This window comes from Numenius arquata, chromosome W, assembly GCF_964106895.1.
Source record: "Numenius arquata chromosome W, bNumArq3.hap1.1, whole genome shotgun sequence".
NCBI classification, from domain to species: Eukaryota; Metazoa; Chordata; class Aves; order Charadriiformes; family Scolopacidae; genus Numenius; species Numenius arquata.
The window spans coordinates 20,900,342-20,972,430 of record NC_133615.1 but is presented as its reverse complement, the minus strand read 5'-3'; the positions used below and the strand labels follow the sequence as shown (position 1 = coordinate 20,972,430).

The following is a 72,089-nucleotide window of genomic DNA, read 5'->3' as shown; positions in this document are numbered from 1 at the left end:
TCCCCCCACTGTACTGGAGTGTGCGCACATCAGTTAAAGGACATCGTAGCTTTAAATGAAAGCAAGAGATTGTACTAACCAGTAGAAATTGTTAAGAAAAGGTACTAACCAAAAATTATAACTAAGGGTGCGTATTTCTGTGTTTTAAACCATATAAATATTCCAAGGAGTTTGTAGACTGGCATGCTAGCTTTGTGAATTACCACCTAGCACCCAGCTCTGCACAGAAATGATTTAAATAAATATCTCTACTCTGTGTGTATATTGGCATCTTGCACACTGGGTAAACAACCCCATTTGGGACAACAGTTTTTGGCACCCCAGATGGGACTGTGCTGGCAGCCTTGCCCGGATTGTCTTGCCGTACTCAACTGAGGAGCAGCGATCCGACTGGATTCCAGCACACACCGACCTTCTGACCAGGGATTACATTGACTCCTCCCGCAGTTGAACAGTGACACAATGGTGCAACACTACTGCAAAGAGTTATTTTGGGGGGAAATATGAAGAAAGGGGAATAGGGGCAAAATCTCTCAGGAAGCAGGTAGTATTTGGTTAGCTCTTAACATCGGGAAACCTTGCACCCATCTCTGTGCAAAAAAGATTAAAAAAAATATCTCTACTCTGTGGGTATATTGGCATCTTGCACACTGTGTAAACAACTCCGCTTTGGGACAACACTCACAGTGTCCGACATTCGCTGTCCACTGCTGGGAGTGCACAGCTTCCTAGTGATATGATTGGCTGAGTATAATCCTCATACATTTTCTATTGGTATTGGGATCAATATTGGTTCTTTAGTGTTAATGTTAATTATGCAACCTTATTCAATTAAATCTGTTTAGATTTCAACCCTCGAGTTTCCTTATCCCCCCCCCCCCCCCCCCCCCGATTCCCCTTCCCAGGTGGGAAGGGGTCATCATGTTGTTCCAAAACGGGAAAATAAATAAATAATACATCTACTCTGTGTGTATATTGACATCTACATACCAGGTAAACAACCTCACTTTGGGACAACAATGACAGAATAATTCGAGTGATGGAATAATTGTCTAAACAACAATAAGTTGTTGTGGGTTCTTCAAACCATAACAATCAGAACACACTTTTTTCCTGTGAGTGTGACTGAGCACTGGAAGGGGTTGCCCAAAAGGGTTGTGGAGTCTCCCTCCTTGGAAATATTCAAAAGCCATGTGGACATGGTCCTAGGCAACCAGCTCTAGGTGGGTGCCCTGGTTCCAGCAGGGACAGGGTTAATTTTCACAAGGAGCCAAGACAGGAAACAGCAGGCAGGTGTGGCTGACCCAAACTAGTCCAATGGGTATTCTATACCATGTGAGCCATGCCCAGTATATAGTCAGGAGCTGGCCAAGGAAGGAGGCAGGAAACCATTGCTTGGGAGCAAGCTGGGCTTTGATTCCAGTCAGTGAGCAGTGGTACATGAGTCATATTTTGTATATTCCTCTATCAGTATTATCATTGTTTGCTTCCTCTTTCCTTTGTTGTTCTGTTAAACTGCCTTTATCTCAATCCATGAGTTTGAGATATGCAAAGTTTTCAGCCCCCATCCAGGCAAGCACATTGTCACCTGGCTGCTCTGATGTTGGAATAATGGGGCCAGTAGCTTTGAAGTAGAGGGTAGGGAAACCAAACAGCTAGGATCCCTGTCTAGGGAAGGGGGCATCGACAAGGCAATTGGGAAAAAGATACAAGCCCTCAGCCTCTGAAGGCGACTCCTGTCAGGTGTGGGGGAAAGGTACCCCTTCAGTGAAGATGTTGTATGTCATCCAAGCAAGTGGACCACCATGGAGAGAGGTGCCCAGTACCTGAGGGAATTAGCCATGCAGGAGATGGCTTATTATGACCCAGACAATGTACACTTACCCACAAATCCTGATAAAGTCAAATGCACAAGGCTCACGTGGCAGAAGTTTGTATGGAGTGCACCGTCATATGCCAGGTCATTGGCAGTGACGGAACAGAAAGGCAAACAGGGACCAACGGTGGATGAGGTGACTGGGCTGGTCTACTCCAGTGATAGGAAGAAAGTCTCCTCCCCCCTCATCTCAGCTGTGGAGAAACTGTCCTGGAAGTTCCAGCAACTCAAAGAGAACATGTCCTACTCCACACCTGTACAGGCCAGTATCTCAGCTATTAGGAGTAGGCATTTCTCTACTCGAGAGAGAATATAGAGGGTACACACCATGAGGCATCTACCTGCATGACCACAGAGAGGACATGAGGAAGTGGGATGGACAACCTACTTCAATCCTACAGGCACGGGTATAGGAGTTGCAAGGAAGAACAACCACAAAAGGGGATCCTTCCAGGAAGAGTGCCACCCCAGTTTCCAGCAGGCAGTTCCCCAGACAGAATAGAAGGCCTGATCTTACTTCTGATCCTCTTGAAGGGACTTCCAAGTCATTTCTGCAAGAAGTGAGTAACGGATACTATGACCAGGATTAGAGGGGCCCTGCCTCCAGCCAGGTGGGGGAAAGGGACAACTGGGTTTATTGGACTGTGTGGATTTGATGGCCTGGCACATCAGACCCACAGGAGTATAAGGCTCTAGTGGACACGGGTACACAGTGTACACTAATGCCATCAAAGGGGCGGAACCCATTTGTATTTCTGGAGTGACAGGGGGATCCCAACATCATCCCCTTGTGACTGGCCCAGAGGCTCCATGCATCCGACTACCTCAGTAGAGGGAATTTCAAGGACCCAAAAGAGTACCAGTGGGCTTTTGGTATAACTGCCTTGGAGATGGAGGAAATTGAACAGTACAGATAAAAGTAATTTTGTTGCATATAAAAGAGAACTGGGGTTATTACAAAACCAAATGAGTTTATAAAAAAGACTAAGAAATAATTAAAAAAACCCCACAATCTACAGAACTTAAGTCTCTAGGTGTTCCTCTTCAAAAGATCACATTTTTATCGATATTGGAACACACTCTTCTTTCTCCTTCCACTTAATGAGCAGCCTCAATGGCAGCGTTCTGTACATGCCTATCAGATTTCATCCAAGAGATAACTGCAGGGCTGGAGTATGAGGTGACTCGCAATCAGATTGTAACACACTCACAGCAGGAAAGGAAACAAATGTAGGTTTAGATTTCTTTTCCCTGCTATATTAGGTTGTCACACGTTTATATAAGTGTGCCAGACCAAAATAGTAGCGTCTACTTACCCAGATATGCCATCAAATGTACAAACCCCAATAATCTTTGTGAAGTTTTCTGCTTAGTGAATATCTCTGTCCAAGCGCAGATTTTTTCCCCTGCAGTCAGTATCTAATAGCCAGACAAATAATAAAACAATGATGTTTAATACTTCTGCTTCTCTTAGTGCCTTGATATCTCTGAAGTTGCTTCTTTGTGACTTTCAGTCACTCTGCTTTGCCTCTGCTACTTGAGACAAATAAAGAGAGAATAGACTTTGAGAGCATAGGTAATTACTAAGGATGGTTCACAGCTCTTGCAACAAACAGTGTTATACACACATATTTTGATTTAATACAGGCACACTTGCTGGACCCTGCCTTATTAACTGCAACGGAATGTCTTAAGCTTCTTAAGCTGTTGTTTGATACCCAACATGTGTTCAACTTTAGCTGCTAAGTCCAAGAGGACATTTTCAGTAGTCTGCACTGTTTAAGTGCTTGTGCAGGAGACAGAGACTACAAATTCTTGGAAGTTTTTTGGTTTTTAAAAAAAAAAAAACAAACAAACAACAACTTAAATAGCCTTGGTTAATATGGAGCCCCACCTCCATCCAAAAGCAGCTAACTTCTTCAGTTTGAACAGTAACAGCAACATTCCCAGAACTCAACCATCTGAACAATTATTGAATTGCCTCTCACCGTGAGCTAAGAAACCTTTATTGGAAGAACATATAATAATAATAAAAGATCTATACAATTTCAACTTAACCTTTTCTTGAGATCTTTATTCAATTTTTTACAGATAAAGGAAATGGGTTGTTTCAGTTGTCAAGAAAGAATTCCTGCATTAAGAAAAGAATGCACATTCTTTTCCGGTTTCTGAAGTTACTTCATTGAACAAGAATTTATTCAGCATCAAGTTACTCTTTAGTTTTCTGATATTGTTGCACAACACTTAGAACATTTTTTTGTTTGTTTCTGTCCCTGCTGGAGTATTTCCTCACTTCAAGAGTTCTCTTTTACCCAAGCAGATTGCTGAAGAGTAGACAGTACAGATTAACTTTGCCTAGAAGGTAAAAAGTTTGTACTGAGAGGCCTTTTATAGAAGGGACTTCAGTGACTTCACATCAAGCACAGAAGATCACAGAAATTTTTAGTACCGTATCAGAGAATACTTCAATGACTATGTATAAATTCTTAACTACTAGGAAGACACAAAGCTATTATCTCTACTTTTGTTTCTTTTCTTGGGGTTGAAGTTTGCTAACATTACTGAAGTGTTACTGTATTATCTTTTCCAATCTGGGAGGTTATGATATGTGAGTACAGATGCTGATGCTTTATCTATAGTAATTGCCTTGCACTACTTTTTGCCACCAATAAGGATACTTCATTTTCTCACTGAGTATTCTTCTAACATCTTCTCACCACCATCACCTCCCAAATAAAATTTACCATTGCCTTATAAACGAGCCTTGTTTTACAGTAGTAGCACGCCCTTCTTTCATCACTTAGAACTTTTCTTCCTGGATATTTTCTGCCAGCATAGAAAAACATCACACTGTTGAAGACAAAACGGAGCAGGGTTCAAGGAGTTATTAAGAAAGAGCGGCACTCCACTAGCTTATCTCTATACCATTTATGATTAGAACAATACATTCAGGCAGTTAGACTGGTGCTCATCCTAGCTCCTGATGCAAACTCCAAGTAGGCAGCTGCCTGGATGTGGGAAAGTAACGGAAGATTGGTGAGGAGGACTGTAAATATGCTCAAGTGACTCGCATGTGGGGTGCTGGAAAACACATCTATCACACTAATTGTTGCTTAGTTCTGTGTGCTCAACAAGTAAGACGTCTGCACTTAGATGACACAGGCTTGGGATGGACTCAGGGGCACCTTATCGAACACGCCTGAGATCCCTGCCCTGCTGTTGAAGAGATCAAAGCACAGCGGAAAACTCTGCCTGCCAGAATCCTTGAAATACAGGCCCACCCAAACAGCAAGTGGGAGATCTCTCTCTCGCTAACAAGGACTCTCTTGCTAATAAGGACTCTCGCTGCGCGGTGCCTGCGTCCCCTGCTTACCTGCCTCTGCCCAGGTGCTGCTTCAGAGGTTCCCTGATCCATGAGGTATTGAGATTAAATTTGTTCTTTGCCCTTAATCCATGGTTTTGTGGTTGTTCCTGCATCCTGCCTGCATCAGCTCACACACTGGATCAACACACTGCTTCTCACTTCTGGAGAACAGGAGCAACTATTGCATTCTATATAGCTTGCTCACCACTTTTGCTGTCTCCTACCCTTATCGGTACTGCTGACAGAAGGATCAAGGTGTGCCAGAGCATGCTATCTGCTGTGTATAGGAAAAGGAAGGGACCTTCTAGCAGCAGCAAACAGCAGCCTAGTGGATAAACTAGTGGAACTCGGGAAGACAACGGGGAAGTAACACATTAAAGGCAGATTTTTCAGAAGCCACAAACTGCAAAATCAGTGTGTTTGAAAGAACCAAAGCATATGAAAAAGTGCTAAAACAAGCACAAAGCTTTTAAGTACCTTCTGCACAGGAGGAAAGCTAATGTTACTTATTCTACAATGAGATTTGGTTAGACTTATAACAACTTAGACCACCAACTGCATAGTACTCATCCACAACCTCACCTAAGACAAAATACATTGCACAGAGTGAATAAGAAAGCCTAAATTTCACATTAACAAGGAGACTAAGCAACAACATAGGTATCCTTACCTTGTTTGAAGAAGCAGGCAAATGAAAAATAGACAAGCACACTAAACCCTGTATTTCTTCCAATCCTATTGCTTTCTAACTAATATCATTTAGAAATAGCACAAACTACTCAAAACATAGCAAGGACCAAATCTTTTCAAGTGCTTCCCATTTTAACATGGGCTTGGAGTCAGCCACAGCTGTGGCAGAGGAAGATTGGGAAACAGGAAACAGCTGGGAGCAATTGTGTTCTCTTTCTTTACTGTTCCCAATGTGAAACAACAATGGAATGGCTAGAAAAGGGTCATCAGAGGTGGAGGGAAGTTTGAATTCATAGGTTTTTATGTTTGAATAGCCACCATTACTCATCCTCTGCATCCAACTTTCACAAAGAACTGCACATCATTGGCAGAAAGGGGCTGACTTGTTTGGCAGCTGATTCCAACTAGCAGTGCAACACAAGAGCAGATGGGAGAGGCAGAGTGGACAGCTGAGTTCACTGGGGGTGATGGCAAGTCATCACATCTGGAGAAATACTTCTGCACAAAGAGAATTGGAGAGAGTTGGAAAATTAATCCCAGCCATGGACAGAGATGACAGATTTTGCATAGGCACAGTTTAGACAGCCAGCAGACACTTCTGGACTAAACATCTATCATCATCTGCAACTGCAGAGAGATGAATAACGATGTGATTCTTTCCAGTTCTTTGTTTCCTAATTAAGAGATTCTATATTTGATTCAGTAAGTCATCTATGTAATTATCTTACTGTGAGAACTCTGGACCAATTTTCCCCATCCAGTGCCTCATCTTCTTGATGCTGTTTGTTACCAATGAAGAATAAGTCTAAATAAACTCTGAAATGAAGTGTACCCTGCCTTTTAAGTATGACTACTGTGCATAACTCTAAAGATCTCAGAATTCTGATGGTAATGTTCTACAGAACACAAGACTTTTGAAGACCTCTTTAATAAGGATCTTGCCATAATTCTCTCATACTTTGAATATATTTTCTCTTTTTAAATTATGGAAGCAATAGGGAAGAGACTTCAAAAGCTATAAAAAAATTAATTTGTGCAACTTTCTTGGAAAAGTGTCTGTTGCTTATTTATTACAAGATCTTGATAGTTACTTTTGTTTATGCTATAAACAAACACTACTATGTTTTAACAGAGTAAATAGCATGACCAACTGCATATTCTAGAAAAACTGTGAAAGTGACTCCTGTATCCTCCAGTTTAAGCCTTTTCCTTACTACTGCCCATCACCAGAATTCAAACGTTTGGCTGGACCATCATTTCATAGTAAGAGAATGAAACATGATAGTCTGTTTAAAGTATAATAATTAACAACAAGATCAAAGTCTAAAGCTGCAGCATTCACATTTAACTATTCATACTCAACTGAAAAAGAGGTTTAGCAACCGGTATTACAGTAACCCTAAAGAAAACAGGTATATAGACTCAGACAGGTGTTATCCAAAACATATCTTTAATGTAATCTGCATTTGGAGCCTAAACAGAGTAAGAGCAGAGAAATATATTTGTTATTCCTTTTTTTACATTATCACTGAAGTGAAATTTAAAAAGAAAATGCAGTATTTCAGTACACATAATTGATATATTTGAATTTATAATTGAAATATTTCAATTACATGGAATTTTCCTGCACAGGAAGTCTTTGTGATAGAATGGAAACAAATATAGAGTTAGTTAAAACCAAATGAACAATCACTTTTCATTCTGCTCACTGAGGGTTCAACAGTTACTTTCACACCCAAAGCAGAGATTTGAACAATGTAAAATGAACTATATTTAAGTCTAGTATATCTCCATCATATTCCTCAAAGTTACTCTGAAACATTAAATACCACTTCATTGTAGGCACAAATGACATAAATTAGTATTAAGTCTTTGTACTCGCATTTGTCAATATTTTAGAGTATAGCAGGCATTGCACTCTATAATTCAAAGCATGAGGAAGCTATTTCCAGAGTAGTCTTGCCACTATTAACTTGCAGTTGATGTAAAACTAAGAGGCGGCACATGTCTTTCCTATTAAGGCTTTTATCCTTTTTTTAACCTTAAGTAAGAATTTTGCTATAGCATTCCATTCCTTCTATAAGATAGTGTTTTATAAAAGTGGAAAGAGTTTAATTTCAACCAGTTTCAAAACAAGTGTTAAAAGAGAACTTTTGGTAATTAGGTAATATATAAAAATTCCTCCTATCCAAGGACTATTGCAGAGTATACATGGAAAAAATTACCACACTGTTGCCCTGCATTTTAAAAAGTGCCTTTATACGGTGTACCAATTAGAACCTCAGAGACACCACAGGCAGCTGGAATCTTGTTACTGACATAAGCAATATAAAAATAGGAATATAATTTTAGAATTTGGCAAGAACAGTGTTTTGGAGTGGGGTTTTGTTTTGTTTTGTTTTGTTTTAAACCACAATACTTTTCATCTTCCTGGCTGAAGTATTTCAGTGGAAGCCCAAGAAGATTAGAAAGAAGAGTGCTTTGACTATTTATTTAAAAAAATAAATCCAACTTCAGAGGTCTCAACAAGTAGCCTTGTCTTTAAAAATATATACCTGCAAATTATTTAATCAATTTTTAAATCTATTTCACCCCCACAGGGCATACAATTTTTTCCTCGATGTTCTCAATATCTATATGGGTTGGCAGCTCTGAAAAAGTACTTTTAATCAGAAAAAAAAACCCAAACAAATGGGAAGAACAGAAAAATGATGAGCTAATAATATGACAAAAAAGGATAACAGTTCTGTGTGTTCTGAATGTTCTTTAATTCCTTGTCCTTACTATAGTTTGTGTTCAGCTAGCAACACTATTGCATTTAGCATCAACATGTTTCACTAAAATAATCTTATTCCCATCTCTGAATGGGTAATAAGACTAAGAATTAACAAAACAAACAGAACAAAACAAACCAAAAACCTAGTCCAAAAAGTTGTTATTAATACTTAAGTGTAGACATTCCTGGTTTGAATTAGGGGCTGAGGGGGCAAAACTGCTACTACCCATTAGTGCTGGCCATAGTGGCACAGACATCTCAGACAGGGCCTTACCCTCCTTTCCCAATCAGTAAATCCTTAACTAATCCTTAACACATTATCCAATATAGGCTCTGTACCGATTTCTTTTAAAACGAAGCAAAAATTAAATGGCAGTAACATACACATACAGGGTTAAATAGAAAGTGGAACTAAATGCATTAACTTATCCACCTGGTCACCTAAGCTTGAATATCATCACAGTTAAGAATTCATCAGTCTCATGACCTCGCAAAATTAAATTCTGAATATAGGTGATAATCTTTAGAACTGATGTGTATTGGTAGTTATTTAGACAGAATTACATACAGTAAATCAGTACTTCATAAGTTAAAAACAAACAGAAAACCCAAAAACCCAAGTAGTTAACAATAAGCCCTGTAAGGGGGCTAATCTCACTAGATTTACACATAATAGATAGTGATATGCTTTCTCTCCTGGGGTGTTTTCCATTCAAAACTTTGTTAACAATAGCAGCGCATACTACCATAATTGTTTAGTTCTATTTCTGGACTAATAATCTCCAAGTAACTAATTTTAAACAGAATGTTATACAGTTATAAAGACAAATTCAAATCACAAACACTAAAGAGCAGTACAGATTCCAGAGTATAAAACGGTGATCTAAAAATCCCTTTCTTTGTGACATATAGAAAGAAGACTATTTTTTATTACTTGAAGTATAATGCGTTTTATGGCTTGAAGTAGAACGTGGATTGTTTCTAGCGTGGTATGATTTGTTGATTACACCAACTTACAGAGTAGTAGAGAAGCATATCAAAAATAAGAAATACAAAATCAAACTACTTGTTCTCACAACTGACAACTTGGGTGGCATGGCATGTAGCTTAATCAGAAAAAAAAATCAGCCAATTTAATAGAAGATTTACTGCTGCACATTTGCAAGAGAAACAAAGAGGATTTACTTATACTCAGAATTTCATACAATATAGGTATGCCATGGGACAAACAGGTGAAAGTTGTTTCAAAATAAGAGTTTGAAAGTCGCAATATACAAACAGCACTACTTTCAACATATCTTTGTTTAAAAGTATCCTAATATTTTCCCCAAAATGACTAAGCTTGTTGGCTCCACACTGTACACTAAGAGAAAACCAGAAACAGCCAAGAAGTAAGGATGAAATTTTTTTTTATACATATACTCTTTTATACTCTCAAGACATTCTCCATCAACTTAATTCACAAAAGAAAAATACTCCGACATCAAATTTAAAAAAAAACTCCTAAATATTTTTTTCCTTTATCTACTTAATTTGGCTTTTAAATATCTCTATCACAAACAAAAGCATAAATCAACTTGTTGAGTTTCTGGAGCAAGAAACCCATTTATTGCCCATCACTGAAATGAAACATCAAGTCAACAATATACAATATGCTAGAATACTAAATTTGCAGGTAAACTGTATTCTACTCGACACAAATTACTTTCACTTAGTTGCAGGGCTAATGTGCCATAATAAATTCTACTAATAACCAACAGTAAAGTGCTGAATTATATTAAATACTTGAATCTCACTCTCCTTTATGTAATTCTTTTATAGATTTCTTATTAAGTCAAAAGAGCCCTTCCTGTTCTAAAAGTTAAGCTATTATGCAAATACTATAAAAATAGGTAAGTTTAATTAGGAGCTATATATACACAACAGAACTGTTTTTCTTTAAGTACAGCTGACAGATAACAGAGTTGGAAAAAAATATGCATTAATAAAGATATTGAAAATGAAGAAGAGATACTGCTGTAGAATTTCTATTATGCTGGCATACAGCCATTTACTATTTTATAATGATACTGATGATGTCTATATTTCTGGACTGATAAGCATCACACCACCAACGTGCTTTAGTTTCTTTTGTAGCTAAAGAAGTTGATTTGTAAATTTAAACTATGGCATACATTTAATCTATTTTTCATTAGAGTGTATCATTAAGTTTGAGGTTCAACTTTGAACAAACTTTACATCTAGTCACATAACCAACACAAGCAAGACATTAGAGCAAAAGGGAAGCTGTCAGTTGTACATGATGAGGATTCTTCTCCTAATTACATGATGTGAGAGAACGATTATCAGATTAAAAGTTCAAGTGGATTGCCATGAGAACAAGAGAGATTTTTTTCTCCCAAATTTAGCACAGATTTCCAGAGGATCAAGAGGAAAGCAACCTCAGTTACAGCTAGAATAAAAAAGTTAAACTCCAGTTCAGAAAGGTGATATGTAGCTCCAAAATTTGTCATGCTATGAAGGCAGCGTCCTCAAAAAGAGCTCCAAACAACTGAAAATTAAAACGGGCATTTAAGTTGAAAGTGGCCAACTGCTGCATAGAAATATGTTCACACACAACAGTCACATTTAAGTCAGTGCATAGAGAAGATAAAAAGCACTTATGGTAGTTGCAAATGTTAACAAGTCTATACAACTTGCACAGTTAAACAAATCCATAGAAAAAGAATAGAGTAATAGTAGAAACACTCAAGCAAAACCAAAAAAGATGACCCTCCAACTGTATAAAATCCACACAACAGTTGTAGTAAAAAGACATCAGTAGAAAATATTCAACTTAGTCCTGAACACCCAACAGGCAAATAAGACCAGAACAGACAAGGCTTTGGCAAACAATTTTAAGAGTCTAAATATGGCATTACATTTCTAAACAATACACAAAATATAATATATGGCATATTCAAATATTGGTTAACCAATTCTGCAGATGCGATGCCAACAACGCTTTAGCCAATGAGAGCAAGATGGAGCAAACTAAGGGAATACTGGTATATCACAACAGCGCTCAAAAAAAAGATTGTCACCAAGTCACACTTCAACAACAACACTCTGGGACTGCACACTATTATCTATGGAGCAAAATAAATTTCTCTAGTTTTTCAGGGATGTGCCCTGCATAGCATATGTTATGATTCACTATAACACGAGCAGCAAGACACTGCAACGTAGTATGATTTATAGGCTGGATTAAGTTTTTTGCTATTTTCTTCTCATCCAGCAAATCACTAGCAGTTTGTTTATGCGAGTTTGTGGCATCAAAGTGTGAACCTGACTTGATAAGAAAATTCATGATACCTGGATGGTTGTTTAGTGCAGCAATATGTAAAGGACTGTTGTTATCAGAGTCTCTGACATTTATATTAGCACCACATTCCACCAGGATAGCAGTAACTTGTAGAGAGGGGAATTTACAAACTGGGTAGTGACCCACACATGTAGTATTCTTGTCAACAGCAAGGTGAAGTGGACTAAAATTATTCTTCCCTCTAGGCTGAAGTTTAAGAAACTTGTAAATAGTCTGTTTCTTAAAATGCTCCTGTTCTGAGCTGCAAGGTACTTTTTCCAACAAGCAAATTAAATGCAAAATGATAGAAAGGGCTTTGTTCAGCTGTATTGGATCAGGAGGGCACTGGATTTGTTTCATGGCCCGCTCTATTTCGAGAACACTTTTGCAGAGTATATCCATGAGATCATCAAATGTAACAGTAGTGCCTAGCAGGCCTTTTGCCCTGTCCTGCAGCATAAAGGAGAAGAGTTCAGCAAATGATAGTAAACTGCTGGCTGTCATAGGGCTCAGTGGATCTAGATTGCTCTGCTGCATGTCCAAAGCATATTTCCATAAGTTGATGCATCGCTTAAAGTTTCCAGAGTCTGCATAGACAGCACCTCTATATCTAATATAGTAGGATGTATCTGGGTGAGAAGGACCAAGAATACGTTCTCTAATTAATAGTGCTTGCATTCTCATCTCATCAGGGTCTGCAATAAGATTTTCTAGTTCTTCTGAGCTGTTTACCTCTTTAGCATAATCATAGGCCATAATTAGCATTTGTGGCACAGGTTTGTTCAGGATACTAGTCCTATCACTGTATCTCATTTCCATAGCTCGCTTCCAGTATTTCAAAGCACCAAGTAGATCTCTCTTTTTGTCCACAAATGTTGCTCCTAGAAGTTCCAGAGCATTTATACATTCTGTCTTACTGGTCTGTTCATGTTGGGTCAGAAAGTCCACAATATTTGTGTGTCCTGTCACACTGGCTGACAGAAGGGGAGTCATTCCATAGCCATCCTTTTCCATCTTAGCACAATACTTGAGAAGCATCTTCATGATCTCTAAACTTCCAGATTCTGCACAGTCATGTAATGCAGTGTTTCCTAGCAAAAGAAGAAAAACAATTACATAAGCCATAATCAAATTACAGTACAAATATCCCACAGTAATAGTTAAAAAAAAATAAATCTGTTTTGACATCTACAGACTATGAAAGGCTTAAATGACAAGTTAAAACATTCAAGACCTGATTAAAACATCAAGGCTACCTGGCAGCTATACAAATCAAAACGCTTGATGTTATTACCCAAAAGAATTAAACAGGTTTTAAGGACACTTATGTCTCATTATTCAAAACTTAAACCAGAATTCTCTACTACATGAGCAATTTTGTATTTGCTTTCAAATATAAAACAGAAGACTAAGCTTGCCATCTTAAGTGGTTATATTTTCCCTTCTTCCCTTGTCAAATTTCCTTCCTTCCTCCCTATCATGATAAAAAAATTAATATCTGTGTAAAAATTAAAGATGTGCTAACTCAACATTGGCCTTGCTCACCTCTACACTGTACCTCTTCCTCTCTCTTTCATCCAAAGCCTTTGATTAAAGTGTTCCAAGGTAATAATTGTACACAAAGGCAAATGCAACTCATCACAACAGGCTCTTCATCTCAGCTGTGGCCTCGGAGACTGCCAGAATATTCTGAGGGACCTGCTTATTTTGTCAAGCCTATGTACACACACAGATAAACTATTCTTAGTAATTTATTAGGTCTTTATCCTGAAGTCCCACATTAACCCCTCTGCTCAGGATTCCCAAAAGCCAAGAAAAACCCAAACAAAAACAAACCACCAAACAATGCCTTCAACACGCAACATGCAGCCATTTGTCTTATAAGTCTTATCATTTACATTAAGATTATTTCTCATTAAGAGAACCTGCAATGTCATGCTAAAGGCATTCAGGTGGCACTCACACTATGTGGTGAAATTTCCAGCAAGGACTAATGCCACTTGACGGAAAAAAAAATATTTGCAGCAAATGAAAAAGAAAACATTGGACACCACACTTAAATATTTAACTACTATGCTTCAAGTAGAAGAAAGTTTTACTTAAGATCATATATGAGTATTTCACTGGGGGAGACAGGAAGATGGATGACCAATAACTCACCCCCTCCTCTCTAACATAATAAATCTTCTTGTGTGGTTGATTGCTTTTAGAACTACACAATTTAAACCTAACTCCTTTTTCATGTATAATACAGATTCAGTCATACCAACTTTTCAGCCTCCCACTACATTAATGTGAAAATAATTAACAGCACACCCATGTAAGAATCCCACCCCTCACCCCCCAATTAAAATGTCATACCACTAGCCTTGCAAATTCTGGTTTACTGGCCATCAGATCATCAGTATCTGTTACACCATCAGCAAGTTTCCACATTCTCAAGTGAGACCTCCGTTACCAAGGATTCTGTACATTCATAGTCATCTGATTTGGCTTTTAAAAAGTTCAGAGAGAAAATTTCCTAAAACTTCCTCATTTGCATTTTTGGCAGGCTTTTTTCTATGCCAACAAGACACTGATTTGCAGTGGGCTTTGCTGTTGTATTTCTAGATCTATAACAAAACTGAAGTAGGTAGGAAAACAAAGCAGTGGTCTTGAAATCTTCAGCTAATGTTTGAGAAAAGCGCATTTTTGTAGGTACACAGCCTCCTGATTTCAACAGCTTAGATTTACCTTTGTACATTTTCTTAATGTACTTCCCTCCCCCAGGCTCTGATCTCTAGAATGTGCAGTTCACTCTTTATATTAGAGTGCTTAGCCAGTAAAAGTCAAATCAGTCCCTAAAGCATGTCTTTTAAGCTGAACACTGCATTGAAATAAACTGAAAATAAGATGGAGGTAAAGGCTTTCCATTACGAAATTCCTTCTGCCCAGAATGTATTGTTCATGCTGTCTTAAATAGGTTAAATGCAAATGCAAAAATATTTGAAGTTGGTACATGTATATATATATCCACAAGAAAAAAACCCCATCCTCGTATTTATTAAATACATTTCAGAAACAGAAATTTTGTTCTTCGTTCTCATTCCAATCATAAGAATCTGAATTAAGTTTATGTAAATAATCTTGGTATCTTCTAGCTTTTGACTTCACAGCATTCTTATTTCCTTTTTAATGAGAAACTTGGTAAGGGGATATGAAGTCAAAGTTCAAAGAAAAAAAAGCAAAATTCAGAAATATCTGGTGAAACCATGATGACTGACCTCTAAATTCAATACATACTTGTCACCAGCAGAACCAAATGCTTTAGATCCACAATGCAAACCTCTATCCTATCTTTTGAGTTATATTATCAAGTAGTAGCTTGCTTTTATCTTCTGTAGATAAACCGCTAGTATGAGAACAAGTATATCCAAGAGTTTTACAAATTTTAGTATACAGCAAAAGGATGTAGAAACTCAAGGTCTATTTAGATTAAAGTGTTCTAATGGGCACAGAACATTTTGCCTCTGTTCCCCGAACCATCCTCTCCTCACTTTCTCTTCTAATCTTTCATTTCCTGAAACTTTACATGTAAATTAATCTGCTGCTTCTTCCTCAAACTTGCTTGTGGACCATCAGAGGAAGAACTGACAGCACATTTCAAGACTTGCTTAACGCTCTCAATTCCAGTAATCAGAAAGACAGTAGTAAGGAGGAACAGTAGTTATTCAGGACAAACCAAGCCTCAATCCAAGCACAATGGATAATAAGAATTTAGTTACCACACTAGTCAAATTCATACCAAAGGTGTGCAAAAAGCTAGTTTCAAAAGATTATGACTAAAGGTTATCAGTTTTTTACAATTATAGTAGAACAGGAGCTCTGATCACATTTTGTCCCCTCAAAAAATTTTTCAGTGCAAGTTCAAAACATTAAAAAAAACAAACCACCAAACCCAACCCAAAAATCATTAGATTGTTTATTAACATACAGTGAGCTTAACCTGATAAATATTCTTTTTTCAAATACATGCACACACATAAAACCCAACCTTAAGAAATAACAAGAATTTCAGCCATCTATCTAGCAATTATCAAAAGTTAAATTTGAGGAAGAATTTAAGAGGACATGGCAGTTAGCCTTGATATCTAACTTAAGATCTATGTTCCACGTTACCCATGTATTAAAATATTCAAATACAAGGATGGCAAATCACAGAATCATAGGGGTTGTAAGGGACCTCTGGAGATCATCTAGTCCAACCCCCCCTGCAAAAGCAGGTTCACCTAGAGCAGGTTAGACAGGAATGCATCCAGGCGCGTTTTGAATACCTCCATAGAAGGAGACTCCACAACCTCTCTGGCAGCCTCTTCCCATGCTCTGTCACCCTAAAAGTAAAGAACTTTTTCCTCCTGTTCAGAATGAATTTCCTGCGTTCCGGTTTTTGCCTGTTGCCCCTTGTTCTGTCACTGGGCACCACTGAAAAAAGGCTGGTCCCATCCTCTTGACACCCGCCCTTTAGATATTTATAAGCATTGATAAGATCCCCTCTCAGTCTTCTCCAGGTTAAACAGACTCAGGTCTCTCAGCCTTTCCTCAGCAGAGAGATGCTCCAGTCCCTTGATCATCTTTGTTGCCCTCCGCTGGACTCTCTCCAGCAGTTGCTTGTCTTTCTTGAACTGGGGAGCCCAGAACCGGATACAGTACTCCACATGTGGCCTCACCAGGGCAGAGTAGAGGGGGGAGGATGACCCCCCTGGACCTGCTGGCCACACTGTTTTTAATGCACCCCAGGAGACCATTGGCCTTCTTGGCCACAAGGGCACATTGCTGCCTCATGGTCAACTTGCTGTCCACCAGGACTCCCAGGTCCCTCTCTGCAGAGCTGCTCTCCAGCAGGATAACTCCTAACCTGTACCGGTGGATGGGGTTATTCCTCCCTAGGTGCAGGATCTTACACTTGCCCTTGTTGAAATTCATTAGGTTCCTCTCCGCCCAACTCTCTAGCCTGTCCAGGTCTCGCTGAATGGCGACACAGCCTTCTGGTGTGTCAGCCACTCCTCCCAGTTTTGTGTCATCAGCAAACCTGCTGAGGGTACACTCTGTCATTGATGAATACATTGAACAAGACCGGACCCAGTACTGACCCCTGGGGAACACCGCTAGTTACAGGCCTCCAACTAGACTCTGCGCCGCTGATCGCAACCCTCTGAGCTCTGCCATTCAGCCAGTTCTCAACCCACCTCACTGTCCACTCATCTAAGCCACACTTCCTAAGCTTACCTATGAGGATGTTATCAGAGACAGCGTCAAAAGCCTTGCTGAAGTCAAGGTAGACAACGTCCACTGCTCTGCCCTCATCTACCCAGCCAGTCATTCCATCATAGAAGGCTATCAGATTGGTCAAGCATGATTCACCCTTGGTGAATCCGTGCTGACCACTCCCAATAACCTTCTTTTCCTCCACATGCTTAGAGATGACATCCAGAATGAGCTGTTCCATCACCTTTCCAGGGGTGGAGGTGAGGCTGACCGGCCTGTAGTTTCCTGGGTCCTCCTTCTTGCCCTTTTTGAAGACTGGCGTGACATTGGGTTTCCTCCAGTCCTCAGACACCTCTCTCCTGTTCTCTCGGAGTGTCACAGGTTAAGCGACACAGGACTAACTTTTCTTCTAATGCTGGGGAAAACTGCACTTTTAGAAGACTCTAGTGTCTGAATTTGTGAAAATATTTACTTATTGCCAGCTAGGCTATGTGGGATTCAAGGTCTTAGTGTTTTCAAGCCTTGCCAGGTGCAGGGATGAGGAGGAGCAAGGCCTGGGCATTTGACCCAGGCTGGCCAACAGGAGTATTTCATACCAGGAACGTCACATTCAAAAAAGGTTGCTGCGTAGTTCTCTCTCCCTTGATGGCGGTGGTCAAAAGAACTCCTTGCCCCAGTGTGGGTGAACAGGATTGTGGAAGAAGCAAGGCCAGAGAAAGGAACAAAAGCAGCAGGAACACTGGCAGGGAACCACCCACAAACAGCGCCTAACAACCCTGCTGATGGAAGGGAATTCACGCCCATCTGGCAGTTGGGGGTTGCAGGGGCGTGTTGTTTGGGAAAGAAGATATTTGGTACTATATAAACTGCGTGTTTGTTGTAATAAACTGATTCTGGTTGCACCACCGACCGGGGGCCGTGCCTTCATACGCTACAAATGGCACCCAACGTGGGGCATGTATCAAGAGACTAAAGACGTCCGTACCGGTAGCGTAGCCCGATCAAACCAGGGATTGCCTCGAGGAACTGACTTCACTGACTTCACTGCCGGCTCATCACCTTCTGCAGGACAGAGGTGAGCGATCGGGAACCATGGGGAACACACTGCCGAAAGAGCAGCAAATGAATCTCGAAGTACTACACTATATTTTAAAAGTTCAGAATCGACCTGTACCTACCCTGTCTTTGGTAACCCTCTTAGACTGGGTATGAGAAAATGTCCCGGACTTTTCTAAGACCAGCACCTTTGACAAAGATATGTGGGACCAAATTGGCACAAAGCTTTGGGACGCTGCTGCAGGGACCGATAAGGTTGCAGCTAAGCATTTACCAGTTTGGCGGCAGATATCTGAAGCCCTAGTAGAGGTCCACAAAGGGACACAAAAAACCTCTGAGGAGAGCCCAACGCATCTTTCCGCTCTGCCGCTGCCACCCGCGGACAATAGCTATGTTGCAGAAGAGAGTCTCTCGGGAGACTCCTTCGATCCTGGGCCGACTGACCCAGACCAAGAACCTAATCTATTTCTTTGTGATGATAAATTGAAAGAGGTAGCAGGGAACGACCTAACCCCCTCAAGTGATTGTCGTAATGTGTGGGACAAATGTCGAAAGGAAGCCTTAGCTAAAGACGACGCAGACATTTTGCACGCGTTCCCTGTTATTTACCACGGAAACCGACCTGGAGCATGGGAGGCTTTGAGTTATGATCATGTTAAAGAGCTGAGGAAATCGGTAAAAGATTATGGTCTCCAGTCAGCATACACCATCAACTTACTAACAGCTGTTGGGGATGGATGTGTTATGACTCCTCATGGTTGGAAATTGTTGTTGCTTATGATTTTATCGGCTGTGCAATATGCTGTATTCATGACCGAGTACCGTGATCTCGCGACTGCTAAAGCATTGGATAACTTAACTGGCAATTTAAATCATATTGGTGTGAATGAGCTCGTCAATGAGGGGCCTTGGGCTACTCCCGATGTGCAAGCCCAAATGGACAGATGGTATTATGAGCAAGTAAAAGAAATTGTACTGCGCACGATAAGACGGGTACCTGATACAGCCGCTCCAGAAGCTTCCTTTTCTGCTATCACACAAGCGCCTGGAGAACCCTATATAAAATTCTCTGATTGGCTCCAAAATGCAGTAGAGACAAGTAGATAGTTGAGCAGCTCGTGATATTCTTATGAAACAATTAGCGTTCGAAAATGCTAATACTGAGTGTCGTAAAGTATTGCGAACAATTAAGAATGCTAATCCTTCTATCACTGATATGATAAAAGTGTGCCAAGATATCGGCACAGAAACTCATAAAAGGAGTCTCTTAGCTGATGCATTGTCAACACACCTCACTTTGGGGGCTGCTCAAAAGGTAGACTGCTATAATTGTGGGAAGCCTGGGCATCTTAAAAAAGATTGTAAAACAGTTAAGCGAGGCGGTCGAGAAAATCGATCCATGCCAAACCGACCGTGCCCTCGCTGCGGCAGGGGGCTGCACTGGGCAAGTGAATGCAGATCCAGATTCCATATTGATGGTCGAACCCTAGGGGGTTCGGGAAACGGGGGGAGGAGCGCGAGACCGCGCGCGATGACAACAAATACGGTCCTAAGACCGCAGAACAATGCTTGGCCAGCACCCTCCGACCAGCCACAGCTGGAAGTGCAGGAGTGGACCTGGCCACAGCCCAGTCAGTAACTCTAGATACAACAGCAGTTGTTCTCATCCCCACTGGGGTGATGGGACCTCTTGGAAATGGCAGGAGTGCTCTTTTGTTAGGGCGTTCCTCAACCACACAAATGGGACTTTTTGTTTTGCCTGCAGTCATTGATGCTGATTTTACAGGAGAAATCAAAATTATGGCTTGGACACCGTCTCCGCCCTGTTTTGTTCCAAAAGGGCAACGAATTGCACAATTAGTACCTTTCCTCTCCGTGACCAACCCTGGGAAGGGAACCGTAAAGGAGGATTTGGGAGCACTGGAAAGCCTGTAGTTTTATGGTCTAAACAAGTATCTAAAGAACAGCCTTTGTTACATTGCCAAGTCCACGATTGGCATTTTTCTGGTCTGGTGGACACAGGAGCAGATGTCACTATCATTAATGCTTCCGACTGGCCTCCTGAATGGCCACTGAAAGATCCCACTTCTGCTATTGTGGGGGTAGGGGGTCCTCAGACACCCAAACAAAGTGCAAAGATATTAACTTTCAAGGGACCTGACGGTCGGATTGCACAAACAGCTCCTTATGTCCTCCCCGTGCCCTGTACTTTATGGGGCCGAGACTTGTTAAGCCAGTGGGGAATCCTCCTGAAAACAAAATTTTAATAGGGGCTATTGACAAGCAGCAGGCCCTTTCACTGACATGGAAATCAGAAAAACCTGTTTGGGTAGATCAATGGCCCCTGAAAAAGGACAAACTGCTGCATTTGCATGACTTAGTACAAGAACAACTGGCCCCCGGCCACATTGTACCCACCACCAGCCCGTAAAACGCTCCTGTATTTGTAATACCAAAGAAAAGCGGCAAGTGGCGATTGTTACATGACCTGTGAGCTATAAATGCAGTCATTGAGCCTATGGGTGCGCTACAGCCTGGTCTTTCTTCACCTTCTATGCTGCCTCAAAATTGGCCAATAGCTATAATTGATCTCAAGGACTGTTTTTTTGCTATTCCTCTACACCCAAGGGATGCACCCCGGTTTGTGTTCTCTGTACCATCTATCAATCAGCAACAGCCCACACGACGGTATCATTGGACTGTGTTGCTGCAAGGTATGCTAAACAGCCCGACTATCTGCCAACTAACTGTAGCAAATGCTTTGCAACCTGCCCGAAATGCAAACCCTCATGTTATAATTTATCATTACATGGATGACATACTTTTAGCTGCTGAAAAAGACAAAGACCTGCAGACAGTCATCTGCCAAGTCCGCCTTGCTGTTCAAGGAGCAGGCTTGCCGTAGCCGAGGAAAAGGTCCAATGTGAACCACCCTGGAAATATCTAGGATGGAAAATTACAACTCACACCATCCAGCCACAAGCACTGAAGCTGGCATTACAAATAAAGACTGAATGATCTGCAAAAATTGTTAGGAACCATCAACTGGCTCAGACCTTTTCTAGGTATCACTACACAAGATCTACACCCCCTGTTACAATTATTAAAGGGTGACCCTGACCTAAACTCTAAAAGGCAGCTGACACCTACTGGACTGCAATGTCTACAGCAAGTAATGGAGGCTTCACAGATGCGTCAGTCACTGTCTTTGTTTAATGCTTCCAGTGTACTTAGTCATCATTCAAAATACCTTTCAGCCATATGCCCTTCTAAGCCAATGGGATTCAACAAAAAAAGACCCACTTGTGATATTAGAGTGGCTCTTTTTGCCTCATGCATTTACAAAGACTGTAACTTCACGATTAGAAATGTTTGCCAGCTTGATTCAGAAAGGTCGTCACCGACTTCAGACTCTAAAAGCTAGTGATCCAGAATTCATTTATATTCCCACCAACAAAAAAGACTTGGACTGGATGTTAGCAGAATCTCTCAGTGTGCAGACTGCACTTGCAGACTACACTGGTCAAATTTTGATCCATTTACCTAAACATTGTCTGTTAAATTCCTTAGAAGAATTACCCCTGACTAATCGAACCTTACTTTCTCATACCCTACTTTCTAATGCAGTTACAGCGTTCACAGACGGTTCTGGGAAAACACACAGGGCGGTAGTCCTTTGGCGATCCACCGACAATCTCTGGAACCAAGATATAAAATGTGTTGATGGATCGCCCCAAGTTTTGTTGAGCTTGCAGCTGTTGCGCGTGCTTTTCAGCTTTTTTCTGATGTAAATCTCAATATCATAACTGATTCTTTGTATGTTACAGGAATTGTTCAGCGTATAGAAGGAGCTTTCCTAAAGGAAGTCAGCAACCCAGTGTTATTTGCACAACTTAAAAAATTACCCTATTATATCATGCATATTCGGTCACACACCTCTCTGCCAGGACCCCTAGCCGAGGGCAACCGTGCTGCTGATAAAGCCACAGTCGTCCTCGCCACACCACAGTTATTTCAACAAGCACAGCTCTCACATAGTTTTTTTCACCAAAACAGGAAGGCACTGCAAAAGCAATTTCAGCTAACCACTGACCAAGCACGTAATATTATCTTGACATGCCCTGAATGCCAATCTATAGCCCTGTTGCCACAATTGGGAGTTAACCCACGTGGCACCTCACCACTGCAAATTTGGCAAACAGATGTTACACATTTTGGAGAATTTGGCCACCTAAAGTATGTACATGTCACTGTTGATACTTTTTCTAACTATATCTTTGCCACTGCACATACAGGAGAAAAGAGTCGAGATGTCCGATGACACTGGCTAGCAGCCATCGCTGCTATGGGTATACCAGAAACCATCAAGACAGACAATGGCCCTGCGTATGTATCTAAAACCACACAACTTTTTTTACAGGAATGGGGCATTCACCACATCACTGGAATTCCACACTCCCCTACAGGGCAGGCGATTGTTGAGCGTGCCCATCAAATGCTAAAGCAATTGCTAATTAAACAAAAAAGGGGGAATCTGGGAGATCCACCACAGGAACAACTATGGAAAGCCACTTTTGTTTTAAATTTTCTAAACAGAGACAACAGTGATATGACATGAGTAAGTCAACACTTTGGAGCTTCCCCAATGTTCAAAACACGGCCAATGGTCCATATTCGTGATATGGCCACTGGACAATGGGAAGGCCCTGTGCCATTGATAACCTGGGGGCGAGGATACGCTTGTGTTTCCACAGGAAATGGTCCCAAGTGGATCCCAGCACGATACGTTCGACCGTATCTAGAAGCTGAGCGTCACGAACAACCATCAGAAACGACAGAGCAATGAATCTTTTCTTTTTACAAAAGTATTGTTGGTTTTGATGTTAACTGGCCTGGTAGTTCTGTTGATAATTGTTATGTTTGTCATGTTTGTTTTTCTGTGTTATAAAAGCATAAATCAAGTCATGTACGCTCAAATGCACACTGTACTTGCCTTGCAAAGCATGATGTTAGAAAAAGAAGTGGATGTAGAAACCAGCCATAGCATAGAATTTGCGTGGAAGTAAGCTAATCACATTCTATGAGAGAATTATAGAAATTAATAAGTTATTAAACAGTATAGTTACTAGTAGTTTTATAGTTTATAGCAGCTTTGGTAGTATAGGGTCAATGAAATCATTAGGATGTAATAGACGTGTAATCATTATCTGATATATTAACACAAGCATTATTCTGTATATTAAACAAAAAAGGGGGAGATGTGGGTGAACAGGATTGTGGAAGAAGCAAGGCCAGAGAAAGGAACAAAAGCAGCAGGAACACTGGCAGGGAACCACCCACAAACAGCGCCTAACAACCCTGCTGATGGAAGGGAATTCACACCCATCTGACAGTTGGGGGTTACAGGGGCGTGTTGTTTGGGAAAGAAGATATTTGGTACTATATAAGATGCGTGTTTGTTGTAATAAACTGATTCTGGTTGCACCACCGACCGGGGTCCGTGCCTTCATACGCTACACCCCAGTGCCAGACCCCTGAGGCCTTCTTTTCCTCCCAAAGCTGTTGCGCTCGCAGTGTCCGACATTTGCTGTCCACTGCTGCGAGTGCACAGCTTCCTGCTGATATAATTGGCTGAGTATAATTCTTGTATATCTTATATCAGTATCGGGATTAATACTGGTTCTTTAGCATTATTGTTAATTATTTAATCTTAGTCTATTAAATCTATTTATATTTCAAGCCTCGTGTTTCTTTGTGTTCCGAGATTCCCCTTTCTCGGGTGGGGAGGGGTGATCAGGTGACAGAATAATTGTCTAATGACAATAGATTGTTATGGGTTTTCTCAAACCATAACACGGAGTAGAGGGGTAGAATCAGACCCTTGACCTGCTGGCCACAATTCCTTTGATGCAGCCCAGGATGTGGTTGGCTTTCTGGGCTGCCAGTGCGCACTGCCAGCTTATCTCGAGCTTCTCATCCACAAGCACTCCCAAGTCCTTCTCCTCAGGGCTGCTCTCAATCCATTCTCCGCCCAACCTGTATTTGTGCCTGGGATTGCCACGTCCCAGGTGCAGGACCCTGCACTTGGCTTGGTTGAACTTCATGAGGTTTGCACAGGCCCACCTCTCGAGCCTGTCCAGGTCCCTCTGGATGGCATCCCTTCCCTCCAGTGTGTCGACTGTGCCGCACAGCTTGGTGTCATCGGCAAACTTGCTGAGGGTGCACTCTATCCCACTGTCCATGTCTCCAACAAAGATGTTGAACAGCACTGGTCCCAGTAACAACCCCTGAGGAATGTCCCTCACCACTGGTCTCCACTGGGACATTGAGCCGTTGACCACAACCCTTTGAGTGTGGCCATCCATCCAGTTCCTTATCCACCGAGTGGTCCATCCATCAAATCCATGCCTTTCCAATTTTGAGACCAGGATGTCATGTGGGACAGTGTCAAACGCTTTGCCTAAGTCCAGGTAGATGACATCAGTTGCTCTGCTCTTGTGTACCAATGCTGTAGCAGCATCATAGAAGTCCACCAAATTTGTCAGGCATGATTTGCCCTTGGTGAAGCCATGTGGGCTGTCACCAATCACCTCCTTATTTTCCATGTGCCTTAGCAGAGATTCCAGGAGGATCTGCTCCATGATCTTGCCGGGTAGGTGTAAAGCCCGCCTCACCAAGTTGGCCAGCCTGCTGCCAAAGATTCTCTTGCCTCTTCTAGACAGGTGGATTCCATCCCTCCCTAACAGGTTATAGTCAGCAAAGAATCTCCCTTTGTCATAAAAGCCAAAACCCTCACAACAGCACCAGTTGTGCAGCCAGAAGTTGATATGCATTATCTGTTAATTTCTGGATGTTCCCTTTCTTCTAACTGGTAAAATGGAGGAAACGATAACTTGGGCACCAGTATTTTTCACTTGCACCCTTAGGGCTTTATTGTCTTCCTTAATTCTGCCCAGGCTCTGGCTTGCCATGTCATTCGTGCCCGCAAGAAAGAGTAAGAGTGGATAGTAGTCTGTGCTCTTGTTGTTGTGGCACCCTCTCGGATCTTAGCTACCTCTTATGACTCCCTGTCAGGTTGGCAGATGGGCGCCTCAGTGCCCTTTAAAAGAGAGTCATCCACTACTAGCACTCATCCTTTCTTTTTACAGTATCCACTGTGTGCTGCTGGTACAATTTCCCCTTGCATATCTTGCTTGTGGGTGTCTATAGCTGTTAAAGCTTCATATCTGTTTATTGTTGTGATGCTGGAGGGTGGAGACTGAAGCGGAGTCCTGCTTTTGTGGGTCACCAGGGTCCAAAGTGCCTCATTCTCAGTGGTGTCTGCTACAGTAACATGGCTATGAAACCACCTATCTATCTCAGTCTTGGCTCCTCTCATACTGCACAGCCTTTTAACTTTTTCCTGCAACTTGGCTACTTGACATAACAGATCATCAAGCTGTGCACACATATGCAGGTACTGTTATCCACTTCAAAAATACTATAATGTCTATAGTGACAGGAATAAACAGTGCCTGAACACTATCTATGCAATTCTACAGTCAATCCAATTTTTCTAATAAATTATTTCTTTAGTAAGAAGTTAAAGAGGAAATAGGCTGAAAAGAAGCAGACACCCTTTGAAAGTCATTCTCTTTGATAAGCAGCTAAAAGAAACATATACAGAGATATTGGTCAAATTTTTTAAGCATTCTTTAAGTTAAGGATGATTATTTCAAAGCAGATTTCATTAAATTTTCTTAATCCATTTCTAATTCTTAACTGACCTGCTGGAATTCAGTAACGTAGAAGTTAGCTAATATTACAACAACGTGAGAAAATTCTCATTCTTGCACAAGAACAAGACTAGACTAGAAATATTATGCTAGTCATAGCACATCACTGATAGAGAAGGTATTGTTATATTGCAGTATATTGCATTGTTAATACTGTTTGCTATCTATATAACACTCTACTACTTGTACTAACTAATAATACTCTCTAATTAAAAACAAAATGGAATAATCCAAATCTCACAAAGACACAGTCGGGAAAAAATGTGTTAAACTGATGTTATAGTTTTATGTTTTATTCTGTCATTATAGTCCTACTTTAACAGAGGTTGTACGAACATTACACAAATGCTTCATGTATCACAGAACTAATTTCCTAACTATCGAGTCTTACAAAAAAAAAAAAGGCAGCTCATCTAGGGAGGTTGTGTCTTTCTATGTCAGAAGCAAATTATTCTTAAAATAGGCTGGTAGCTTGTGACATGGGGGAGGAAATAAAGTTAAACAGTGATACAAAGTGATTTGGCTTGATTTACAATCAATATTAACTACATCCACTTCCTAAAACTTGCAAAATGCTTAATCAAATTTCTGGATAGAAAAGCTTTTAAAATTTATTTTTTTAAAATATGATAGCAGTGTGATATCATACCAAAGATCTCTTCTTGAAAATACACACTCAGCTGCTGAACTGTACACACTGGTCAATCCTTCAGATTTTTCTTCATATGTTTAAAATAAACCACATGTATATATTTTTGCAGCTTCACAGATGAAATTAATCACCTTCATAAAGCATTGTTCATAAAACACTGAAATTTTTAATATATTTTTTTTAAGCACAGTACTTAAAAGAAAGAAGTCCTCTAGCAGCTTTACTGATTTTTGAAAGACATTACTGATACATACATACAAATATAGGCAGTGCAAAAGAAAACTTATTTACATCTCTACACTTAGTATACATGACAAAGGAAAATTAAAGGTATGCCTTCCTTTTAAAAATAAGTAAAAATTGCAAAGAACTGTTAACCTCAACAAGTTGTTTCACGTTCTGTAACGGAATAATTGTTCCCTTTGTCAGAAAAGTACTTAATGATAACTCATATTATGAAGATTAATAAAACAAAGTGGCAACAATGTATAAAATGTGAATCATTTAATTTCAACAGGAACTATTTTTTGCATCTGAAATTCAATAATGTATTCCTTTAAACTGTACCTTCTTTCGTTATTTTATTTATAGGCATTCGTACTGAAATTCATTTTCACATAGCATCACACACAAATATCTACAAATTGCAGTGCAGAGCATTATGTAATATCATCTGAAAAAGAGGAAAAAAAAAACAAACAAAAATAAACCAAACAGATACTGAACACTTTTAGACCAAGGCCTTTATTTACAAGGGAAAAAAAGAGCATTTGGAATACTTTTTAATATTTTTTTCTTGTTTTTTTTTTTCCAAAATAAATCTTGGCAAGCAGACAAAAAGCAAAACCAAAGCAAAACCAAAGCAAAACCAAAGCAAAACCTCAGAAGAGAACAAATCTGTCAGACTCCTTGATGTTTACTGCAAGGGAAGATTAATTATTTTTCATGTGTACTAAACCACTGATGCCATGAAAGAAAAAATCAGGACTCAATAGTCGGGATGACTATTAAGCAGGTATCCTTTATTGCAGCGCTGGACGCACAGGGGATCGCTCCTCCAAATGTGCGTACCAGACAGAGTCAGTTTAACAACATATATGGACACCACACATACATATTCATACAAGGACTAATTAACATATTCATTAGTTTCCAGTAAGCATTACCATATGCTACCTCCCTCTTGGAGCCCCCCATTTGTCAGAGATAAGATAACATTGTGCTGGCCTCACCACTGCTGCCCACATACATACATTCCTTTATCGTAGCTCTGCAAGGGGGTAAGCCCCTGTTTGTGGTCAGCCAAGCTATATTTGCTAACTCATACTTAGGTAAGCAAACCTTCAAGCCATACCTAGCCTTATTCTTTAATTCAATCCCCCCTTTTCTTTATGCTATTGCAAATTCTTTTGCATAATTTTGTTTACAGTCCATAATACATGTACTTGTTGTGCAACAGTCCGTACTTTCCACCACAACCAAAGGTTGAGAATAGTCAGCAGTAGGGCTACAAAAATCAACACCAGTACAGGATGCACTAGGAAGTTGAAAAACTGTGCAGCGGTTGGAGATTTAAGTGAGGTATTTAGAAAAATGTCCCACCAATGGTGTTCACCAGTTTTCTCGATGGCTGTGATGATGTTCTTTATTTCCAGAGTATCGTGCTGGACTTGCCATAATGTTCGTTTAGAAGCTTCTTTCACTTTCTTTAGCAGTATTTTAATGTCTGGGTGGGAAAGCATTTTCTTAAGGACATTAATGTCCATTCCAATCTGTAGTTTAGGTACATCACTGTATAGCATGAAACTGTCAGAGATCAACTGAGAAGTGGTTATAGGAGCAGAATAGTTAAAATCACAACCTTGTATTTTGGTAAAATTACAAACACAAAAGTTAGTTCCATTTGTTTCTTCTTCACAAGTATCAATGCTAACATTAACACAACTAGTCCTTATGCAGACACATCCTTTTCCTACATAATACACCTGTGATTGAGCATGTTCCGAGGGAAGCATCTCAAACGTGCATGTACTGTCCTCTGTGTCTAAGCACAAATCTTTGTTTTCAATTACTGCATTCTCACAAACATATCCTAGTTGTTCCTTTGGAATGCAGGCTTCAGTACTAATGGTCTGCCATTTCCTTATATCATCACTATATTTTGTCCAAACATTATGGTTTATTGGTCTGACCACTACATCTTGATGGATTGCCCCTAGTGCTAAAATAGGGAAAATATCCCACACCTTTGCCTTTTGAATTGTGAGCACATAGGCTTCAATTTGTTCTTTTGTGTCATCATAAGTGAAATTAACTAATTGCCACCAAGCCTGATGTTTTAATTCGAATGGGGTGGTAGTATTGTTCTTAGCAATAATTTCTCTAATCTCTTGTGGTAGATTTCCTGACATCCCTTCTCTGATTATATCAGAAACCACAGATTGTATCCAGAGTTGTGTTTGTATACATTGAATGGCAATAGAGACATTTCCCTGTAGTCCTTGTACAAAAGTTGCTAGTGCTTGGAAATCCTCAGTAGTATGGTTAGATAGTAGGGAAATGAAATCAACAGTTAATTGCTGAGTTTCAGCCAGAGTAATTAGAGATGACCTTAATGGTACTTCTAGCCTTCCTAAATCAGAGGTGACTGTGCTCAGTTTATTAATCATTACTTCCTGATCAATCGAGTTTAAAACTCCTAGTCCAGATCCAAACCATCCTGTTAAATCTCTCCGTTTCCTTGAGTGGTGAGCTCTGGAATGTAACCATGCCTTCCATCCTTTAAGGCTTTGTGAAATAAAAGGTAAGCATTCTGATTTTATCTGAGATATATCAGCTTGTACTCTTACCTGTACCTTCTTTAAAGAATATGTGGGGTCCAGAAATAATTTCTGCTCGTTGGATTGTCTGACTACATAAGGGCCTGCGAATGAGAGGTTGTGGTATTTTACAGCACAGTTAGCTGGTTCAAACGGAGGGATGGTGGTTGGACTTGGAGTAATTATATTTCTCCAAGGCACTTTGAGCAAAAAGGGGAATGTTCCTGAAAGGCTTTCTAGGCTCCATAGTGCATTTAGTTTATAAACTGCTTCTCCTTTATTTACTATAGTAAGGCTACATTGAGGTTGCTGACATGTAACCTTCAAAGTAGCTGTTGGTACTTCCCATATGGTAAGTTTCCCTTTTTGAGTGCTATCGTATTTTATATTTATAGTAATGTTTTCAGCCTTTTCAGATGCGTTACAAGTAACCATACTCCTAAAGGTAAACGGTTGGGTGAAAGTTTTTATCTCCTTTTTGCATGCTACATTTTCCCCATGTATTACATATTTCTTATATATTATTGGTACATTATAATTGAGAATAGTATTTGAATGTTTCACTTTTGGAAAGGGGATAGGTTGGGGAGAGAGAGCAATCAATTTAGTCGTTTGAGCTTTATCCATACCATGTGTGGTGGTCATACCCTTTGGGATTGCAATCAAAGCCGCTTGTTGGTATGATCTTATCATTTTCCTTCCATCATGCATAACTCCTATGCACCTAATCATTGAACTAGCTTTAGGCTGAACCTCTGCTCGACAGTATTCTTGGTGAAGTGTACATACTGCCGAGAATATGCATTGTTGCGGCTCTTTACATTGTATACCGTTGTATACCATTTATATGCCAACCATTATTACAGTGGTTAGGTACACTTGTGTCATATCAAATTTACATGCTATATCAACCAAGCTGTTTTCTCTTATTTCAAAGGACGGTATTTGTCGTGAATCTCCCCAATCTCTTCTAATCTGGCCATTAATTTTTAAAACTGTGTATACCTTAGTCTTTTTGTATGTGATATTCAGACCTGCATTGCCCAAGTATCCATTCCTGGTCCAGTCTTCAGGGTCAGGGACATCATCTAGATCTTGATGAGTGGTGCAGTTCTCTGTCTGTCCAGCTGTGATGTAGATGATCACAATAATGATTTCCGGAATCGCAGTTTTGCTGGTCCAGTACATTCGGAGGTCCATTTCTGCTCAAGTGGGGGATCTTCCTTATGCCTCAGAGCTGTTTTTGTAATCTTAGTTTTAAAGGTCCTAAAGGTTCAGAAGTCCGCTGCTTGTCTGGAGCTTTTTTCACTCGAGAGTAGTGAATCCAGGCCGGCTGTTCCTTCACTTTGATTGCAGTGAAGGTGGTCAGTAGCACTTGGAATGGTCCGTTCCACTTCTCTTCCAGTGGATTGCCTGAAAAATTCTTGATATAAACCCAATTTCCAGGACTAAAGGGATGGATAGGGTGGTCCAATCCCTTAACTCTGCTTCCTAGGACATTCTTATTGATTTTCTCTAATTGTTTTCCCAAAGAAATAACATATTTTTGTAAATAGGAATTACCCAACTGGTTTAAATCTTCTCCTTTATATTTTGTCTGGTATGGTCTCCCATATAATATTTCAAAAGGGCTTAGGTTCTCTTTAGCTCTTGGCTTTACACGTAGTCTAAGCAGAGCTATGGGTAATGCTTGATACCAACACAAATTCGCTTCTTGACATATTTTGGCTATCTGCTGTTTTATCATGTGATTCATTTTTTCTACTTGCCCACTGGCCTGCAGCCTATATGGGGTGTGTAGCTGCCAATCAATTCCCAATAGTTTGCTAACTTGTTGCACTACTTGTGCACAGAAGTGAGTACCTCTATCTGATGAAATGACTGTAGGTACCCCGAATCGAGGTATTATCTCGTTCAGTAACACTTTAGTCACTTCTCTCGCCTGGTTTGTTCTACAGGGAAAAGCCTCTGGCCATCCAGAAAAGGTGTGTGTAAGCACTAATAAGTACTTGTACCCCCCTTTTCTTGGGAGTTCGGAAAAATCGATTTGCCAATGGTCTCCTGGTATGTTTCCTTTCCCAATAGTTCCTAACTGTACTCGATTACCTATGTTGGGGTTGTTTCTCAAACATATTTCACACTGCTGAGTCACTTGTCGAACAGTGGTATATAAATTCTTCCCTATCCATTTTTGGCTCAAAAATTTATATAACGAATCTGCTCCCCAATGTGTCTTATCATGTTCTTCTTTAACAAGTCCCCACACTAGTTTGGCAGGTATGATAATTCTACCGTCACTTAAATGAGCCCATCCCTTGGAAGGAACTTGTCCTCCTAATTCTTGTATGAACTCCTCATCTAATCTAGAATATTTAATGCCCTCCTGGTCATCCAGGTCTTCATCTCTATTGTCTGGAATTAAGGCTAGAATTTGTTCTTTCTGTATTCTTTCTGCTGCCTGTTTAGCCTCATAATCAGCCAATCTGTTACCTCTTTCTTGGTCAGTGTTACCCCTCAGATGTCCTCGACGATACATGATGGCGACTCTAGCTGGTAACTGTACTGCCTCCAATAGGCGAAGTATCTCTTCTGCATGTTTGATTTGTTTTCCTCGCGCGGTAAGCAATCCTCGTTCCTTCCAGACTGCTCCATGGGCATGAACAACTCCAAAGGCATATTTAGAGTCTGTCCATATATTTATCCTTTTCCCTTTTGCCAATTCCAAAGCCCTAGCCAAGGCAATGATCTCGGCCTTTTGAGCTGACGTCCCGGCAGGCAATGGTTGGGATTCAATTACCTTACTTGTGGTCACTGCATATCCAGCCTTACGGATACCTTGTCAGACAAAGCTACTTCCATCCGTAAACCAGGAGTCCTGTGCGTCCTCCAGGGCTTCTTCTTTCAGATCTGGTCTGCTGGAGTACACAGTCTCTATTGTTTCCAAACAGTCATGTGTCAGTGGTTCAGTTGTTGCTCCACTAAGGAAAGAAGCTGGGTTCACAACGTTAGTCACTTCAATTTTAACGTCATCCGATTCAATGAGGATGGCCTGGTATTTCAAAAACCTGGATGGGGAAAGCCAGTGATTCCCTTTTTGTTCTAATACAGCGGATACTGTATGTGAAACCAACACTCTCATCTTCTGGCCCAAAGTAAATTTCTGGGCTTCCTCAGTATTTAGTATTACGGCCGCTACTGCTCGTAAACATCCTGGCCGTCCTTTACTTACTTCATCTAATTGTTTAGAGAAGTAAGCCATGGCTCTTTTGTATGGTCCCAGCCGTTGAGCTAGAACTCCTAGAGCTATTCCTTGTTTCTCGTGAGAAAAGAGCCAAAAAGGTTTGGTTACATCAGGCAAGCCCAAGGCCGGGGCTCTCATGAGTTCCTTTTTAAGTATTTCAAATGCGTTCTGAGCTTCTTTGGACCATATCAATTGAGTGGGATTATTTTTCAAAAGTTCGTATAAAGGTTTCACTATTATTCCATAGTTATAAATCCATAATCGACACCAACCTGTCATTTCCAAGAAGGTTCTGAGTTCTTTTACCGTCTGAGGAAGTGGGGTTTTACAGATGGCTTCTTTTCATCCGGTTCCCAACTCCCGTTGTCCTCCAGATAATTCATATCCCAGGTAGGTCACTTGCTGTTGTATCATTTGAACTTTCTGTTGAGAGACTCAATATCCATTTAGTCCAAGAAAGTTTAACAAGCTCACAGTCCATTGGATACACTCAAGTTTTATTTTGGTTGCTATTAATAGGTCATGCACGTATTGTAAAAGGGTTCTGGTTTTGGAAGGAGGCTTCCATGCCTCAAGCTCTCGTGCTAACTGATTTTTGAAAATTGTTGGACTGTTTTTGAAACCTTGGGGTAACACTGTCCAAGTAAGCTGGGTTTTCCTACCAGTGGTAGGGCTTTCCCATTCAAAAGCAAACAACTTTTGACTTTCTTTAGCCAAAGGCAGACAAAAGAATGCATCTTTTAGGTCTAGTACTGTAAACCATACCTGACTGTTTTTCAATTTGGTAAGTAAGGTATAGGGATTGGCAACTACCGGGTGCAAATCTTTAACAATTTTGTTTATTCCTCTTAGGTCCTGTACTACCCGATAAGTTCCATTTGGTTTCTTTACTGGGAGTATGGGGGTGTTATATTCTGATTCACATTCCACTAGTAGTCCATGTTGTAAAAAGTTATTAATTGGGCCTTCTATTCCCCTGCGATCTTCTACTCTCAAGGAGTATTGTTTTTGACGTATTGGGCTCGCTCCCTCCTTAAGTTCTGTTACTATGGGGGTGGCGTTTTTCGCCCTTCCTGGAGTCCCTGTAGCCCAAACGCCTGGATATACTTGATTAATGATTTCTTCAAGTTCGGGTGATGATACAATGAGCTTTTCAGAGTGCATCAGGGCTAGGCTCAAAATTTCAATCAACTGATCTTCTTTTACTTTTAATTCCATGACTCCTTGATTAAAAACTATCACTGTCCCTAATTGCTCTAATAAGTCTCGCCCTAACAGTGATCTGGGGGAATATGGCAAGTATAAAAATCGATGTATTCCGATCTGTTTCCCCAATTTAAATCTGAGGGGTTCTGAAAAGAACGCCTTTCTCTGCTGGCCAGTGGCTCCTACCACATTTACAAAATCCTTGCTTACAGGTATTAATTCTTGATTTAAAACAGAGAAAGAGGCACCTGTATCTATTAAAAATTCAACTTCTTTCTCTTGTTCCCCTAGCTTTATCTTAACCAGTGGATCCGCTAGGGTAGATGCCCCAGGTCCCCGTCAATCGGTCCCTGTTTCAGCTATCAGGGCAGGTGGGGTACTTTTAAGCTCAGGGCATTCATTTTTCCAGTGTCCTTTTTTCCGGCAATATGCACATTGATTCCTTTCCAATACATTCTCAACATTAACACCCCTACCTCTTGCCAAATTCCTTAATCCTCCTCTATTCCTAAAAGACCTCCCTCTTCCAGGTCCTCTAAATCCCGTACCATTTACTACTCCCCTCTGTTCTAATGCTGCCACAGTGGCTGTGGCCATCACTTTTGTCAGCTTTCCCCTGTCTACATCTTCTCGATTTCTAAAAACTCTCCAGGCTTCTTCAAGTAATTTCTCCAGATCCCTTATATCTGGTTCTTTTAATTTCTGGAGCTTCTTTCTAATATCTGGAGATGATTGTCCTAAAAATAAGGAAACAAGCTGTTGCTCCCCTGTATCTGAGGAGGGATCTAAAGTGGTATATTTTCTCATTGCCTCTCTCAGTTTGTCCAAAAACTCCGTAGGGGTCTCCCTCTGTCCTTGTTTGACAGCATATAATGCTGACCAATTTATAGCTTTCGTAATGGCATTTTCCAGCCCTAATTTGATCCAATCTTGATCTCGTCTTAACATTGCATAATCTTGTCCATCATTGGGATCCCAGTTCGGATCAGTCAGTGGAACATGCTCGTCCAAACTCCCTTGCAGGACTCTCCCTGTAATTTGAGCCTGCACATGGGTTCGGGCAGTCTTTAATACCAATTGTTTTTCTGTCTCAGTCATCTCTCCCAAAATTAGATCTACATGTCTCCAATCTGGATCTTGATTTCTAACTATCAATTCAAATTGCTTTGCCACCTTAGAGGGATCATCTCGATACCCTCTAGCTACTTCTTTCCAATCATTTAAATCAGTGGTGGAAAATGGAATTTTCACTCTAGCTGGCCCACTAGATCCCATCACTTCCCGTAACAGGGCTAGGAGTTGTGGAGCTCTCTGGGTTTTACTCCTGGTTCTTGCAGTAACTGGAGTAAAGGCAGTTGCTGCTTCCCCTTCTTCCTCACCGCTACCGCCACCCTCTGTCTCAGTGAATGGCAATTGGTGTGGAGAAAGCGGATCTTGCAATAGAGGGGGAGGCATTCCCGAATCCTCAAGCTGATCCTCTGTTTCCTCTTCCCTCTTTCTGGATTCTGTTACTTTCAAACACCTTTGTCCAATACTACATGCCGAGCAGCACCTCTTCATTTTCTGCTGCCCCTTTCTTTTATCTTTCTGTTCTTTCTCTAGGGACAAAACTAGAGGGTCTTGCGGTGGTATATTAAAGCCACGGTCCTTTTGCCATTCAGGATGGTTTCGCAAAGTGAAAAACATATCCGCGTACATAACCTCATCCCATTTCCCTTCTCTTCGTAAGAATAACATCAACTGCAACATGGTATTATAGTTTAGAGTCCCATTAAAGGGCCACTTTTCTCTGTCATCTAATTTATATAAGGGCCACCGTTGATTACAATATTTTACCAAAGTTTTCTTATTCACGTTCCCACCTGATGGTCCCCCTATATTTTTCCAGTGTTTTAAAATACATCCTATGGGGCTCCTTTTCACAATTCCACCACTTTGCTGTTCTCCCATCTTTATAAATTTAACTCCCCAATTGCCCTACCACACAGTACAGTTAGAGGATAAAATCTATCTCCCCAATGCTCCTCCCACTGCATCCACAGCTGGCAATTAGGGCACTCAAAATCAGTACAATCTGGATTATATCCAAATGAACATAAAATATCTTAGAACAATTTTAACATTTAACACTTATTGTTGGCTTACACCCATTATCCGGGTGGAGGGGACAATTATCCATTTATATAACCGGTCATATTCATCTGATACTCGCTTCGTTCGTCTCCGGCCGCACCCCTCGCGGGATAATGGAACCGCGGATCAGAACTCCACACTCGCTTTGCAGCTCTGCTGCGTCTCAGTCACTCAAATCATACATACAAGAGCTAGCTCAATTCATTCACACACCTTTTATCAAATCCAAATCAGCTTTCAATACACAATTCCTTTAAACAGTTCTGATTTCAATACCAATGTTACTATTGCCACAAGGCACGTTAAATGCAAAAGTACGTAGCTTTACTCACGACCGTACCTGACGTACCAAGACCAAGTGTACGAATTACAAGAGTACGAAGCACAACATGTGCTCATACCCGCGTACACAAACCAAGTGTACGTATTGCAAGAGTATGCAGCACAACATGTGCCTGCACTCACGTACACAGTATGCCCTCAGGCACTAGTAGCCTGGCATACGGCGCCCTGCGTAGGACGTCTCCTACGGCTTATGGGAACCCCAAATGACCGGTTCCAAACAATTTTTTTTTAATATTTTTTTTTTTTAAAAAAAGAATACCTTATTCGTTAGATGGTCCTTGTCTGCCCCTGCAGTGATCCGTATGAGGCGAGGAGTCCCTCCGGGAAAATCCCGGGGGTACCCTGGGGAGTCCTGTTCTCAGCGGGTCCTGCAGCCGAGCAGAGAGGGTCCCATCTGGGGTGCCAGAATTGATGCCGTGAAAGATGAAATCAGGACTCAATAATCGGGATGACTATTAAGCAGGTATCCTTTATTGCAGCGCTGGACGCACAGGGGATCGCTCCTCCAAATGTGCGTACCAGACAGAGTCAGTTTAACAACATATGTGGACACCACACATACATATTCATACAAGGACTAATTAACATATTCATTAGTTTCCAGTAAGCATTACCATATGCTACCTCCCTCTTGGAGCCCCCCATTTGTCAGAGATAAGATAACATTGTGCTGGCCTCACCACTGCTGCCCACATACATACATTCCTTTATCGTAGCTCTGCAAGGGGGTAAGCCCCTGTTTGTGGTCAGCCAAGCTATATTTGCTAACTCATACTTAGGTAAGCAAACCTTCAAGCCATACCTAGCCTTATTCTTTAATTCACCACACTGGTCATATAGCAAAGAGTATGCATCCATATAATCCCCCTACTTCTGGATCTACCAAGTCTGTAAAAAAAATTCCTTCCCTGCCCCCCTCCCCCCCAGCAGGTTTGAGTAGTATGCTTTTCAGTCCCCCACATAAGTGATAACACTGAAATAGCGCTAGTCCTTGATATAGTACTACTATATGTATAACCTCAATAAGGTACTCATAGAGACTGAGGTCTGTATACTTCTAAACTTTCCAAAATGAGCAAGTACACTGAACAAGCCTCATCCTCTACATTATTTTACAAAACCATTATAATCAAATACTGCACCATAGCTAATGGTATTTAAGAACAACAAGACTTCAAATCATAGCATTATTTTGCATTTTCAAAATACATGATTTCCTCTAACTTTTATGGTAGTATGGAGTATGATAGACAACAAATAAAATAGAGTTTCCAACCAAACCTTCCTGTGCAAATCTCAAGAGATACCTAAATTAATGCCTAATCTAGTAGTTCTTAAATTTTCCTAACACTTCAAAGGGGGAAAAACTAGTCTTTTGGCCAGCAGATGTGTTTGCTGACAACGGAAGAGAGACAAAGGTAGTAAAGACCATCAGTGAAACCTAGGAATATCATCTTGATGAGAAAGAGACTATATTCTAAGCAACTCAGCAACGGAAAGAGTTAAAAGCTACATTCAGAAAAAAAAATAAAAAAAAAAATCTGCCTTTCAAGCAATTATTGTTGGAAAAAGAGTCCTTATTCCCTGTGCCATTACGTACACACCATCCTGGCTGTCCAAGCTTGTGTACTTTATCTATAGTTTAACTTCTTAATTGCAGAAAGGAAGGGAATGAACCTCCATTATTAGAGCAGGTCTGATGTAGAAGGGATAAAGCATAATGCAAAGCGTCAAAACATGCATTGCAATTTCTCAAAGTGCAAAACCCAAGTATTCTGCCTGGAGTTAGACTAGTGGTGTAACATCCCTTTAAAACAGTTTGCATGCGAAATATCTCTGTTGTGGAAATTAAATGAGTTTTAAATAGAAAATCCAATTCCAACAAACACAGCCCCAGGTAGATAACCAAAGCAGCCCGAATCCATAACTTTGAGGCCCAGCAAGACATTTGAATTACAAGAGCAAGCATCTCCCACACACAAACACTGACTAGCCAAAAGAAGACTGCACAAAAACACATTGGCAAAACACTGATCAAGATTCCAGAAGTCTATTAACACTGTATGGGAGCACTATCCTTTAACTACAGAACATTGGCAAGCTTCACAATGCAGCAGAATAGAAAACTGCATGCAGCCAAAATGCAGAATGTTCCTCCTGATCCAAGCACATGGGTAGGTGGTCTGTACCTCATTCAGAGTTTAGTTCTAGGGTTCTTCCTCCTCATGAAAAAAACCTCAGGTTTCTGCTACAGTATTATCCATAGTATTCCTTATTTTAAGAGAAAAAAAAAACCAAATACAAACCACACACACAAACTTTTTTAAAAAAAAAAAAAGCCACCAAACTAATTTGCTGTTCGAGACCTCTGTTTCATACCAGTCAAATATATCACGCCCTGTTAGTTTTAACCTGCAGCTTCTCAAACCAGGAGTAGTATACTGGAAAAGTCCCTGAATTAGGAAGACAATCCTGAATTAACTCATATTGGAAACATCGCTTTAACTGCTTTCTGCTTTTCTAAAAAAGCCTTTAATTCTACAGGTATCTTTGCTATTTTCCACAGTTCTACAAGAAACAAAATAAATGTTTTCTTTTCCTGTTTAATCACTTTTTTCCCCTCACTTGCACTGTTCATGTGAAAGTATTAAGAAAATCCTTTCCATTTCTGTGGCTCATATGTTATTCATAAAAGTTTTGGGAAACTGTAAAAGTCAGATCTGTAAAACAGCGACAAGAACAGACAATTAAATGCTCATATTTTAAATTCAAAACTATTGACCATCTTTTGCAGTACAGCACTTGTCTAACCTCAAACATCTTGTTACCTCCTTCTTCACCATCATCTCCTGTTAGATGGTGCTAGACCCATACTTTACCCCAGCGTAGTATCCTACCTGAATCAGACTCAGAAATCATATCCTAGCTGTACTTTTGCACTTCCACAACTCTCCTTCCAGAACATCTGCATTCTGAATTTTAGCAGTACAAAACACAGTTGCTGGATTATGTCTGTATTTTAGAAGCAGGACTTAATTGCATGTTTTTAAACTACTCACTTATACCCCTGTGTAGGAAAGTAACAGAATATTGGCGATGAGGACTGTAAATACGCTCAAGTGACTCGCACATGGGGTGCTGGAAAACACATCTATCACACTAATTGTTGTTTAGTCTTATGTGCTCAACAAGTAGAACATCTGCACTTAGATAACATAGACCTGGGATGGACTCAGGGGCACCTTATCGAACATGCCCAAGATTCCTGCCCTGCTGTTGAAGAAGATCAGAGCACAGTGAAAAACTATGCCTGCCTGAATCCTTGAAATACAGGCCAGAACAGCAAGTCTGAGCTCTCTCGCTCTCTCACTCCCTTGCTAACAAGGACTCTCTCGCTAATAAGGACTCGTCCCCTGCTTGCATGCCTCTGCCTGGATGTTGCTTCAGAGATTCCCCAATCCATGAGGTATTGAGATTAAATTTGTTCTTTGCTTTTAATCCATGGTTTTGTGGTTGTTCCTGCGTCCTGCCTGCATCAGCTCACACACCCTGCCTCAGTTGTCATCCTGGCTTTCACATCTCTGTGAACTTACCTATTTTGTCATCTCCAAATATTTGGATTTTTCCCTGGAACTGTCAACACTTGAAAACATACTGTCACGGTTTTCCCAGTTCTAGAATTCTCCCCATTTTTTAAAATGTGAATAAAATTCTATTTTACAATAAGAAAATCTACTGGAAAAGCCTAAGTTTAGGTAATTTTATCCTCTCATTCTGTCCCTGGTTTCAAGAATACCTGGAAGAGAACCTCTAGTAATCTCCCATAATGGCATTTTTCTAAACATCATAAAATTACATTAGTTTTTTTCTTATAAGAAGCTTCATATTTTAAAAAGCAGCAAAACTGACAGTAGCTAAAGCTTTTGCACCTTTCACAGAACAGTAGGCTTCTCCATGAATGGCCCAGAAAGGGATCTAGTTTAGATACAAGGATAGAAACAACTTTAACTACTCGAGCAGAGCACTCTAAATTCTCTTCATCTCCCTACCACAAGCACTCCTACTCTCTGTCAAGAGAGTTGTCAGACAACAGGGAGGAGCAGAAAATGAAAGCAATAGACAGATACTTTGAGGTGGAATATGACAATGTAGAATGAATCCTATTGGAAACATTCATTTTGAAATTAATAGCTATTGAGCATTCTTGCAAAACAAAGTTCAGAAGGTTAGTTGTTGAGCCTCAGCCACCGCAACACCCATACTGTTGTAACATTTAAGGCTACCAGTTTTGCTCAGTTCTTCTGCCTTTCCACAGCTGACTTTCAGGGTTTTTAGCACTTTCTCTCTTCCTTTAGCTTGTCACTGCTTATGTAATAACGTCAGAGGCCAGACTGCTTCGTGATGCCAAAAGAGTATGCTCACGTCATATCAGAGAGGAGCATTTGTTTCCAAACACAAAAAGGCAGTCCATACTTGACCAACAGATATGTACACACATGCATTTGTGCACACTGTAGTCCAAAAGATAAAATTATTTTTTATGAGCTAAAGCATATCCAATCCAACTTTTTTATTATTATTTTTACTTTTTAAAAATAAGGATCAGTTAATACCTTAGGAATTTTTGCTCATGTGCCTAAGTTGTAAGCCACACAAACTGAAGGAAGTAAAGAGAGGAAGGAATGAAGATAATAAAAAAAACTGAGAGCAGTGAGAAAATCCTCAGGAGTGCACAGCTGCCATTCAGTCATTTAAACAATAAATAAAAATAAAATTAATGCACTAGTAAAGTGAATAAGGATGAGTAAATTAAAGCCTACTCCACTGACACAAAAATGAGGAAGAGATCCATTTTTATTTTCCTGTTGCATCAGATATTTAGCAGCTCTGCTCTGTTCATATCTACCATATAGTTATAGAAGAAATTTAATTAACTGTATTCCTCTCTCTAAATAGTCTCATAGTGGTTTAGCATTAGCAGCTAAAGTAGTTGGAAGTCTTAAGCCGCAAGACCTGACCGAGAGTAAACTTTTTGATAAAACTAATGCTGCTAACAAAAAACTAGCTGAATCCAGCAGATACAAGCAGAACAAAGATAATGACCAAGGAGACAATTCCAAGGGAATGAAGTAACTTCAGAAGGCGGCCAGCCCAGCGACAGTGAAAACCAATAAGAAATCGAGACCACGGACCAGAATTAAGTGATAGGACTTGGTGATCGGGGGATGGGTGGTACGGGTATAATTGAGAGGCGTGAATTGGGGTAGGGGTCCCTCTCTGGAGGCACCAAGCTCAATCTGTAACCTAAGAACTAATAAAAAATTAATTGGAAACCTTCACTCAGATTTTGCATTCTCAACGGGATCCTAGGGTTGGACCCTGTTATGGTGGCCGGCGTGTGTAAATCGAGAACATATATAAAGGTATGAGTTTTAAACTAAAAATAATGTAGTTTTTATATTTAGCTTGTTATTCCAAGAACCCAGTATAGAAACATGACATTTTTATCCTATCACAAGTCCATGATTCACAGGCAACCTTAAAACCTTACAAAGAAAGATTTATTTTGCTCTGCCCACCTCTACGACAAATTTTTAGTTTAGCTTTCTTTATATTAAACCCACGTAACTCCATGACTTGCAGAAAAAAAAGGCATGTTTAACTGAACAGCTTTTTCAAAGAGATTGCTCTCATATTTGGCATTTAACAATATTGTGCAGTAAGCTAGGCACTACAGGTTTTTCTGTCAAAATATACTTGAAGTATATTATACTGCTAAAATTTTAATTAGTCAGGAAAGGGCAACTGAAATATTATGCTACAGAAAGATTTAGTAGATTTATTATTAATATACATATATAAAAAAAAAAATAAGCTGCAGAGACACAATCCTGGCTCAATGAGCTAAAAAGTTAACCATAACCTGCAATAATCAATATGCTTTTTAGGCCAATATCATATATTCACATACAAGTTTGAGATGTAACAAAAGCCAGCAATTAGAGTAAGAGGTCAACATAAATATGATCACAGCAAAAAGGACGTAAGTCTTCACTTTGAACAACGTGTCAGGATAACTGTAAACAGAGGCAAACAGATGTCCTTCATGATCTGTGCACCACTGGAAGTTTTCCTGTTGTGATCGCAGTCACATGAAGCTTCATTTCCTTAATTCTAAAATACATTTTTGTTTATTAGCATTGAAAAAAAGGTCCAAAAGGATTCAAGAATTTGAGGGAGAGGAGTAAAGAGCAAAGTGATTATTCGTTTCCAATGCAGAAAAGAATTCTTCTCCTTTATGCATCTTTCCCTATTCTAGTCTTAGTGGCACAGGTGAATTTTATGTACAGCATATTTGGTTTGTTAAGAAACAGTATGAAAAACATCCTAAATTTTACACAATATATGCTCATATATTTATTACTACACAAACCTGCTACAAATAGTTCTCAGCAAAAGTCAATTAGCTTTTTGCACATGCAGATGCAAAGTCTTTAGATTAAAATATATCACTTCAGAATTACATTTTATATCCAGTATTAAATGAGTATGCTGAAAAATCTTGTAAAAACATAGCTAATTACACTTCATCTCTTAGTGGAAAAAAACATTCACGTTATGAGACTAGAGGAATATTTTTGGATGTCAGTCTCCTAAAGAACACAAGTAACTTCACCCCTATTTACTATAAGGAAAAATGAAACTATGAACTTACCTTTAACACTTTTTCTGTTAACATCAGCTCCTTTTTCAAGTAAATACTGAGCAATTTCTTTGTGGCCTTTGTAACATGAGATCATCAAGCACGTATGCCCATGACGGTTTGATACTTCCAAGTCTGCTTTGTGCTCCACAAGATATTTTACTATTTCCAGGTGACCATCAAAACAGGCAGCTCTAAGCGGAGTTGAATTTGTTAGAGTTGTGTTGTTGACAGATGCACCATGATCTAACAGACACTGAACCACCTTCAAGTGGCCAGCGGCTGATGCTGCCCATAATGGCGGAGCTCCCTCAATGGTCTCACCATCAAAATTAACCGAACCACCAATTTCTATGCAAGCAGAGCAATAGTCCAACAAGTATTCCACCATGTCAATGTGCCCATAACGGGCTGCCATCAGAAGTGGTGTAGCACCATTGGTTTTTTCTGACATAAGTAAGGCCACCTCTTCTCTGGTTTTGCTTGCCAGTAACTTGGAAAGGAGCTGCAGCTTGCCATCACGAGCTGCATTAAACACTGCTGTCTTTAGATCCATTTAGTCTATACCTCTATTTCTTGAAGGATACACACCTGCCTTTTTCAGTCACAAACAAAAGCTTATTAGAAACACACAGCCCAAACAGAGCATCCCCAACTTTTTCCTCAGATCAGGCAGATGGGACAACATGGAGACTCTGAATGAGGTCCTGACAAAGCACAGGCTGCACTCGATAACTCTGCAAAAGAAAAGAATTCTGAATGGTTTTACCTTCTACTTCTCAAATAAGTATATACAATTACATTTTTCTAAAGCTATACTCAAACAAACTACTGGTTGTGGTGCACCAACATCCAGCTGCCTTCCATGGGACTTCCCTAGACTGCACAGGGAAGATGTTGAGCAGGAAGCCAGATCCTAGCAGTGCGTTATCCATACCATTTGCAGGAAAACATTTTCCGCTCACAACATAACAAACTGTACACTTGTAACAACTTCTGCTTTTAAGCACAGCCTAAGCAAAGAACTGTTAGCCCCCCCCACCATCTCCTCAGGTCCTCTGCAGAGCCCCATGCTCACAGACACTCGCACCCCTATGTTACCTCCACCCTACTGGCAAGGGAGCAAATTCAGAGCCTGACTGGAAAGACAAAACACATCCTTGCCACAGTCGTTAGATTTATTATCAGACACCACTGAAACTCTGAACTTGCCCTTCCACCACAACCATCCTCAGCCTGCCCAAAGGCCCCCCCCCCCCGACCTACAAATCTCCTCCTTCAAGATCACACTATATTTGCCTCCCACCCCAAAGCCACCTACCCCTCCAGGATTACCCCCGATGTCCCCCTTCAGATCACCCCCGTCTTTTCCATCCCTAGTCCAACAACCACTGCCCCCCACCTCTGAGCAACCCCCCCATGCCACCCCAAGGTCCCCCAAAACCCCTTCCCAGCTCCCTCAGAGCCGCTTTCCACACGACCACTGCGACAAGGCAGCCTCCACCGCCTGTCCGGAGCCGGAGAGGCAGCAGCAGCACCATCACCACTACTGCCTACAGGAAATATATTGGTGAGGAAGGACCTAAGGGTTCACATTACCTTCTCAGGACACCACGGGCTCTCTCCCGCCAAAGCCACCCTCACACCAAAGCACCCGCCACCTGCCGCACTCCGTCCAGGTCCTCTATAACAGACCAGTCCCCATAGCAACTAACTTCCACCACCAACCCTGCAACAGGGCACAGTGGAACCTACCAAGCATATCCCGGCCGCCGCCAGGCCCAATGAGAAACACGCTTGAGCACCGCCAGCCACTCGGAGCAGAGCGGGAGGTGGGACTACGCCACCGCTCAAGCTACGCTGAGAGCGGGGCGGTGCTGGCGGGGCGGGGGTGGTGCGGTAGATGTCCGCTAGGGGGAGCTTTTCCTCAGCCCGTGCCTTATTTTCCTTTCTCTATAATAACACAAAGGGCGAACAGCGCTACAGCGGAGCGTGCACCGGCGGGGAGGGATGTCGCAGGGCTGAGGGGACAGCGGGGGGGCACGGTACCGGGCGCTTCCATAGAGAGCAACAAAACCCCACAGGGCTACAGGAGGAAAACTCTCACGGCTGGCCATGCGTGGATCTGCTCAGTAGCTCCGGGCAATAAACCCATCCCTTGCAGAGGGATGCAAAAACTGCCCAGTCTGGAGAAAGAAAAGTGGGTGTTTCCTCCTCAGAAATAGATCGGTTTACTGCTGAATTGAAGGGGGTAATTAGATGCTCCTTCATTTAGTGGGAGAGGTGACCATGAAGGCCTGCAGCACCGAGGCAGACCTTCCCTGCACACTCATGATGTAGGCCAGGGTGAGGTGATGGTATGGGGGCTGCAATGCCTTGGTGTGCCTGTGGGGAGGGATGGGAGCCCCAATGCCCTTGACACAAACATTCATAACTGGCCCATGCCAACTGAAGAGAGAGATCAGGATGCAAAGTATAGAATTACAAGGGTAAATATTTATTCATGCACATGAGGTGTCCCAGCCAAGTTGGGGCACCCCAAATGTGGTTTTACACAGCGTGTGAGCTGATGCAGGCAGGACGCAGGAACAACCACAAAACCACAGATGAAAGGCAAAGAACAAATTTAATCTCAATACCTCATGGATTGGGGAATCTCTGAAGCAACACCCAGGCAGAGGCATGCAAGCAGGGGACGAGTCCTTATTAGCGAGAGAGTCCTTGTTAGCAAGGGAGTGAGAGAGCGAGAGAGCTCAGACTTGCTGTTCTGGCCTGTATTTCAAGGATTCAGGCAGGCATAGTTTTTCACTGTGCTCTGATCTTCTTCAACAGCAGGGCAGGAATCTTGGGCATGTTCGATAAGGTGCCCCTGAGTCCATCCCAGGTCTATGTTATCTAAGTGCAGATGTTCTACTTGTTGAGCACATAAGACTAAACAACAATTAGTGTGATAGATGTGTTTTCCAGCACCCCACATGCGAGTCACTTGAGTGTGTTTACAGTCTTCCTCTCCAGTCTCCCGTTACTTTCCCACACACAGGGTTTTTATACTCTTCAAATGTTCAGGTACAACATGATTTGACTAATCACTAACACACACACACTACCCATTACTAATCATAGTAAAATTTTGCAAGGCAGCTATTATTTTTGCAGCATTCTTGCTGCTTGTCTATTGATCCAGATGTCCCTGGAATCAGTCTTGCTATAGTTACTTAGCTATGATGCCAGATGACGCTGGGAGGGTTTCAAAGATGTGTTAGAAGGGCTAAGATGCTGGCATTATCTTGGTTGTCCAGGGGTATCCTTTATCTTTCGTGGACAGCTCTAAGCTTCCAAGCAAAGTTCTTATTTCCAGGGCCGGGCTGTCCTTTAGTTTGTTTTACTTAAGCATGAACAATACCAAAGTCTCCAGTAAAATTACATTACCTCACTACATTACAGTGTATAATGTGAACCAATATATATATTAACATACTATAAAAACTTGTTGATAGAATCTCATCAGGGTTAGAGGGACAGGGTGCTAGTAAGGGCCTTCAGCCTGTAGCCCAGAGGCAGGCTGGTGACGCTGCACTACAGTCAAAGTCTTATGGAGATGAGCCAGCAGCTCCTGAGGTAGTTGAAGTCAACAGAGAAACACCTGTGAGACACCTCAAGGGGTGTTCCCCTAAGAAGGCAGCACAGCCAACAGCCCAGCTGAAGTGCCTCTACACAAATGCATGAAGGCCACCCGATCAGGATGGGGAAGCTGATGAGGCCTTTTACAGTCAGCTCAAAGTAGCCTTGCAATCACAGGCCTTGGTTCTATGGGGAACTTCAATCACCCTGATATCTGCTGGGAAGGCTAGACAGCCAGGCATCTACAGTCCAGGAGGTTCCTCTAGTGTATTGATGATAACTTCTTGACTCAGCTGGGGGAGGAGCCAACAAGGAGAGAAGCACTAATGGACCTTATACTGACAAACAAAGAGGGACTGGTGGAGAACATTAAGGTTTGGGGCAGCCTTGGCTGCAGTGATCATGAAAAGACAGAGTTCAAGATCGTGGGTAGTATGCACAAAACAACGAGTAGGACTGAAACCTTGGATTTCAGGAGAGCTAACTTTGGCCTCTTCAAGAAACTGCTTGGAGAAATCCCATGGATTAGGGCTCTGGAAGGTAGGGGGGCTCAAGAGAGCTGGTCGATATTCAAATATCTCTTTCTCCAAGTTCAGGATCGGTGCATCCCTAAGAGCAAGAAATCAGGCAAGGGAAGCAGGAGACCTGCATGGTTGAGCAGGGAGCTTCTGAAAAAACTCAAGTGGAAGAAGGAAGTTTACACTGAGTGGAAGAAGGGAGTTTACACTGAGTGGAAGAAGGGACTGACCACTCGGGAAGATTACAAGAATGCCGTTAGAGTATGCAGGGATGAAACAAGGAAAGCCAAGGCCTCCTTGGAATTAAACTTGGCAAGGGATGTCAAAGTCAAAAAGAAGGGTTTTTTCAAGTATATTGGAGGCAAAAGGAAAACGAGAGAAAATGTGGGCCCACTGTTGAATGAGACGGGTGCCCTGGTGACAGAGGATGCAGAGAAGGCAGAGTTGCTGAATGCCTTCTTTGCTTCAGTCTTTGCTGCTCAGGCCAGCCCTCAGGAGTCCCACACTTTGGAAGAAACAGAGAAAGTCTGGACAAAGGAAGACTTTCCCTTGGTTGTGGAAGACAAAGTTAGGGACCAGTTAAGTAAACTGGATACCCATAAGTCCATGGGTCCTGATGGGATGCACCCGCGAGTGCTGATGGAGCTGGCAGAAGTCATTGCTGGGCTGCTCTCCATCATCTTCGAAAGGGCCTGGAGAACAGGAGAGGTGCCTGAGGACTGGAGGAAAGCCAATGTCATCCCAGTCTTCAAAAAGGGCAAGAAGGAGGACCCGGGAAACTACAGGCCGGTCAGCCTCACCTCCATCCCTGGAAAGATGATGGAACGGCTCGTTCTGGGTGTCATCTCAAAGCATATGGAGGAAAAGAAAGCTATCATCAGAAGTAGTCAACACAGATTCACCAAGGGGAAGTCATGTCTGACTAACTTAGGACTTAGGACCATTTCTGTTTAACGTCTTTATTGATGATCTCGGCAAGGACATAGGGTGTATCATCAGCAAGTTTGCAGATGACACCAAGTTAAGCAGGAGTGTTGATTCCCAGGAGGATAGGGAAGCTCTACAGAGAGACCTAGATAGATTGGATCATTGGGCAAACATCAATGGTATGAGTTTCAACAAGGGCAAGTGCCAGGTTCTGCACTTGGGCCACAACAACCCCAAGCAGTGCTACAGGCTTGGGGAAGTGTGGCTGGAAAGCTGCCTGGAAGAAAGAGACCTGGGGGTTCTAATTGACAAGCGGCTGAATATGAGCCGGCAGTGTGCCCAGGTGGCCAAGAAAGCCAATGGCATCCTGGCTTGTATTAGAAATAGCGTGACCAGCAGAAGTAGGGAGGTGATTGTCCCCCTGTACTCAGCACTGGTGAGGCCACACCTGGAGTATTGTGTCCAGTTTTGGGCACCTCAATACAAGAGAGATATCGAGGTGCTGGAGCGAGTGCAGAGGAGGGCAACGAAGCTGGTGAAGGGCCTGGAGAATAAATCATATGAAGAGCGATTGAGGGAGCTGGGACTGTTTAGTATGAGGAAGAGGAGGCTGAGGGGAGACCTCATCATTCTCTTCAACTACTTGAAAGGACACTGTAGAGAGGTTGGTGCTGGTCTCTTCGCACAGTTAACTAATGACAGAACGAGAGGGAATGGATTCAAGCTGCAACAGGGTAGGTTTAGACTGAACATTAGGAAAGAATTTTTCACAGAAAGAGTGGTCGGGCATTGGAATAGGCTGCCCAGGGAGGTGGTTGAGTCACTATCCCTGGATGTGTTTAAGAGACGTTTAGATGTGGTGTTGGGGGATATGATATAGGGGAGAACTTCGTAGTGTAGGGTAGATGGTTGGACTCGATGATCCCAAGGGTCTCTTCCAACCTGGATGATTCTATGACTCTATGATTCTATGATTCTAACCTGATAGCCTTCTATGATGGAATGACTGGCTGGGTAGATGAGGGGAGGGTGGTGGATGTTTTCTACCTTGACTTCAGCAAGGCTTTTGACACAGTCTCCCACAGCATCCTCATAGGTAAGCTTAGGAAGCGTGGATTAGAAGAACGGACAGTGAGGTGGATTGAGAACTGGCTGAATGGCAGAGCTCAAAGGGTCGTGATTAGTGGCACAGAGTCTAGTTGGAGGTCCGTAACAAGTGGTGTTCCCCAGGGGTCAGTACTGGGTCCAGTCCTCTTCAATATATTCATCAATGACCTGGATGAAGGGATGGAATGGAATGTACCCTCAGCAAGTTTGCTGATGATACAAAACTGGGAGGGGTGGCTGACACACCAGAAGGCTGTGCTGCCATACAGCGAGACCTGGACAGGATGAAGAGTTGGCCAGAGAGGAACCTGATGAAATTCAACAAGGGCAAGTGTAGGGTGCTGCACCTGGGGAGGAATAACCCCACGCACCAGTACAGGTTGGGGGCTGACCTGCTGGAGAGCACCTCTGAGGAGAAAGACCTGGGAGTCCTGGTGGACAACAGGCTGACCATGAGCCAGCAATGTGCCCTTGTGGCCAAGGCAGCCAATGGCATCCTGGGGTGCATCAGGAAGAGTGTGACCAGCAGGTCGAGGGAGGTTATCCTCCCCCTCTACTCTGCCCTGGGGAGGCCCCATCTGGAGTACTGTGTCCAGTTCTGGGCTCCCCAGTTCTAGAAGGACAGGGAACTGCTGGAGAGGGTACAGCAGAGGGCTACAAAGATGATTAGGGGCCTGGAGCATCTCTCTTATGAGGAAAGGCTGAGGGGCTTGGGTCTTTTTAGTCTGGAGAAGAGAAGGCTGAGGGGGGATCTGATCAATGCCTATAAATACTTAAAGGATGGGTGTCAAGAGGAAGGGGCCAGTCTTTTTTCAGTGTGTTGTGTCAAGAGGCAAAAAAGTTTTGGTAGAAAATAAACCCCCTTGCGTTCTAACACTCCTCACCGAGGTGGGAGGCTAGGGGCGGCTAGGTTTAAATTCTGAGTGATGACCAATCCACCACTATCAGTCCAGTCACGTTTAATATATTAAACTATCACGATTCCGGATACACTAATAGTGGACTGCACCTTCAGTCTAGTCATGTTCATGAACTAGCACGGCCACTCTCCAGTGTTTGGAGCGCTCTCATTGCGTTCAATGAGAAACCAAAACGGCTAGCTGCTTAAGCAGTACAGTTTATTTAAGCAACAGATATAAAGGTTCTTGTGGTTTGCTGGTGATAAATACACTGTCTGCAAAGCACATGCAAATGAAAATATTGTTAATGGTACAAAACATGCGACAAAGTTACAAACAATACAGCCTGGCTATAAATGTAAAAGGTAACTCTCTAGAGAGATTTCCCGAGGAAGCACTCGGTATAGTCTAAGTCTTACCCAAAGGCGTCCCTATGGGGGGGAAGAAAGGCTGAGCCCGTCAACTGGTCCCGGGAGTCAGAGGCAGTCCGTGATGGGGTCCTCCCTGACTTGTTTACGATGGTGTCTTCCCTAGCATCCTCCCTTTCTTGGGCTATTTTTATATTATTTTTTACCTTCAAGGTGGAGTTTGAGTGACTTTAGTCATAAATACCTTTATTATGATTGGTGTAAAATTCTCTCGCCTCGCATTTAAAGGTATAGTTTACGAAAAATTCAGGGTGCAGACTCAAGGAGGAGTGGTCGCACCTTGGAGGCGGGTAGCCTTTGGGCTGGAGGTGTGTTTTGGTATTATAATGACATTATAATGAGCAAAGTTCGCACAAAGGACAGCATTTCATCAAAATTTGACAGACTGTTGGCTCAGGGTAGCAAGCATGCCGCTTATCAGTTCTATAGGACCATCTCGTTCCCATATCTGCTGTATGATCACAGAGCTTGGCTGTGGAATCTTCACTCCACTCCATCCTCCATGTTGCTTTGCAAGCAATATTGTTCAGGGAATCGTAGATGTAGCGGATTCCTCGCATACCAGCTGCCGCTGTGTTCCATCCTGGAAATGTTTTGATTTTATACCTTTCCTTAATGTGTGAAAAATGCTATATTTTTAAATATAATTTTATTTTAGGAATTATTCCACAGTCCCTCACCACCTCCCTTTGGATTGCGGGGCTTCATTCTGCTCCCCACCCCTTTCAGCTAGCTCAGGGGTCTGGGTACTCAGGGAACAACCTACTCTACTACTAAAGACTGAGGCAAAGAAGGCATTCAGTACCTCAGCCTTCTCCTCATCCTTTGTCACTGTGTTACCTCCCACATCCAATAGAGGATGGAGATTCTCCCGAGTCCTCCTCTTGTTACTAATATATTTATAGAAATTCTTTTTAGTGTTTTTAACACCCAAGGCCAGGTTAAGTTCTAGTTTGGCTTTGGCCTCTCTAATCTTTTCCCTACATAGCCTTACAACACCTTTGTAATCTTCCTGAGTGGCCTGCCCCTTCTTCCAAAGGCCATAAACTCTCCTTTTTTCCCCTGAGTTGTGACAATATCTCTTTGTTCAGCCAGGCCGGTCTTTTCCCCTGACGGCTCGCTTTACAGTGCACAGGGATGGCCTGCTCCTGCGCTTTTAAGACTTCCTCCTTGAAAAACATCCAGCCTTCCTGGACTCCTTTGCCCTTCAGGACTGCCTCCCAGGGGACTCTGTCAAGCAGGCTCTTGAAAAGACCAAAGTCTGCCCTCTGGAAGTCCATGATGGCAGTCCCACTGGCTCCCCTCCTTGCTTCCCTTAGAATTGAGAACTCTTATCACTTCATGGTCACTGTGCCCAAGATGGCCTCCAACCGTCACCTCACCCACAAGTCCTTCTCTGTTCACAAACAGCAGATCCAGCAGGGCTCCCTCACTGGCTGTGTCAGGAAGTTATCCCCGACACACTCCAGGAACCTCCTAGACTGTTCCCTCTCAGCTGTATTGTGTGCCCAGCTGATATCTGGTAGGTTGAAGTCTCCCACCAGGACAAGGGCAAGCGATCTTGAGACCTCTTCCAGCTGCTTATAGAATACTTCATCTACCTCTACATGCTGATCGGGTGGTCTGTAACAGACTCCCACCACGATATCAGCCTTGCTGGCCTTCCCCCTGATTCTTACCCATAGGCACTTGACCCTGCTATTACCCTCAGTTAGTTCTTGACATTCATAACCCTCCCTAACATACAGGGCCACCCCTCCTCCTCTCCTTCCTTGCCTGTCCCTTCTGAAGAGTTTGTAGCCATCCATTGCAGCACTCCAGTCATGTGAGTCATCCCACCACGTTTCCATGATGGCGACTACATCATAGCTTTCCTGCCACACAGTAGCTTCCAGCTCCTCCTGCTTGTTGCCCATGCTGCGTGCATTAGTGTAAAAGCACTTCAGCTGGGCTACCGGTCCCACCATCTTTTTGGTGTAGGAAGGCCTAACTTCTACCTGACCATTCCCAGGCTCAGCCATAGTTCCTAATCCATCAATGACCCTTGCATCTCTGCTGATGGATTCCCCCCTTCCCCCTTCAAACTTAGTTTAAAGACCTTTTGGTCTGCCAACTCCTGTGCAAAGACCCTCTTCCCTTTTTGAGACAGGTGTACCCCATCTGTCTCCAGTAGGCCTGGTGTCATGTAGATCTTCCTGTTCTCAAAAAACCCAAAGTTGTGCCTCTGACACCAGGCTTGGAGTCAGGTATTGATCTGCTGGCTCTTCTTGTTACTTTCCTCATCCTTCCCTGCGACTGGGATGACAGAGGAAAACACTACCTGCGCTCCTGACTCCTTGACCACTTGTCCCAAGGCCCGGAAGTCTCTTTTGATTGCCCTTGGGTTTCTTGTTAATAGCTTGTCTCTGCCTGCCTGAAAAATCAGTAAGGGGTAATAATCTATGGGGCCTACCAGGGAAGGAAGTTTTCTTTTTATGTCTTTAACCTGGGCCCCAGGGAGGCAGCAGACCTCCCTGAGAAGTGGGTCAGGTCTGCATACCAGGCCTTCCGCTCCCTTCAGGATGGAGGTGCCTATAACAATGACCTGTCTTTTTTACTGACCTGAGCATGTTTTAATGCTGGATTTAGTATGACTTAACCCTGGTGACACCTCTGTAGACAGTGAATTACCCTTCCCATTGTGATTGGGTTCCCTTTGCAGAGCCTCATATTTGTTTTTTAAAGGTACCTGGGGAGGTGGAGGAGTTACTGGGGAGACACGCCTGCTTCGTCGGGCAGGAACTTGTTCTCACAGCCCCCTATCCTCTAAGTTACCTTCTTCAGCCTGGCAGAGAGAGGACAGGGAGTTCTCTGAAGGGGCTCTATCTGCCTGCTTGGTTACTGTTATGGGAGGCAGGGTACAACTCTGGCAGTCCTTCTCCCTCTCGCATTCCCTGATTTTCCTCAACTTGCTTACCTCCTCCCTGAGCTCCATCACTAATCGGAGGAGCTCTTCTACCTGGGCCCATCTCCCACAGGCATGCCCACCAATGTCATCTGACACCAGCATAAGAGCAGGGCACACTCCGCAGCCCGATATCTGAGTGGCAGCATGTTCCCACAGGAGCTCCATCTGGGAAGCTACCTCAGAAGTGGTGCGTGCAGAACACACAGATGCCATGGCCCTCTTCCACGTGGATACAATCGCTATTCTGTGGCCAAGTTGGTAGTCCTTCAGCCCTCTCCGGTGCAGACTCCCTCATGGTGATCCCAAGTGGTGCCCTCATGCTCCTTACTTTTGCTCAGTGCACAGAAACCCAGTCGCTGTGCCCCAGAGGCTCGTTTAAATCTGCTGCAGGTGGTGCTGGCTCCGCCCACACCACCTCAGCAGCCCACCCACAAGCTGCCAGCTTTTGGCACAGACTAGCTGCTTTGCCTGGCTTCAAAAACCCTTTTTTGCGATTCCCTTCCCCAGTGCGGACTTAGCACACTGGAGGCTGGTCTCCTCGGCGAATGAGCTGCATAAAACAAGGTATCATATGTGGTACAAAAATCAGAGCTGCTACTGCACAAAGAGAGAAAAACAACATGCGTTTAATCCATGGTCCACCAGGCAACCACAAGAACATGTCTAATTCCCATCCGTTCCAGGTTTGAACTGGCACGTGAGCTATTTTTCTCATTCCTTTTGTTATCTGTTTTACTTTTTTCCTGTTATCATCAATTTGTAAGCAACAGCTGGATTCATTTAATTTTCCACAAATTCCCCCTTCTTCTGCTAACAAATAATCTAGGACCATTCGATGTTGGAAAATTGCATTCCTCATCTGAATAGATTGGTCTGCAAGAAGGTCAAGAGCCTCAGCTGTCTGGTTAGTTATAATTTCAAAAATGACTTGTAATCTAATTATCCTATTATAATTATCACAGAATCACAGAATCTTCTTGGTTGGAAATTATTATAAATGGGGTCTCTTGCTCCAGAAATCACCTCGTGGGGATTCCATGTTGCTGGTCCATAATATTGTATAATTTGTTCAGGTGGCCATTGGTCTTTTCCCCATGATTGGGAACCACCTTTAGTTAGGGATTTATCAATTGATCATTGTTCTCTTATCAAGTCATCATATACATTAACCCCTAACTCGTTTCCTTGAACTTGTGGTAATAAGAAAAATAATGGTCTAATATATCCTATATAACATATCCCTGACCAATTTGGAGGTAACCTTCGGTAGGCATGTTGCCCACAAATTCAGTAATGGCCCTTCAAAGCCCAAGTCCTGTTAGAGAATGGGCCTTCCCATGTTTCATTATCCTGTGGTGTTTCATAGTATAGAGTATTTTTTGACCCCAACGGTCCTCCTGCTATACTTAAATCACCATAGGACTCCCAATAATCACATTCAAAGGCTCCCACATCTTGGTGCCATTTACAGTTACATCCCCTATCATTCTTAGTTCGATTTGTAGTCGACCAAAAGGTCCTAGGTCCATTTGAATTTCGCCAGGCCCATTGATAAACCCTTATGTCCTGGTGTGAAGTAAAACGGAACCAGCTTTCTATTCTGTAATTTTACATTTTAGCTAGGCTTCTTCTAACCGTCTGAAATTAACAGCATATTGTGGAGAAAATTGCTCGTTCTCAGAGTGATAAGACCAATGTTTGTCCTTCATGCCAAGGAACAGTATGCAGAGAGGCCCTTGCTTATACTTATTGCTATAACAACCAAGGTCAGCCCATTTCGTTATTTGTCCCCTTAGAGGGTCGGAAATGGAAAAAATGTAGAGGGGTCACATCGGTGGGGAGGAGTGGACAGGACAGGTGACCCAAACCTGACCAACTGGGGTATTCCATCCCATCTGCCCCATGCTCAGTATAAAAGCTGAGGGATCAAAGGGTCAACTCACTTTCTTCAATAGCCGACGTCCGAAGAGGACTCTGTTCATCTGCCTTTGATCCCGATCCGTGTGTTCCTGACTCCAGAGCTGGAACCCAGTTCCCATTCGTCACTGAGTCCAGTCTGGGACTTCCCCAGTGCCTGCTGGTGATGTCATCCTGGGAGCTTGATACGGTTTTGTATATATTGTATCTATTTCATTATTTTCTTCTTTTTGATTTTAATATTAATTCTTCATTAAAGTAGTTTAGTTCATTCTAAACTTCTAAATCTCCTTATCTCTTCCTCTCCTCTCTTTTTAGGCTGGGGGCGGGGGGCATCTGTCGGTCTGGTTTTGGTAAATTCGGCCGAAACCACGACACCTTATTACATGATTTTTGCTAATGGTATTGTCCCACTAACAAGCTAGGAATAAATAATCTCTCTCTTTTTGCATAATTTCTCTCGCAACTGCTTTACATCTGCTGTGCCAAGGTTCTTTGAAAGAGCGATTTACCCAGGTGCCATCTATAAGCTTTACATGTGTTTGGTTCCATCTTCCTCGGTATCTAAAGCAACTATAATGTCTACAATAAGGATCATAACAATCCATTCCTGGTGACAATGTCCACTCACATTCGCTTTTCCCTACATCTTTCCCTCCCAGCTTGGTTCTATTCAGACAGTAATTTCCTTTTCTTGGGTACTGTATTTTCCATGTACCTCCTTCTTCCTTCCAGAACCCAGTTCCATTATGCACTATACTTAAGTCACTCACCCACCATTTAGGCTGGACAGGCTGGGCTACCCACGGCCAATCTTCAGCTCCTCCTGGACTTCCACAGACCCAGCAATTACTGAGGTTAAAAGCTTTGGCTACCTCTTCCCCTAGAGTCAAAAATTGGTTTTCCCATCCCAGACTTTGATTTTGCCAATAGTATAGAAACATGATCATTACTAAAAATTTCATCTTGAGCTTATTATCTTTCTACGCTTGATGTGGCAAGTGAATATACAGAAACAATTCAGTTAGTGTCTGCTCACCAGTTGCTGGAAGTTCAAATAAGGGAACTCCTTTCCTTATGGATCTATATCGTACGTCCTTTGGGTAAACACTCGGAACTCCTCCTGAGGTCTACCCGATGGATACTGGTCTGATCCACTCTTTATAAGAGTTTGTTTAAGTCTCCCACCCTAGATTAGGACAAACTTCATATTTTTACTTTTTTTTTCACTTTTTCAAATCAAGGTCTGGCATGGCATGTGTTTCCACTGCTCAACGCCTACTGGGTTGCAGCCAGTAGCAGAGTTTAGAATTTATTGCTGTGGTAAACACAGAGGTCAATCCAGTCTTTCCCTTGATTTTAACTTGTCAAATACTACTAAACAGGTCTTTTTCTACAGAAGGTTAGCCGCAGTTTCCCCTCCTCTTCCTCTAGCTCCGAAGTCCAGTTTTCCGGGGCCTTGGACGTCTTGACTCGAGTATGATGAGTCCACCCGTGTTCAGCTGTCTTAACTGCTCTTTCCGTGGTTAATAACACTTGGTACGGTCCCTGACACTTTGCCACCAATGGTGCTTCTTTCCACTCTTTAAATAGGACCCAATCTCCTGGTTGGATGCTATGGACAGCAGAGTCCAAAGGCAGGGTCTGTGCCACCTGAGCTTCCTGTCGAAGAGATTTCACAAGAGACAGTATCCTGGCCACATATTGTTTCAAGTATACATCACTTATTTCTACCTCCCCACTAGGTGGAGTTAGCAGGGTAAGGGATTCCAAACATTAATTCAAAGGGGGATAATTGAATGTCTCCTCTGGGTTTGGCCCATATTCTAGCTAAAGCTAATGGTAGAAGACATATCCATGGCATTTTGGTTTCCAAAACTAATTTTAAAAGATGCTTCTTAATTTCCCCATTCATCTTCTCTACTTTCCCTGAATTCTGATGATGCCACGGAGTATGTAAATCCCATTGTATTCCTAAGGCCACCATAACCCCTTGAAGAATTTTTCCAGTAAAATGAGTTCCTCTATCTGAGTCCAATTCAGTTTCTTTTGATTTACAACTGGTATAACAAGCATTTTCCCTTTTACTCTCTTTCTTATTTAATGCATATATTCTAATTTGATGCTTAGAATCCACCAGACCACATTTTTTCCAAACACCCCAATCATTTATTAATGTAAAGAACATATCCTTTCAGTTGTCCAACAAAACAACATCAATTGCAATATAGTATTTTATTTCAGGGATCCGTTTTCAGGCCAATTTTCAACATCTTCCAATTGATATTGTGGCCACCATTGATTACAATAGCGTATTAACTTATTTTTAGTCATGGGATCCCCTCCAAATTTATTCCAATTTTTCAGGATGTATCCTAGAGCAGAGGGGGTCTCTCATGGGAAGCAGCAGCACCCATTTTGGTACCAAAAAAGATTTCCTAACCCAATGTCTCTACACAAACCAAAACGAGGGACGTCTCCTGTGGTTACCAAATTTAAGCTCCTGGTGCAGGTCTCTCCTGCCCAGTGTTGAGAGCTAACCAAACCAAACCAATGTGTACATGAATCAAAATGAGGGACGTCTCCCTTCATTACCAAAAAACCGTGTAGAGACAAACTTATGCTAGCTCAAAACAAATATTATTTTAGCACCGTGATGTTAAGAGCAATTTTTACCAAATGCTACCTGCTTCTCGAGAGATTTAACCCCTACCCCCCTTTCCTTGTATTCCCCCCCAAAATAACTCTTTTCAGTAGTGTTGCACCATTGTTTGGCTTACTGCCCGACTGCAGGAGAGGAGCCAATGTAATCCCTGATCAAAAGGTCAGTGCACACTGGAATCCAGTTGGGCCGCTGCTCTCTGTCAGGTACGGCAAGACAATCCGGGCAAGGCTGTTGGCGCAGTCCCATCTGGGTTGCCAAAAACTGTTGTCCCAAAGCAGGGTCATATACACACAGAGTAGAGGTATTTCTTTAAATCATTTCTGCGCAGAGCTGGATGCTAGGTGGTAATCCACAAAGCTAGTACACCGGTCTACAAACTCCTCGGAATATCTATATGGTTCAAAACACAGAAATACACACCCTTAATTATAATTATTGGTTAGCACCCTATCTTAAAAATTTCTATTGGTTAGTACATCTAAAGCTGCAATGTAATTTAATTGTTGTGCGCGTGCTCCAGTACAGTGTGGGAGGTAGTTCTGTTCAGGCTCTTTTTGAGTCGGTGGCCGCAATCTCCCACTGGAGAAACTGGCTGCTCATGGCTTGGATGAGCGTACACTTCACTGGGTAAAAAAATGAATGGATGGCTGGGCCCAAAGGTTTGTGGTGAATGGAGTTAAATCCAGTTGGCAGCTGGTCACAAGTGGTGTTCCCCAGGGCTCAGTATTGGGGCCAGTTCTCTTTAACATCTTTATCAACGACCTGGATGAGGGGATCGAGTGCACCCTCAGTAAGTTTGCAGACAACACCAAGTTGGGCAGGAGTGTCGACCTGCTTGAAGGTAAGATGGCTCTACAGAGGGATCTGGACAGGCTGGAACGACGGGCCGAGGCCAATGGTACGAGGGTCAACAAAGCTAAGTGCTGGGTCTTGCACTTGGGTCACAACAACCCCATACAGCGTTACAGGCTTGGGGAAGTGTGGCTGGAAAGCTGCCCAGCAGAAAAGGACCTGGGGGTGTTGGTCAACTGCACGCTGAATATGAGCCAGCAGTGTGCCCAGGTGGACGAGAAGGCCAACAGCATCCTGGCCTGTATCAGGAATAGCGTGGTGAGTAGGACTAGGGAAGTGATCATCCCCCTGTACTCAGCACCGGTGAAGCCACACCTCAAATCTTGTGTTCAGGTTTGGGCCCCTCACTACAAGACAGACATTGAGGTGCTGGAGCGTGTCCAGAGAAGGGCAACGAAGCTGGTGAGGGGGCTAGAGAACAAGTCTTATGAGGAGCAGCTGAGGGAACTGGGGTTGTTTAGCCTGGAGAAAAGGAAGCTCAGGGGAGACCTTATCGGTCTCTACAACTACCTGAAAGGAGGTTGTAGAGAGGCGGGGGTCGGTCTCTTCTCCCTAGTAACAAGCAATAGGACAAGAGGAAATGGCCTCAAGTTGTACCAGGGTAGGTTTAGATTGGATATAAGGAAAAATTTCTTCACCAAAAGGGTTATCAAGCATTGGAACAGGCTGCCCAGGGAAGTGGTGGAATCGCCATCCCTGGAATAGGGGTAGACATGGTGCTTAGGGACATGGTTTAGTGGTGGTTTTAGCAGTGTTAGGTTGATGGTTGGATTCAATGATCTTAAAGGTCCCTTAGAACCTATACGATTCTATGATTCTAAGCCTTTGTGCATCTGAGCCATCAGAGTCGCTCATACTCCAGGACAAATCTCACAGGGGGAAGTGGTGAGTGCTCTCTGCCCCCATTGAATAAAGAGGAGATGATGGCACTGTTGTGAGGCCAGACAAGATCATCCTATAAAGAGGGATAGAGGCAGCTGAAGGGCTGAGTACAGGCTGGTCTGTGGTGGATATCAAAGTGTTATTATGTCATGATTCCGCTCTTTGAGTCTTAATTTCTGCAAAATGTCTTTTGGGATAGGATCAGTTGTGTGGAACTGTTGTCCAAAATCTGGGTTCTTTACTCGGTGTGCAAAAACCAATTGAAACACGGGGTCAAGATACCCCGAGATACCCCGAGACCACGCGGAGAGCGACAGCGGCAGCGGTGAGTGCTGCGGCTTTAAATTTGATTTAGATCGAGACGGAGAAGCCGAAGGAGAGCGGAGAGACCCGCAACGAGTCGGGAATCTCGCGAGGGAGCCGAGAGGCTGACGTGGCTGGGGGCGGGCCGGGCGAGCCGCGGCAAATTTAAAAGCGGCTAGCCGCAGCAGGTTCAGAGCGCGTGCCGGGCGCACGTGAGCGCAAGGGCGGGTACATTAGCGCGCAGGCGCACGTGCGCAGAGCGTGTGGGGCTCGTGCACAGGACAAAGAGGGAGAGTCTGAGGGCGAATGGTCCGTTCAGGCTCAGGAGAGGAAATGGCAACAAAACGCCCCAAAGTCCCTGTGAAGAAGAATGTGGGAACTCAGACCGAGCTCCCACGCCAAGACGCGGCCGTACAGGGCCCTGGCTGCACCGAATGCCTGAGCCTGGCTGTGGCACCACAGGGACCCAGTGACACCCATTGTGTGCGATGCGAGCAGATAAACGACCTGCTCAGGCAGGTGGTGGAACTGAGAGAAGAGGTGGAAAGGTTAAGAAGCATTAGAGAATGCGAAAGTGAAATAGACTGGTGGAGCCGTACCCTGAGGCAAAGGCAGCAAGAAGAGGCTCTAATAAAAGTAGATGATCCCCTCCCACCCTGTCACCAGGCAGAGAGAGGGGACTTAATAGAAAGGGGGGAATGGAGGCTGGTCCTTCCTCGGAGAGGCAAGCGGAACCCCCAACAGCCTCCCTCACCTTCCCAGTTACATCTGCATAATAGGTTTGGAGTTCTGGATTTTGGGGATGAGGTAAATGAGAATGAAGAGGACGATCTACCCAGTGAGGCACCCAGGACTAGTCACCCACCCCCATGCCTCAGGACCTCTTCAACTAAGAAAAAAAGAAAGGTGATTGTAATAAGTGACTCCCTTCTGAGTGGAACAGAGGGCCCAATCTGTAGACCAGACCCGTCCCACAGGGAAGTCACCTGCCTCCCTGGGGCCAGGATTAAGGATATACAGAGGGAAATTCACTCCCTGGTTCAGCCCTCAGATTATTACCCACTACTGATATTTCAAGTGGGCAATGATGAGGTAGCCACCAGAAGCCTAAAGGCATTGAAAAGGGACTTCAGAGTGCTGGGATGACTGGTCAAGGGATCAGGAGCACAAGTGGTGTTCTCTTCTATCCCACCAGTCACAGGGATGGATGGGGGGATAAATAGGAAGAATCAAAAGATCAACTCATGGCTGAAAGACTGGTGTAAATGGCAGGACATTGGATTCTTTGATCACGGGCGGATCTACAGCTCACCAGGCATACTGGCAGCAGGTGGGGGAAGCCTAACCCAAAGGGAAAAAAGGATATTGGGACAAGAATTAGCAGGGCTCATTGAGAGAGCTTTAAACTAGATTTGAAGGGGGACGGGGTTGGAACCAGGGTTACTAAAGTGGTGCCCGGGAGTAGCGTGCCAGTGCTAGTAGGCAAAGGTGCCAGCACGGCCTTGCAGCCTGTTGTGGCAGTTGATGAGGGAGAGAAGGACACATGTGGCAGTGAAGACATGAGTAGTGATAAGATGGTAACTGCAGAAATGTCTGCACATGAACAGGTGGGAATTAGTGCTTGCCCTCCCAGCAAAATAGTGGGACGATTAGCCCAGCTGAAGTGTATCTACATGAATGCACGCAGCATGGGCAACAAACAGGAGGAGCTGGAGGCCATCGTACAGCAAGAAAACTACGATCTGGTTGCCATCACAGAAACGTGGTGGGAGGACTCGCATAACTGGAGTGCTGTGATTGATGGTTACCAAGTTTTCAGAAGGGACAGGCAAGGAAAGAGAGGTGGTGGGGTGGCCCTTTATGTTAAGAGCAGTATTATATGCCTCGAACTTAGCAATATGCACGATGACAGCGATGACAGGTTCTTTACTCGGTGTGCAAAAACCAATTGAAACACGGGGTCGAGATACTTGTTTTATTCCAGTTCTGCGCAGAAAAGGGTGCTAGACAATAATTCGCAAAGCTAGCATACCTGTTAGGAAACACCTAGGGTCTTTTATACAAAAAGGCAATGAAGGAAAATCACGTCAGAATAGCTGATTGGTCACTTGTAATTTGTCGTGGTTTTGGCTGGATTGACCAATCAGAATGACAGGTGGCCCCTCCCCCCCCCAAAAAAAGAGAGGAGAGAAAGAGATAAAGAGACTTATGAGTTTAGAAAAAAACTAAACTACTTTAATAAAAATATTAATAAATAATGAAATAATAAATAAGAAGAAAATAATAAAAAAAGAAAGAATAAAAAAAGTATACAGTATATACAAAACCGTATCAAGCTCCCAGGATGACGATCACGTCACCAGAGCAGGCACAGGGAAAAGTCCCAGGCTGGACTCAGCAACAGACAGGAGCTGGATTACAGATCTAGAATCAGGAACGCACGGATCAGGATCAAAGGCAGACGAACAGACAGGGTCCTCCTCAGACGTCGGCCATTGAAGAGAGAGAGATGACCCTTGGATCCCTCAGCTTTTATACTGAGCATGGGGCAGATGGGATGGAATACCCTGTTGGTCAGTTTTGGGACACCTGTCCTGTCGGGTCCTCCTCAGACGTCGGCCATTGAAGAGAGAGAGATGACCCTTGGATCCCTCAGCTTTTATACTGAGCATGGGGCAGATGGGATGGAATACCCTGTTGGTCAGTTTTGGGACACCTGTCCTGTCCGCTCCTCCCCACAGGTGTGACCCCTCTACGCTTTTCCGCTTCCGACCCTCCAATGGGGCAAATAACAAAGCTGACCTTGGTTGTTATAGCAATAAGTATAAGCAAGGGCCTCTCTGCATACCATTCCTTGGTATAATCAGGTCTTATCACTGTGAGAGTGAACAGTTTCTGAACAATATGCTGTTAATTTCAGGGTTTAGTTAATTAGAAGAGGCCCAGCTAAAAAGTAAAATTACTGAACAGAAAATTGGTTCTGTTTTATCCCAAACCAAGACATAATTATACAAAATATATATCTCATTTGCACATGACCCAACTTCTGTCTGGCTCGTTATACTAAGGTGGTCTTACATTTACATATAACATCTCCTAGAGGTGTGATTTTTGGTATTAAAATTATCTAAGGTAACTAGAGGCTATACTTCATCCCATCAGCTACCACTAGGCTACTGTTTAGCTTTCTATTCTGTTGGGGCTCCACTTGGAACAATGACTAACTTCAAGATTGGATTATTTATGTTTATGGGCTTTTTGTTTTAGGGACTTTACATTCCTGTTGCTATGGTTTCAGAGTAGGCCATCACATCACAGTTGCTCTGTTTTGTGGATTTTTAACTCTTTTCGACATCAGAACTGGTACATTGAAAATCAGTGTAAGAGACCTGCTTGCTGATTCCTTGAACCTGGCTATTGCCACGCCCAGAGCTGATCCCTGTTGTTACAATCAGGAACTGAGAGTCTAGTGGATATGTAAACGTGTAACTAAAAGGATTAAGGGCACCTTTCATGAGCAAAAACAAACAACAGTGAAGAATGCCATCAGAAAGAACCAATTTACAAGCCTGCAAAGTAAATGGAGGAGTTGCAAAAGCTTCTGCATTTACCTTCCCCAATCCACTCAAAGAGTTAACAGCTCAAACCAGCCATACTGGTCAAACAGAATGACACTCTATGGAGTGTCATATGGAAATGCGATATGGAAAGAGAGAGGGTTATTATCAGCTCAGGGATCGCCAATTAAACATAAGGAAGGTATTTTGCATCTTCTTCAAGATGTGCAAAACCCCAAAGAAGTGGCAATAATGCACTGCAAAGCTCACCTGTTTGGACAAGCTGCAGTAAATGTGGGTAATCGGCTGGCTGATAAAGCTGCTAAGGAGGAGGCAGAACAAAGCATTGTTCAAACAAAAGCATCCTTGCATTAGTACCAACCAAACAGATAGAACTACCCGTATCGGAACCAAATTATAATAAAGCAGACAGATATCTAGCATTGCACCTGAAGGCAATAGTGAATGAAAGAGGTTGGTTAATAACCCCCAGTAAGCAAGTTATAGTACCTCCACAGGTAATGATCAAGATAGTAAAGGAGAAACATAAAGAAACACATTGGAGAAGTGAGGCCATGATTGATAGCCTCCGCGATCAGGTTATTAGTGTAAGAATGACTAAAATAATTAAATCTGTGACTGAAAGGCGTGTAACTTGCCAGAAGAATAACCCGGTGACCCGGAAAAGACCTCCTCCCGGAGTAACCAAACAGGGAAAAGTACCAGGGGATTCCTGGCAAATTGATTTTTCAGAATTACCAAGGCAGAGTGACTACAAATACTTGTTAGTCCTGGTGGATTCCTTCTCGGGATGGCCAGAAGCTTTTTCTTGTCGCACCAACAAGGCGAGGCAAGTGGTTAAAATACTATTAAAAGAAATAATTCCAAGGTTTGGGGTCCCAATAGGAATGTCATCAGATCAGGGTCCACATTTTGTAGCAGAAGTAATCCATAGGTTGATCCAGGTCCTAAGAATTCAATGGCATCTACATACACCATGGAGACCACAATCAAGTGGGAAGATAGAAGGGATGAATCGAACTTTGAAACGACAAATAAGCAAGATATGCCAGGAGACTTACTTGAAATGGCCAGAGGCACTCCCAGTAGCACTTTTAAGGGTTAGGATACAACCAGGGTCTAATAATCCCAAATATTAATAAACCCAAGAGCCAGGATAAACGTGACAAACATGTTAAACGATCAGCCCATCAGCTGGATGAAGCGTGTGAGTCTCAGGTAGCACTTTTTAGTCCAGCTGAAATCTCAGCGGCAGCCTTTTTAGCCCCGGGAATCAGAGTTGCAATGAATTATCAGACAATGAAGAGACTAGCCTGTGCCTTAGTGAAAAATATCAATTATACTTCACAAGCATTGTCGACTATAGAAGAAGAATTAGGTCAGCTTAGACAGACCACTTTGGAGAATAGGGCAGCAATTGACTATTTGTTGTTAAGACATAATCATGGATGTGGAGAATTTCAAGGAATGTGTTGTTTCAATTTAACTGATAATTCCAAAATCACTGAAGGGAAAATTAAACAGATACATGATCTGGCCACAGGAAATAAAGAAAGGGAAGGACTTGATTGGTTTTGGTTAACCAACTGGCTTCCAAACTTTGCATGGGTTAAACAGCTATTTGTCGCTATTATTATGATAGTTTTCATAATTATCTTATCCTGTCTAATAATTCAGTGTCTACCACTAATCACCTCCTGTTGTGCTCATCTATGTAATCCTGAAGGTCAAAAATATTATAACGATCCAATTCAGGTAAGACTCCCAAAGGATGAACTTTGGAACTCTCAAAGGGGGGAATTGTTACAATCAGGAACTGAGAGTCTAGCGGATATGTAAATGTGTAACTAAAAGGATTAAGGGCGCCTTTCGCAATTACGAGCAAAAACAAACAGTGAAGAATATCATCAGAAAGAACCAATTTACAAGCCTGCAAAATAAATGGAGGAGTTGCAAAAGCTTCTGCATTTACCTTCCCCATTACACTCAAAGAGTTAACGGCTCCAACCAGTCATACTGGTCAAACAGAATGACGCTAATAACTAATGATTAATTAATAAATAATTAACTAATTAACTAATTACTAATAATAACTAATAATAAATAAACTAATTTTAAAAGATGCTTCTTAATTTCCCCATTCATCTTCTCTACTTTCCCCGAACTCTGAGGAGGCCACGGAGTATGTAAATCCCATTGTATTCCTAAGGCCACCATAACCCCTTGAAGAATTTTTCCAGTAAAATGAGTTCCTCTATCTGAGTCTATTGCCTCTACTATTCCATATCTAGGAATTATTTGTTCTAAAAGCACTTTAATAACTGATCCTGCAGTTGCTGAAGCAACTGGAAACGCTTCTGGCCACCTGGTTAGCTGGCATACTATTACCAAAAGATACTTAAGTCTTCCTGCTCGGGGCATTTCAGTAAAATCCACCTGACATCATTGGAACGGACGTACAGCCCAAGGTCGCCCTCCTCTAGCAGCTTCCCTTGTAACCCAATTATTGACCTTAGCACAAATTAAGCAACCCTCAATTGCTCTTTTTGCTAAAACAAAAAGACCCAAGGCGGCGTACATTTTGAGGAAGGTTTCCGCTAATCCTCGAGAACCCCAATGACTCCCCTCATGGAGTTGTTTTAATATTTGCAGGGCCAAGGCCTTCAGTACCCATTGTTTACTGTTCTTTGTAAACCAATTATTCTCTCTTTTTTTCTGCTCCACTATTTTTAATTCTCTCCAACTCCTCTGGTGGAAAACACATTTTCTCTGGCAGTGGTGGAGTCGCTGGGAGCAAAGGGAGGATCCTAGATACCTCTGGCAGAAGTGCTGCTTTCTGAGCTTCTTCATCTGCCTGTCGATTGCCTATTGCCTCTTCTGAGTATCCTGTCTGATGACCCCTGACGTGTATTATAGCCACTTTCTCTGGTAAATTCACCACCTCCAATAGGCGAGTAATTAAACCTTCGTGAGCTAATGGTTTTCCTCTACAGGTTAATAACCCTCTTTCCTCCCATAATTTTCCAAATGCATGAGCCACCCCATATGCATATTTTGAATCTGTAGATATGTTTACTGTTTTTCCTTGATACAATTCACAGGCTCGTATTAATGCATACAATTCTGCAGTCTGTGCTGACCATGTGGAGGGGTAGCTTCCCTCCTTCTTGCAGTTCTCTTCCTTTTACCACAGCATATCCTGTAACTCTTTTTCCTTCTATTACCCTTGAGGACCCGTCAATAAACACATTTTCCCCATTTGGCCAAGGGGTATCCCTTAGTTCTTCCCTAGCCCGGGTCTGAAGATCTATTACTTGAACACAGTCATGAATTTCCTCCGGATCTCCTCCCTCAGGACCAGCTAAACAGGAGGCCGGATTAAACCCTTCCCCGCTTCTTAATTCTAAATCCTCTTGTTCCAGTAAACAAGTTTCATACTGTAATAACCTAGCACTGGTCATCCATTTAGAAGCTCTTTCAGTTAACAAAGCTTTAATTTGGTGCGATACTTTAACAATGAGAGCTCCCCCTGCTGTCAGTTTTCGAGCCTCATTTACCATTAAAGCCGTGGCTGCCCAATTTTGTAAACAATGAGGCCACCCCCTGGCTACAGGATCCAACATTTTAGAAAAATAGGCCACTGGTCTTCGACTACCCCCGTGTTCTTGCACTAGAATCCCTTTAGCATGGCTTTGTTTAACATCCACATATAATTAAAATTCTTTTTCCCGGTCTGGAAGGGCTAGATCAGAGCTTTGGTTAACTTATTCTTTAATGTTTCAAAGCTCTGCTTCCCTTCTGGTGTCCATACTACAACATTGGGGCTGTCTTGTGTTAAGAGATCATACAAGGGTCTGGCTAAAGCAGAAAAGTCCTCAATCCAGATCCTGCAATATCCTATTAGTCCCAAAAACTGTCGCAGCTCCTCTTCATTGTCTTAGGTAATGGTACCTCTACAACTCCTCAGATTCTTTCTGGATCAATGCACCGCAAGCCTTTAGTCAAAGTATGTCCGCAATATTTAACTTTCTGTTCCACTAGTTGTGCCTTCTTTTCAGATACTCTAAGCCCTTTCTTAGCTAGAAAATTAAGCAATTCCACAGTGGTCTCTTCCACTGCCTCCTCTTGTTCTCCTGTCAGGAGTAAATCATCTACATATTGTAACAACTTAATCCCCGGGGGCGGAGTAAATTCTCTCATTATTTCTTGTAAAGCTTGCCTGAACAGAACCGGTTCTTCTGTGTATCCTTGCAGAAGGACTATCCACGTCAGTTGTTGCTTCACTATTTTCCCTGCTTCTTCTTGTTCCCATTCAAAGGCAAAATATTGTTTACTACCCTCTGTAAGTGGACATCCCCCCAAAAAAGCATCTTTTAAGTCGAGCACTGAATAATAGTGGTGCGAGGAGGGAATTTGGTTCAGGATAGTATAAGGATCTGGAACCATGGGATGCCTTGGTTTAATAATCTTATTTATTATTCTTAAGTCTTGTACCATTCTATAGGTTCCGTCCGGTTTCTTAACTGGCAGGATGGGAGTATTATAGGGAGACATACATGGCTCCAAACGACCTGCCTTCAGTAAGGACTCAATAATGGGTTGCAGTCCCTTTCTTCCATCTCTTGAAATAGGGTATTGCTTTTTAGAGACCACTTGCCCAGGCTATTTCAAAGTAACCTGAAGAGGTTTCATATCTAATTTTCCATATTTCCCTGGGACTGCCCACACCTCTGGGTTTATTTTAGCATAAGCTCTATCAGACAATTTGCACAAAGTTACAACAGTACTCGCTTCTTCGTCACCCTTTATGATATTAATCTGCATCCCCAATTTAGCCATCAGGTCCCTCCCCAATAGATTACAATCAGTTAGGGACAAAAAAAAATTCATGCATCTCAAATTTATCTCCTATATCTATTAATAGCAGCTGGATGAAATGTACCCGTTCATCCTTTCCACTTACTCCTCGGATAATTAGAGATTCTCTTGACAACTGTCCCCCCTTTGGCACAAAGTTTAAAGTAGATCGAGAGGCTCCAGTATCCACTAAAAAGTGTACCTCCTCCTGATTTGGACCCACCCGACAGGTTGTCAAGGGCTCCAAGGTGGTGGGTCCCTGGAATAGTGGGAGCCCCTGACACCCCTAGCAATCCATTTCCATCAACTGGTGGACTTCCTCCTCATTAGGGTCCACCTGCCTCCGTGGACACTCTCTCTTCCAATGTCCTTCTTTCTTGCAAATAGCACACTGATTTCTTCCCAACCGAGGCCTGGGCTGACCCCTCCCCACCAAGGAAGACACGTTTCTGTTAAATCCTGGCGGTTGCCCCTTCCCCTTCGATCCTGGGGGTCCCTGCATTTTTCCCTCTGGAGGCTGTAAAAGCTGTGCCATCACTCTTGCCTTCGTCTTTGCCCTTTCTTCATCCCTTCTTACATACACCTGCTGCGCCTTTCTAACCAAATCATCCAAAGGCCTGTTTTGCCAATCTTCATCTTTCTGTATTCTTCCCATGTCTCCTTCTCTGTTCCCTTTCTCTCCCCATTTTCCGACTCTCCCTTATTTCTTCTCCCTCTGACCACATAAATTCCTGTCGGCGGCACTCTTAACCATATTTCCCCACATTCTTTTTCAATAAGTCCTTTCTCAGTGTTGTTCAAGTGTAACCATAAACACTGACCCAAGAGGAGGCCATCTAAAACCTTTTTTGCAAATTATATTCAGGCCAGATAAAATAACAGAACTTTACCGTCATCCCAGTCAGCGAGACCCATTCTCGACTTTCCCTTACTGCCCTCCCTGGGTGCCCTCCCTCTTTTACTCCCCAAATTTCCCATAGTACTCACTGGTGAGATTTTCAATGGTCTCTCCCTGCGGATCTCTTCATGAACCCCTGTGGTCCGTTGCTTGTCTGTCTCCTGAACAGTCTTGGGTATCCAATCAGTCATCCAGCGCTGGCAGCCGCCGAAGGGAGCTGATCAGAGAAGTTTTGGTGAGGCGCGCCATCAGCTCCATTCGTCTTCAGCTGTCCCTGGAAGGTGGAAGGATCCCAGACGAGCCCCCATTTGTGCAGAAAATCCTGTAGCCAGGGGTCGGTGTTCACAAAGGAGACAGAGGAGTCCTGCAAAGACTTTATTCGAATAAAGGGAGAGTCCACTGGGGCATACCCCTGCAGGATCTCTCAAATTGCCGGAGGACGCAGCCTCCATTTTATCCTAATTCCCCGGCCGCATGTAACCCTCTTCCTTTCCCCATTGGCTGAGGTACTTGGAAGGTACAGACTTCCCAATCCGCCTATTACATAAAAGTTCAACTTTTGCAGCTTCAGTTAATTCCCCTATTTTTATGTTATCTCAGTCCTGCCGCTTCAATTAACTCTCCTATTATTTTGGCTATCTCATTCCTGCAATTTCAGTCAACTTCCCTGTTTGTGGAGACCCTCTTATCCGTATTTTATCACCTGTTTGTGAACACACTCTTATCCCTATATTATCATTGCTAACCAGTGCTTGCACAGCATCAAGGCCGCCTCTGTTTCTCACTCCGTTTCCCCAGTGAGTAGGCTAGGGGCAGTCAAGAGGTTGGGAAGGGACACAGGTGGGACAGCTGACCTGAACTGACCAACGAGATTTCCATACCATAGAACATCATTTTCAGCGATAAAACTGGAGGGGGGGAGTTTTTCCAAAGTAACCATTGCTTGGGAACTGGCTGGGCTTTGTTCTGCTGGTAGTGAGTGATTGCTTTTGCTTCACTTGGTGGTTTTTGGTTTTTCTCTTTTTTTTTCTCCTTCACTTATTAAACTGTCTTTATCTCGACCCACAAGGTTTGTGGTTTTTTTTCTCACTTTTGCCCTTCTTATTGTCTCCCCCATCCCACTGCAGGGGAGTGAGCAAGTGACTGAGTGAGGGCTTACCTGCCAGCCAGATTCAACCCAGCACATAGACATAAATTGAACCTGAGCCAATAACACACATGCTCCATGAGTTGAGAGAGAAAGAATGTTTAGTCATATATTCAAGACAGCTAATTGTGGGAAAGTAATGGAAGATTAGCGAGGAGGACTGTAAACATGCTCAAGTGACTCACACATGGGGTGCTGGAAAATACATCTATCACACTAATTGTTGTTTAGTCTTATGTGCTCAACAAGTGGAACATCTGCACTTAGATAAAGTAGGCCTGGGATGGACTCAGGGGCACCTTATCAAACATGCCCGAGATTCCTGCCCTGCTGTTGAAGAAGATCAAAGCACAGTGGAAAACTATGCCTGCTTGAATCCCTTGAAATACAGGCTAGAACAGCAAGTCTGAGCTCTCACACTCTCAGCCTCTTGCCAACAAGGACTCTCTTGCTCCGCGGTTCCCGTGTCCCTCACTTGCGTGCCTCTGCCCGGGTGCTGCTTCGGAGATTTCCCCAGTCCGTGAGGTATCGAGATGAAATTTGTTCTTTGCCTTTCATCTGTGGTTTTGTGGTTGTTCCTGTGTCCTGCCTGTGTCAGCTCACACGCTAATCAGTCATAGTCAAATCACAACTATATGCAGCTCTTTCCAATCACCACCAGCTACTGAGGGAAAAGTGGGATATAGCGGTACCCTACAAACACCACTTGCTGTTAAACGTTTTATGGATCTTCATATAAAAGATTTCTAAATAACCTATAGCTCAAACCAACTCTGTCCACTGGATGTTTATCGAGTTGTTCTGATGAGACACCTGCTTGTAAAACTCAGTCTATAGCTTTGAGTCTTCAAGCAACCTCTGGAGAGTTAAATAGCATCTATACCAGAAAACAGTTTGGGGCCTGTTGAGACTTATCTTTTCTGGATTTTTATCACCTTGAGTATATGACTACAAGACTTTCAACATTACGGGCACTCAGGTTTACAACTTTCCCATCCAAGAACACAGGGTGGTTGAATGTCTAACATTCAGCATTTGGTTTAGATTGTAATGATCCTGACTGGAAGACCATTATACGTTGAGAAGTTAGTGATCCACATAACAGTGAACCTAAGTAGGCCCAGGCGTTTTCTGCACACACAGGATTGCCTTCAGGCCTATGCTGTGCTGCACAAATCCCTTGGCTGGAGGATAAACTTAATCAAATCATTGTAACAGAGGAGCCTGCAGGAAGCTCCCGCTTGGTACCAGTGATTACACCACCTGCATGGCCTTGCTTTTATCTAACAGTGCAGCAAGAAGTTCTCATGTGAACATCCT

At 42.6% G+C, this 72,089-nt stretch overlaps 1 protein-coding gene across 1 annotated transcript; it reads right to left on the bottom strand.

The window, feature by feature from the left end:
• Nucleotides 1-11,830: 11,830 nt before the first annotated feature.
• Nucleotides 11,831-43,779, bottom strand: LOC141476685 (protein fem-1 homolog C-like). Its single transcript, XM_074165493.1, has 2 exons — nucleotides 43,236-43,779; nucleotides 11,831-13,140 (listed from the first exon to the last, which is right to left on the bottom strand). The coding sequence occupies exons 1-2, from the start codon at nucleotides 43,777-43,779 to the stop codon at nucleotides 11,831-11,833; spliced, it is 1,854 nt and encodes a 617-aa protein (XP_074021594.1).
• Nucleotides 43,780-72,089: the final 28,310 nt, after the last annotated feature.

Bases quoted from the DNA above. Each gene is read 5' to 3' on its own strand.
- LOC141476685 (XM_074165493.1), bottom strand. From the start codon at position 43,779: ATGGATCTAAAGACAGCAGTGTTTAATGCAGCTCGTGATGGCAAGCTG. The intron at 13,141-43,235 runs GTAAGTTCATAG...TTCTTTTGCTAG, and splicing joins TAACAGAAAAAGTGTTAAAG to GAAACACTGCATTACATGAC.